Source organism: Rousettus aegyptiacus, unplaced genomic scaffold (assembly GCF_014176215.1).
Source record: "Rousettus aegyptiacus isolate mRouAeg1 unplaced genomic scaffold, mRouAeg1.p scaffold_m13_p_7, whole genome shotgun sequence".
Taxonomy (NCBI): Eukaryota; Metazoa; Chordata; class Mammalia; order Chiroptera; family Pteropodidae; genus Rousettus; species Rousettus aegyptiacus.
Genome location: NW_023416310.1, coordinates 97,654,871 through 97,715,080, shown reverse-complemented (window position 1 = coordinate 97,715,080; position 60,210 = coordinate 97,654,871). Strand labels below are relative to the sequence as shown.

The window sequence follows — 60,210 nt, the reverse complement described above, 5'->3', positions numbered from 1 at the left end:
CTCCAGATGTAGAAGTCATAAACCTGGGCCCCATCTGTGAGAGCGCTCTCATCCTCACACCTATACCCAGGTGGTCATGGAGTCTGGTTGTCTTTTCTGCCTCTGAAAAGACTCCGGAACATTTCTATGACCTCTGCCCTCTCAGACTCATTAGCATGATGATGAAAAGAATAGACAGCAGGATCAACTCCTATCTGTGACCCTGAAGAAACAATCTTCTCATGCTTGTTTCCTTTAAAATTGGATGGAAATAATACTGCCTCATAAAGTTGGGTTTAGGAGGCCTAAATGAAATAACCTTTTTTATTACAAAGCAAGTGGTCAATAAATATCAGCTATTTTAACACTTGTCTGTATTACTAGAATATATTCCCTGGCCCAAACTCTTCAATGGCTTCTGATCGCTCTCAGGATCCAGTCCAAACCTTTAGCTTGGCTTGCAAGGCCCTTTCAGTCTCATTTCCTGTCACTTCCAATCTCTTCCTCCCCCATACTTTTTGTTGGCTTTGTCATAGACTCCTCTGTGCTTTGGCCTGAATAAATACCCTGTTCTCATTTTCACTACCTGCCGAAACTCTCCTCACCATTTGAGACCCATCTCAAAAGCCTCCTGTCAAATACCTCCGGAGTTTTAAGATGCCCAGAACTAACATTATCAGAAACAAAATGAAAACACTAAGGAACAATAAGTCACAATTATAAATATGCTTGAGTACTCTGTGCTTAGTTTTAGGGACAAAAATGGCTGGAGAGGTTATTAGAAGGGAATGAAGGAAGAAAAAAGAAAAAGTCACCCCACCCCACCCCACCCCACCCCACCCCCGCCACTAAAAAAAAGAGCTCTCTATTCCTTCCCCTACCAGGTTCCCAGGCCCTGAGCACGGGTCACCTCCCGAGGAACCAGGTCAGGTCTCCAAACAGAAATGGTTTACAAGTTCTTAGAGGCAGATGCTACACATCTATTTAAGCAGCTTTCCAGCTGTGGGAATGGGTGCCGTTAAGTCACCTGTCCATTGGCATCTGGTACCTCGAAAACCAGAGGCAAGCACATGTGAGGAGGCCAGCCATATCAGCGGCCATACAAGCTGCTGGAGGGTCTGAGCTGGCAGCCTCTGTGGGGAATCTAGACCTCAGCAGACCTCTGTAAATACACCAATATGCCTATGCCTATGCCCAAAGTCCTTCAGCTCCCAAACCAGGTTATCCAAAGCTTTTGATCAAGTGGCCCAAATTCACAGAGGTAAGGGGCACAGAATGTAAAACCCCTTCCCAAACACCTCAATACTCCCCCAGGACCGATGTATGTGCCAGACCTTGGGCTAGGCAATGCTGGGTAGATGAGGCAGATAGAACAATATCATTCTTGCCTCTTGGCATTCACAGTCTAGTGGGGGAGAGGAGTAAACCATGAGGACAAGATGTGACAAGTGCTGTGAGAGGATTAAGTGAACTAACTAGGGGTAGGCATTGCAGTACAGTGGTTAGAAGCCTAGATTAGCATCAGATGATGCTGTAAATGTGCTAATGCCATATAAGACATGCAGGGAGTGATAAAAAATATTTACCTGATACTAGTTATCCAAGAGCCTATTGAAGATGTAAAGCCGTAGAGTCCAGCTCATCCTCTAAGCCTTTAGCAGGCTCCTCCACAAATGTGAACTACCCCCTATAAAATTTCTACAGTTATCCTTCATAGTTCGCTTGAACTGAGATGAGTACCCACCCCCCACACAGTTGGCCTAGGTTCATCCTGAACAAAGGACAATGAGGTGGGGAAGACAATTCGAGAAAGACTGGGGGAGGGGCTGCCACTTCCAGAGAAGGTAGTTCAGGCCTTTAGGGTGCCTAACACCAAGGGGCCCATCTGGTGAAAGCAGGTCCATGGGGGACTTATTTTTGAAGTTCATTTACATGAAAATAAGAAAGCATCAATTATCCAGTAACAAAGAAAGAAAAGGAGTTCCCAGCCCTCCATGGCACTGCCAGGGTCATGTCCCCAACTCTCCAGATCATCAAAGACACAACTGCCGGTGCCAAAGAGTATCAGAAAGGGGACCACAGAAGTCTTTGGGTCTTCTTTCTTGCCACTGCTTTTCTTTTGACTCAAACTTTTAGACCTGCTGGGAAAGTTCATTGGGCCACAGGGAGGTAGGAATTCATCCAGGGGCTAAAAATAAAGCCAGTCAAAGGCCATTGACTTCCATTCCTATCCAAGTTTTGCCAATTGTGACCTTTTCCCCCTTCATTACAGGATAAATACATGCTCATTTGCAAATAAATTAGAAATCACAGATAAGAATAACTATTTTATATACCGTAATGTTTTATCATTTTCCCTAAAAATATTAAAAGTTAAATAAAATACATTCTGAACATTTGTTCCTGTCATTAAACCTTTTTCTACTGTAGAATTTGTAGTGGCTGTAGATGATTGTGTTAGAGAGATGTGCGTGTGTGCTTGTGTGTGAGTGTGGCCAGTCTCCTATCGTTAGCCATGGAGGTTGTTTCTGTTTTAAAATAACATTGAGAGCCTCATACTTATAATAAGATTCTTGATCAGTTCCATAGTTGTTTCAAGATACATGTCTAGATGTGGATTTTCTGGGTTAAAGGGAGCACATTTTGACTATATTGCCAAAATACAATGGACCTATTTCGTGTCAGATTTTAGGAGTCAAGTTAGGAGATAAAGATGCTGGGAAGTTGAGAGGGGTGGGCAGGAGGAAGAGAGGCCAGCCTGGGTTCGCAGCTATTCCTAGTGAGCCTTGAGAGGTAAAACTAGAAAATAACCAGGAAAATAACCAGTTAGCCTCCTCCCTCTACCTTCCTTGCATGCGTCTTCAGTTGCCTACCCCCCAGGGTCTTACGGAGGGAAACTTAGCCCTGGGGAGTGGGGGATTAGGGGATGAGATTGTCTCCTTTGGGGGCCAATGATGCTAAACTGATGACTTGAACCATTCTGTTCTTACTTAGCATTTAATTTTAGGCAGTGTGCTAAATAATTTACAGGCATGATGTAATTTAATTCTTACCAAAGCTGAGGACACAGATATTATCTTTATGCTCAATTTATGGATAAGATCAATGAAGCACAGAGGAGCTAAGGGATTTAGCCAAGCCCATAGAGCTAGCAGGTGGTAGAGTGAAAATTATGAAAATACTAAACTTTTACTCACCCTCAACTCTGCTGGGTGGGCTGCCTGGGATGGATCCAGACTTGGGCACTCTGAGAAGAAGGAACTTGACAGAAGAGAATTGAAGCTTTGCATGGCCACTTCCCAACCTTATCCAGGAGCTATGTTTTGGTTAAGGCCCATGGGATAATGGAGAGTTCTACACAGCCTCTTCCCTCACTGGTGCCTTTGACCTTTAAGGGGCTTGGCTAAACCCAGAAAGGATGGAGGGGCTGGACTCGGAGGGACTGGGGAGCTAATCCCTTGTGACTCCAGAAGGGTCTTGAGTTTGGAAGGATGATGATTGATGAAAGGGTATTGAAAATTCCAGTGGGCAGCTGGGAGGTAAGGAGGGCCCTGGAAAAATCTAATGTGAGGAGATCTTGAAGAAGTTGAAGTACCAGCCAGAGGGCAAGATGGACAGGTTTGGAAGTGCAGTGGCCTGGAGGTAGAGAGCACTAGTTTCAGAGTCCCGGTGCAGGCTTTCAGTGCCAACCCACACCCGCCTCCCCACTTTTTTGTTGCCTTGTCACTTACAGCAGTTAAGGATTCTCAGTCTTTTTCCTGTCTGTAACATTATCTTCCTCAGAACAGTTGTGAGGGGTCTGGTACCTAATAAGCACTCACCAAATGCTAGCTATTATTGTTACCAAGTGTCAAAGTCTTCTGTGTAGTAAATGCTCCAACAAGAAGTCACTGTTATGTATTACTTGGCCACCTCTGGAGGCCCAGCCAAGACATCACCACAGGGTATGTGGGTGGTGGTGTTGAGGGGATCAAAGGAGGCCTAAGGATTCTGAATGTGAAAGCCCCTTAGAAGGCTCCAAGGTTCCATACCCTAGCCAGGAAGGCTTTTTAAATGATTATTAAGCCCTAGGCAGGGACCCAAACTTGGCCCAATCACTTCCACCACCACTCTTCTCTGGAAGGGGTCAACAGTCCCCCTGGAGCCTTAGCAGGAGAAGTGTGAAGATCTGGGTAGAAATAGGTGAGAAAACCACATGCAGAAGCTGGGCCAGGTGTGAATGTTCCCACCCTCCCCCATGCCCGCAGATAACACCTAGGTCTCTAGAGATAGGTGCTGGGCAAAGAAATAGTGGAAGGCGCCCCTGTGAGTATTCACCCCCTCCCCCGCCACTCCGCCCCACCACCCCATGTCATCTTCTCTCCTCATAGAGTTTGACAGACTGCCTGGAACAAGTGAGAAAAAGGAAAAGGTACAGAGGGCCTAAAAATGACTCGCCTTCACTTCAGAGCTCACAGGAAGAGCTGAACTCGAAGGAGGAGGGATTAAGATTAGACTGCAAGAGGAATTTTACTTACCTACTGACAACAGTGTTAAGTGAGCCGCTTATAAGAGGTTAGCAACCTGCTGGCGATCTGTAGGAATAATAATAATACCTGGTTAGGTACCTGGTACTTGAGGGGGACCACACTTTTGCCACCCCCAAATGCGCCTTTTGGGGTATTGATTTTAAACTGGTTCCTAAGAAACAAAGATTCAGAAAGAACCTTTGACCTTCCACCTTCCTGACTAAAGGAATTCAGATGGAAACACTACTTCAGGAAGGAACCTTAGCATATGCACCTTAGCACATATGAATTAGCACATATGCGATACAGGAAGAAATCTAGCAAAGACTGTTCCCCTCTGCTTCCCATTGTTTCTGGATTGCCCAGCAAGAATTTGTTTACCATCTGTTTGCTCTTTCTCCTACCTGTGAATTACCTCTGGACTCCCAGACTTCTGCCCTGCTTCTCCTTCATCCGGAATGGCCTGTAAGCCTCGACTGCCCAATGTGTTTAGAGTCTCATATTTCATAACACGCCAGCATGTTCATCTGTAGTAAACTTTGTACATTTTGTCCTGTTAATCTGTGTCTGTTAATTTGATTAGTAACCCAGCTAGAAGAATTTAGGAGGTGGGAGGAAATTTATTTTTTATGTTCCCACATGCTCTTTATACATTAGTTCACCAATGCCTCTGCAACATCCCATTGCATAAGTGCTGTTATTATTCTTGTTTCACAGCTGAAGAAACCACATTCAGAGTTGGAGAAGCCACTTGCACAGTATTGTTCAGCAAAGTAAATGGCAGTACCAGAATCTCCATCCAGTGGGCAACTCTGCCTCTTGGACAGCAGCCTTCAGGGAGGGGCTGCATGGGCCCAATTTAGAGCTTTCCACATGCCCGTCAAGGATTCTTTTGTTTAATTTGTAGTCTCTAGACATCCCCCAAAAGCAGTGTCACCTAGAATTACAAATGGATGTGGATGCTGTTAACCACTGGCTACCACAGTTCGGAGGCTTCCAGCGAGCCACAAAAAGGGCTTAAAAGCCCCTCAGAGCAGAAGTCCCTGGTGTCCTCCCTTCAGGGCCAGAGGCTTTCTTCAAAAAAGGAACTATATGAAAAGGAGTGCCTGACTTCATTTGTGATGAGAACATCTTTGGATGTGGAGAGACAGGGGTCTCATGCATTCTTGGTGGCGGTTGTGAATCTAATAACCTTCTTAGCAAACAGTCTGGTAATATCTATTGAAAATTTAAATTTGCATATCCTTTCACCCAGCAATAATACATCTAGGAATTCATCCTACGAGTGTGCTAAAAATTAACCTCCATTTAAATATTCTTCAATAGGGGATTAGTTAAATAAATTATGATACAATCCTTATTATAAAATACTCTACAGTCTTTAAAAAGAAAAGTGTAATCCTGCATGTAACACTGTGCCCAGTCTGAATTTCTGACCAATGCTATCCGTGAACATAATAAATGATTGTTTTACACTGCTGAATTTTGGGGCAATTGGTTACATAGCCATAGTTACTAGAACACTGCCCCATTAGCAACTCTACCTAGTTTACACTCTAGAGCTAGCATGAGGGCCAGCACAAAACAGTTGCTTGATGAGTATTTGTTGAATGAGAGAATGTATCTCTCTCTCTTTGGATTCTGTATCAAATAACTGATACAATTGGTCCTAAGGTGTTAAGAGTGGAAGATGCCCCTTCGCAGGGGTCATTTGTATGTTAGAAAGGAAGTTTTGATTTCCAGGAATAAACCTCAAGAAGAAGATTCAGAGAGGTTAGGTGAGGGTATAGATCACCAAAGGAACCCCACACACATACACACATTTTTTGACTTCCTGTCTGGCTTTAGTGTCAGCAGCTGGCCAGGCTGATCTTGCTCTGGCTCTCCTCTGAGTGTGATAGGCCCCAGTTCAGCCACCCATTCCCAGGAGGCCGATAGTATTGCCCAAATGGCAATTTGCAGGCTCTGGTCTACAAGATGACTAAAAGGTCTTTAGGGGAAACCAGGAAGAGCTGGCACAGAACAGATGCTTGACTCGGAATTTTTGAACCACGGACGCTAGTGGAGGGGAAAGGGAGGACATGACTGCTTCTCCCACCTCTAAGGCTTTTGTGTACACTTTCCCTCTGCCTGGAAAGACAGCCCTTCTTCACCAGGCCTGGTTACCTCTTACCTGTAATGCAGGTTTCAGACAAGATGCCTTCCCTTACAAGACTCCTTCCCTGAACCCCACAATCTAGGTAGGACCCCTCCTTTGTGCTCTACAGCCTTCTGTCCCAATCCCTAACAGAGCCTTTGCTTCCTCATCTGGAAACTGTTAACTCGTCTGTAAAATAAAAATAGTAGCCACCTCACAGGGTGGTTAGGAGGATTTAAATGAGGAGTTAATGTTCAGCAGAAATGATGATTGTCGTTTTTACAGTTGCTATAGGATTCATTCCAGAAGATTATAATTTCCTATATACATCATAGTCCTGCTTGACTATGAGCACCTTTAAGTCAGTCTTATTCATTATATCCCTAGACCCAGGCATGATGCTTGGAACAAAGTAGATGCTCATTCATTAATTTGCTCAATCATACATTCGGTCATTGAAAAAATAATTATTGATCCATCACCTAATATGTGCCAGGCAGAGTGCAAGTGTTATTAAGTATTCAGGAACTATTTGTTGAAAGAATGACAGAAAACTGAGACACTCTTGATAAGATCATCCTCATGTCAGTAAGTAGTGGAATTAAGAATTACAGCTCTATTCCTCAATGTTAAATATTTATTGAGTGGATATTTCCCAGCCTTTTGCACTTTGGCCTTTCTTCTCAAGCATACCTGAAGCCAAAAGGAAGCCTTGGCTACTGAACTGGAGGAATATAGCTCAGGGGGCAAGAGCACAGTCTCTGGAGTCAGAGAGACCCAGGTCTGATCCCAGCCACGTGATTCCCTAGCTCTGTGGTCTTGGGCATGTTTCTAAACCTCCCTCAGCCTCATTCCTCATCCATAACTTGAGGACCAAAACAGTGTATAGGCAATGATCTATGAAGTTGCTGAAGCAGAGTGTCTGGCATACTTGTTAAGTGTTCAATAAATTAGATTATTAAGATTCTTATTGGAAGAGAAGGAGGGTGTGAGATAAGAGTGAAAGCTTTACTATTTTTATGTCTTGCTGCACCAGACTATTCAGGAGCAGAATTGAGATACCATAATCAAGGGACTGTTGCTCCATTGAGTTGCTTCAGCATGGCCAGAGGATAGAGGATGATGAAGGTCACAGGGTGATCAGCTGGTCTCTAGGACCAAATTCTGTGTGCTCTTGGGCAGGATCAAGCACTCTGTCTATAATCTTAATGGACCGTAGCTATTTGGCTATTTGTATGAAGATGGCATGTATAGTTAAGGAGGTCAAAATGGAAAGTTTAGAAAAATATTTTTAATGTAGATAGAAAGGATTAATATTTTTTATATAAGAAGACCTCTCACAAATACTGTCAATTCACAAAATAAAAAAATACCATTGGCCAATAAATATGTGAAAAGTTGTCTAGTTCATTGGTAATTAAATAAATGTTAATGAAAACAATTTCCACCTTGCAGATTGGTAAAGAATAAAAGGATTAAAGACAAATAATACAATTTAAAAATGGGTGAAAGACATGAACAGATATTTCTCCAAATATATACAAATAGCCAATAAGCACATGAAAAGATGTCAACATCAGGGAAATGTAAATCAAAACCACAATGAGATACCAGTTCACACTTCCTAGGATGGCTATAATAAACAAACAAATAAATAAAATATGTGTTAGTGAGAATGTGGAGAAATTAGAATCCTCATAAATTGTTGGTATTAGAATGTAAAATGGTACAGCTGCTTTGAAAAAAAGTTTGTTAGTTTCTCAAAATGTTAAACACAGAATTTTCATATGACACAGAAATTCTTCTCCTAGACATCTACCCAGGAGAAATAAAAACATAAGTCCACACAAAGACTTGAATATGATGTTGATAGCAGTGTTATTCACACTAGCCAAAAAGTGGAAGCAACAGTTGAGTTTTTTCAATCAACTGATAAATACATAACAAAATGGAATACTATTTAGCAATAAAAAGAAACAAAATACTACATAGTATATACTACAATGTAAATGAACTTCAAAAACATTCTGCTTAGTAAAATAATTCAGACACCAAAAAAACATGCATTGTATGATTCCCTTTATATAAAATGTTCAGAACAGGCAAATCCATAAAAAACAGGAAGTAGATTAGTGGTTACTTAGGGCTGAGAATAGGACTGAGGAGTAAATGTAAATGGGATGATAAAAATATTGTAAAATTAGTTTGAGGTAATGGTTGCATGACTATAAACATAGAAAAAAATCATTGACTTGTACACTTTAAATTAGTGATTTATATTGCAATAAAGCTTTTTTTTAAAAAGAAAGAGGATTGTTAAAGACTAATATATTACTGGAAGTGTTGAAAAATAGTTAAGAGTTTTCCTAGAGAATAATCTCTCTATCTAATACAAAAATTTAAAACATACACATCCTTTGACTTACCACTTTCACTTTTAGGAATTTATTCTAAGGAAATAGTTAATTGGGCAGAGACATTTGTACTAGGATTTTTCCTGTAGTACTGTTTAGAATATTGAATATTTGGAAACAATCCAATGTCCTCGAACAGAGAATTGGTTAATAAATGTGGAAGGCTGTGCTGCTCTTAAAGAGCACGAAGTAGGTCTTCTTCTATTGACACAGAAATGTGTTTATTGATGCATATTTTTATTATTATGGAAAAGTTTTCACATATACAAAGGTGGACAGAATAGATTATAATGCACCCTTATGCGTTCATTACCCAGCTTCAATAATTACTACATCATGAGAAGTCTTGTTTCATTTGTAATTCCACCAGCTTATTTCTTGTTTTAAAGCAAATCCCAGACATCATTTCACCTGTAAAGATTTCAGTATGTATCTCTGAAAGAGAAAGACTCTATGAAAAATAAAATGTAATATGATCACACTTTAAAAAAATGGTATTAAATCTTTAATATCCTCAACTATCTAATTGATGTTCAAATTTTCAGTTGTATCATTAATTTCATTTTTAATAGTTTGAATCAGAATATAAAGAGGGCCCACATGTTGTGATTGGTTGATATAATTGTTAAATATTTTAAAGTTTTGTTAATATATAATTATGTGCCATAGAATTCACTCATTTGAAGAGTACAATTTAATAGATTTTAGAATATCTGCAGTTTAACATCCATCACCACAATCAATTTTAGAACACTTTCCTTCCCCTGAAAGTAACCCCCTCCCTTAGCCAACACCCTCCCAATTCCCTTACTCCTCATGTTTGCTTTCTGTTTCTATGGATTTGCCTATTCTGGACATTTCATATAAAAAGAATTATATAATATGTGGGTTTTTGTTACTGGCTTCTTGTACTAAGCATGTTTTCAAAGTTCATCCCTATTGCAGCATGTATCAATACTTCATTTTTTATTGCCAAATAATATTCCATTGTATGGATATACCCAATTCATCTGTTGATAAATATTTGAATTGTCTCTTTTTTATTACTATTATGAATAATACTGCTATGAACATTTGTGTACAAGTTTTTGGTGTGGATTCTTAAGTATCTTTTCCTTCATGCTTTCTCTATCAGTGTGTGTGTATATGAGAGAAAGACACAGAGAGAGAGAACTTTCTTGTAACTTATTTGCTGAAGAAACTTTGTTGTTTGTCATATAGTTTCTGAAATGTGGATTTCACTGGTTGCATTTCCAAGGTGTGATTTCGACGTGCTTTCCTTTGTTTTTCCATTTATTTCATAGTTGGAGGTCGATATTTGATGATAAGACTGCTTCCCAGTTGGTATGGTATACTACTAGCAGAAGGCACATAGTGTCTGGTTATTGCTTTCTAAAAAGTTAGCGTGCTTCATGCCTCAATCAATGAATTCATCAGAGGTTGCAAAATGCTAATATTCTATCATTTCTTCTTAAAATATTAACTGAAATATTTCTATAAAGAGAAACATTCCTTTGCCTACCGTTTTGTCAACCAGTGGCATGATATAGTTTGATAAACAAAAGTACATTAGAAAAAATTCAAGTTCATAGCAGCATTATTCACAATAGCTAAAAGGTAGAAGCAACCTGTGTCCATTGACAGATGAATGGATAAACATATGATGGAATATTATTCAGCCTTAAAAAGGAAAGGAATTCTGATACATCTACAACATGGATGAACCTTGAGGACATTAAGTGAAATAAGCCAGTCACAAAAATGCAAACACTTATGATTCCACTTATTTGAGCTATCTAGAGCAGTTAAATTCACAGAGACAGAAAGTAAAATAGCGGCTGTCAGAGGCAAAGAGAATGGGAAGTTATTGTTTAATGGGTACCAAGTCTCAACTTTGCAAGATGAAAAAATTTCTGTGGATAGATGGTGGTAATGGTGGTACAACAATGTGAATGTACAGTTAAAAATGGTTAAAATGGCAAATTTTTATCATGTACATTTTATAACAATTTAAAACCTTTTTAAAAGTATATTATAGAATGGAATACTACACAGCAGGGAACAAATATTGATACACACAGCTTGGATGGATCTCAAGGGCATTACACTGAATGAGAAAAGCCAATCTCAAAAGGTGACATACTATATGATTCCATTTTTATAACATTCTCAAGATGATATAATTGCGGAGACGGAAAATACATTAATAATTGCCAGGGGTTAGAGATATTAGGGTGAAAGAATGGTGAATATGACTATAAAGAGGTCCCATGAAGGCGATCTCTGTGGTAATGGAGTAATTCTGCATCTTGACTGCAGTGGTGGTTACAGGAACCTGCACATGTGATAAAATGACATTAAACTATATCCACACGTTGTACCAATATCAATTTCCTGGTTTCAATATTATGTTAAAATCATGTAAGATGTAACCATGAGAGGAAACTGAATGAAAGGCACACTGGAATTTTCTGTACTATTTTTGCTGCTTCCTGCGAAACTATAAATATTTCAAAAATAAAGCTTACAATACATTTGTAAAACCCTCTATGTATTATGAGTCCATTTATGTAAAAAAAATTAAAATAGCAGTTATTATTTATTATCCTATTTTATATTTGAGAAAAACAATGTACGGGTTAAGGTTGATTGTCAAAATCAATCTGTGTTCTTAATAACTATGTCATACCGTATGTACATTTATAGACACAAAATTTACTTTAAAAAGTTTGGAGGGACATACATCATTTGTTATGGTGGTTATTCCTAGGAAGATAGAATTAGGGAGGGGAGCTTGAATTTTAAGCTCTATAGATGTCTCTATTGTTTCACTCATTTACAACAAACACATTACATTCATAATCAGATAAAATATTAAAGAAATTTTCATTTAGGGGAAAAAAGCTAGTGAGGTACCTCCTCCTCCATGCCCTAATAATGAATCTAGATTATTCTACATTAGTCACCACATTATTCTGAAAGATAAAGCTTAGCAGGTGGGGCCCCCAGCCTCCGTTCCGATGTTCTCCTTTCCCCGCCCTATTTTGTGTTCTTTTTGATGTTTCGGCTTCCTATGGACTCAGCCATCTCTCTAAATTTGTGTAGATCCTAGATTGTACTTGGGGCTGGCTGCAGAGGAAGGATGCTATTTCGGTTAGTCCCTGGCCCCACCCCGCAGGAGGGCTGCAGCTGCCCCTACAGCGACACCGGGGACAGGACGGACCCCAGAGATGTAAGGGGAGGCCGGACTGTAGAGGCGGCTTTCCCACTCCTGACTGACACTTCTCAAAACCAGCCTCTCCTCTCAGGTCTCCGTCCCTGTTTCCCATTGGCTCACTTTTATTGGAACAGGAACCTTTCCCAAGGAACGCTTCTAGGGCATCGGTAAAAATAGACGTTTAAAAAGTGATGGCGTTCACGCGGAGCTCCGCCGCCAAATCCCAGTTCTTTCTCGAGAGCAGTGCGAATGTTAAAAGGTCGTGAGACCATAGGATTAAAGTTCGTCTGCTTTCTTGTTTAAACAAGATCTACTTCAACCAAAAGTTCAATTTCCTTCATGTAAATTAGAGGGGACTCAGCAATACCAGGATCTGGACTGGACACAATTTGCCTAAAGCGTTTGGAATGTTCTCATTTTATCTTCTTTATCCACAGAGAGGACAGGAAGGTAACAGCATGCCCTTGAAATCAATGGAGTGATTTAGGAAACCCCGTAAGAGACAAAATTTTTTCTAGTTCTTTGTTGTTCTTTTTAATAACAAAAGTAAATCATGCTTCTTGTTTTAAAATAAAAATATTGTAGGAGTATGTAAAGCAAAATGTAAAAGAACCTCCCCTCACGTTTCCCATGCAACTCCACAGGAATAAGTAACCTATTAAAAATTTGGTCATCTGTCTAGATCTTTTTCTATGCACATTCTAACACACACACACACCCCAACCAGAATTTCACGAAGATTAAAAAAACTTTTATTAAGATATAATGTCAAATAAATTGTGGAAATCTCAAATATACAGCTTCATGGATTTACATATATGTATACATTATTGAGATTTTTAACTTAAAAAAATGGAATTATATCAACCATATTTCACTGTAGTTGCTTTTTTTTTAAAATCTCAACAATATCGTGCTAGTTCTCCCACAGCAAAACAAATGAGTCTAACTCATTCTTTTCATGATGGCATAATATTCTGTAGTATAAATTACCGAATTCTAATTTACCTTTCCCGATTGATGAATAGTCTGTGTTCAACTTTTTGCTATTACATGTTATTAGATTTCAAAACTTTAAAACTTTCATTTTTTATATAAAAATAATACATACTCAGTATAAAACATTCAACATTTCAGAAATATGTGGTTTAGAAAGCAAAAGTCCTTCATAATCCCTTCTCAGCCACCAAATACAGATGTTACTTTATTCATATAGCATATATCATTTACATTACATAGTCTATACAGTATTGAAAACACAAATAGCATTATTGTACATATAATGTAATATATGTTGTTTGTTGCCGAAGCCATTGGATTTTAAATTCTAGGTCCTTATCTCTTTCCCAGTAGTGAAGAGGCTGGAACCCTTTTAAGCTATAAACTGTGAGTATCACCAAGTCTTCAGAAACAGGGACTTTACTCAGCTGTCTACACTGCTCTGCCACCTAGTCTGCCTCACTGTCCTTATACCGTCTCTCTACTCCTCCAGGGCAACACACCTGTCCTTCCCTCCAAGGGTTCCCTACTTCTCTGGAACTCAGAGTCCTTTTCTGTTTTTACATTTACAAATTCCTCCCCCACTCCACACACACGTGATAAATACATGACTTGTCCCCATCCTTTGCTATGTAAGCCATTTTTACAAATAGATAAAATCCTTTATTTAAGCAGCAGTCTTAATAACTAACAGTCACATTTTAAAATTGTTTACCTTTTCCTTTTGAATAATACCAAATAATAATAACAGATTTGGTGAACAACTTGTGTATGCACAGCTTTCCATTCAAGTGTTTCTTGTCCTTCCACCTCCTCTCCGGGATACAGATGGAGCCTGGGGGACTGTCTTTAGATTGAATGGCCAGGAAGTCTTTTCAGGCTGAAAGCCCCCAAGATTGTGGCCACATGGAATATGGCTGAGACTGTAGGAAGTGACTGACCCTTTGCTGAGGCACTCTCATCCCAACCACAAGGTCCACAGGAAGAGCAGTGGTTGAGGGCTCTGAGAATCCGAAACAGGATACCGATCTTGGCTTCACAGGAACTGAAGTTATAGACTTTTCTCAAGTGCAAACAGTTGGCTGGGACCAATATTTTATTATACTGCTTTTCTCAGAAAAATTATCATCATCATAGTTAGTATTTGATGAGCACTCCCTTCAGGTCAGGAACTTGACACATAACTTTTGTTACTCTCACAATCCTATGAAGATGCTAACATTATCTCTGTTTTACTGATGAGAAAAACTGAGTTTCAAGAGGTCAGGTAACTTACACAAATGTCACGGTATGAATAAATAGAAGAACAGGGCTCAAACCTACAGACTGCAAACCCCTGGTTCTGAACCACAATGTCACTTATCACCCTACCTCTTAGCACTGACCTCAGTAAGGAAAGAAGCACAGGTGAGCACAACTATCTCATTCTCCTTCCCAATTATTTCACCAGGAGGAATTCCACATTTGCATAATGATATCTTCTTCAAGGACAGAGCAGGTGTGATATTTCTCCTTCCTACTAGATTTTGAACTCTTCTGCACTGGGTTTAGACTATAGTTTTGTGACAAAGTCTTGGAATGCCATGGAGTATTTTTGTTTGTTTTTTAAGGGACTTGCTGTCTTGCCCAACAACTTTTGAGTATAAAAGAGGTTTCCTTGAGCTGCTTATTATTCAGCCAGTCATTCATGAATTCATTCAACAAGTGTTTTTGATATGCCAGACATTAGGATTAAAAAGAGGCAAAAGAGACAACATCTTTGCACTCCAGAAACTGACAGTCTATTGAATGAGACAGTTGTCCAACCACAACAATAAAGTGTGATCAATCTCTGATGAGAGGACTCTAATCTGAAGGCACCTAACCTAGTCTGGGTAATTGGTCAGGAAAGTTTCCTGAAAGGTGACTTTTTGGATAAAATTAGGCTGCCGATCAACATAAAAAAGTGTAATAGGAGTCAGGTAGCAAAGTTAGTGTCATTTATTTACTTAGCAATTCCTATGAAGTAGGGCATGAATAAGAGACCAGACCTCAATAATAGAATAAATGCTGGTAGGCAGAACACACCTCCAAATTGTATATAACAAGAGAGTGGCTATACAAAACAAAAAATGCGAAATCGAGTACTACAATTCCCGTTCTGATTTTTGACCATGAAAAAATGGTCAAACTCACAAAGCCTAGCTTTCTAAGGAAATACACTAGCCTCTAATAAAATAACCTCTAATAGCCTCTAATGGTAGTACTATCTTAGAGAGTCTGGAGTGTTTGAGGACTTTTTTTTATGTTTTAAAACTATACCTTAGAAAATATCACAAAAAAGGATCATATTGATAAATGTAAAAATCAATTCCTGGCTTAGCTACTACTCTTTTCAGTCATTTTAATAAGACACTATAAGCTCTCCTACAGGGTTGCTGAGATCCCAAACGTTGTTCTCAAATTGCTTGGGCTCTACTCTTTACTCAGCCCATAGTAATCATCTGACTGTTTATATTGAGGAGGGTGCTCCCCTTATCATTTAATCACAGCTGTCAGCACTGGGAACATCTTTGCAAAGGGAAAGCATTTAAATACTATAATGCTTGCAGTATTGGGTTAGCAACCAAGAGGAAAGATCAAACTCCAAGAATATGTAGTGTGCTCACAATTTCAATAGATAATGAAACGTAAACTGAGGGCGTAAGATCCATGAAGAGTAAAATCTATCATATAAGCAGGAGAAATCTATTAAATAAGAAGATTCTGCATACTCAACATTTTTGATATTGTTTTATTATATATGTAATTTACAAATGAAATGAATAGATCTTTAGTGTTCGGTTTCATGAGTTCTGCCAAATATATATGTATATGTATATATTTGTGTAACCTCTACACAAAACGAAATATATAGAATATCTCCATTATCCCAGAAAATCTCCTTAATCCCTTTCTTGACAAATGACCTCCTCAACAACAGCAACCACTTCAAATACAAAAAATTAGTTTTGTCTGTTTCTGGACTTCATATAAATGGAATTGTGTCTTTCTCCTTTTGCTTAACATTATTGTTTTGAGACTCATTCATGTTGTTGTATAGCAATAGTTCATCCTTTTGTTGTAGAATTCTACTGTATAAATATATCATAATTTATTATTCCATTCTTCTAATGGACATTTGGGCTGTCTCCACACTTGGGCTATATATGAATAACTGTTGTGTACAAGTCATTTTGGGACATATGTTTTAATTTTTCTTGAGTAAATACATAAGAGTAGAGTATGGTAGATGTAAGGTTAATTTTATAGGACGTTACCAAGCAGTTCTTCAAACTGGTTGTACCATTTTACACTCTCACCTACAATATGTGAGAGTTCCAATTGCTGTATTTCCTTGCTATCACTTATTGTTGTCAATGTCTTTTATTTAAGCCATTTCAGTCGGTGTGAAATGGTATCTCGTTATGACTTTAATTTACATTTCCCTGATGCCTAATACATTCCAAAGTATTTGAAATAACCCTTAAAGAATAAGTCACAGAGGAAATTAGACTATTTTAAACTGAATGAAAATGAAAACCAAACATAACAAATTGTGGGATGTAGCAAAAGCAGTGTTTTTACTGCTTTGTTAGAAAGTGCTTATATTAGAAAAAAGGAAAGTGTAAAATTGGTGATCCAAGCTCCTATTTAGAAAAAGAACAAATTATATTCAAAATAAGTAGAAGAAAATAATAAAAATAAGAACGGAAATCAGTAAAATAGAAAACAGATAAATGGGGAAAATACAAGGTCAAAATTTGTTTTTTTGGAGGATTAATAAAATTGATAAATCCCTAGCAAGATTTATCAAGAAAAAAATAGAGAAAACACAAATGACCAATATCAGGAATACAAAAAGGGATATCATTATAGATGCTACAGATGGTAAGAGGAAAAATATTAAGATATTATGAATAACTTTATTCTAATAAATTGGACAACTTAAATGAAATAGACAAATTCCTTTAAAAACTCAAATATCACAATGAACACAGGAAGAAAAAAGAAAAATCTGAACAGCCAAATTTATTAAAGAAATTGAACTTATTATCAAACTCTTTCTGCAAAGAAAACTCCAGGGACAGATGGCTTCACAGGTGAACTCTACCAAATATTTATCTAAGGAAGAAAAAAAATAACAATCATACACAAACCGTTTCAGAGCATAGAGGGGAAAACATTTTCCAATTTATTTTATGAGGCCAGAATAACCTTGATATGAAAACTAGATAAAGATATTACAAGAAAATTGATATCCTTCATGAACATATGCAAGATCTGATTACTCTTTGATGCAGCAATTCCATTTCTAGTTTATGCTAAAGAAATACTCTTAGAGTTATACAAAGATTAACTACATGATATCTACCATAGCAATATTTTTAATAGTAAAAATTGGAAACAACGTAAATGTGACCAGTGAAATAAATGTGGTATACTTATACAATAGAATATATAGCCATTCAAATATATATTGAAACAGAAAAATCCACTTTACATTATATATTTTAAAAGTAGATGCCAAAGATTTTAAGTGCTCTCACCACGCGTGTGCGCGCATGTGCACACACGTGCGCAAAGAGGAAATATATATATTAACGACAGTAGTAACCATTTCACTGTTTATGTATACTAAATCATCTAAATATATCTTTTACTTTTAAATATATACAATTTTTATTTTTAAATAAATGCATATTACCAAATAGTATTATGGCATAATGTTTTTTAAAGAAAAACGTGTTTTTATGTAAGGAAAAAAGGCTGGAAGGATATAAACCAAATGTCAAAAATGGTTAACTGTTAAATGACAGTATGGTTGACTTTTACTTCCTTCTTTTTGCTTATCTGTATTCCTTGCAACAAATATATATTGCTTTTCTAATACAAAAAAATGTTGAAGAAAAAAATTTAAAAATCTGACTAATGGGCATTTTTGTACCTCTTCCCTCACATTTATTAGGAGGAAATGATTTAGGGTTGTGGAATGCTCCTCTTCACCTCCAACCTCAACCATACCCATCCTGGATGACTGGATACAGTTTTTTTCTCCTTTGACTCAGTGAGTCCACAATGGCCCTGCCCTTTGGGCCCAACCTTCTCTACTCAGCAGATGAGGTAATACAAGTTTTGTCATTGCTCTACTGTGAGACTTTTGGCAAGGTCCTTATCTTAAGGGCTTCAGTTTCTCCTCTTTAAATTTAGTAATTAGAAGTAGTAGTTGATAGTTGATAGATGGTCACCAGGATGGGGTACATAGAGCATAGGGAATGCAGTTAGCATTAATGTAAAGGCTAGGTGGAGAGCCAGAGGAGAGAAAGAGCAATGAGGGGGATCATTTTATAAATTATATAAATGTCTAACCAAAGTACTGTATACTTGAAACTAATAAATTTTTTTTTAAATCAGTAATTCGAATTAATGATCTTCAAGGTCCCTCCAAGATAGATGAAGGAACACAGATTTAGAATCCGCAAACCTCCAGGTGCACTTGAAAATGTGGGCTCACCTCTCAGGAAAATATTCCTTACTAATCTCTGGTGTCTCCAGCCAGATGATAAGCACCTCCCAGTCCAGGCCTGGCCTTATAATCTCACTGGTCCTGATGTATGGCTCATCACAGAATAGTTGCTCAATGAATTAGCTTTTTGCCTCCACCTCCTTAAAAAGACTCCAGAACAGGTTTTCTAAGCTTGCTCCTCATGATCTAAACCACAAGGTTGAGTTTAACTATTGGAGCACACAGTGGGCACTTTTTTTTTTTCCCCCTTGAGGTACTTGGTAAAAGTGCTTGTTTGAAAAAATTCACCAAGCAGAGTCAAGTCTGGACACCTCTCCTACGGTCGCCAGTGGCTGAGAAATTTTTGAGTAGTCATCCAGTTGAGACATTGATTGGAAAAGCCATCTCAGGGCTGCTCGAGAAACCACATTCCCCTCACGTGCCCAGGCTGTTACCACGCGGCTTCGGGAAAAAGATTTGGCGAGTCTCAGCTTTGCCTCTGTGAAGCTGTGTGACCTTGGACAAGTCTCTTCCTCTTTCAGGACCTCCGTAGTGGTCCGCAATGCCTCCTCCCGAGTTGGTCTGTACTATGGGGACAGTCGAAACATTCGCCTTTAAACGTTTATTGACCTCTGATAACACGCGTGTGGGGGACCAGAAGCAAGGGACTCAAGGGTCACGGCACACGAGCATCCACAACCTATGCCACGGCTCTCTCGCGAGATAACCTCCCTGCGCTTCACGGAGTCAGCCTCTTGGCGGTCGTGGCAGCCACATCGCGGTAGACATTCACAGGGGCGGCCCGTATCCCTCCGCCGCTGGCGCGGCCCGGCCCTCCTTCCCCTAGCCCGCCAATCCCCGCGCCTCCCGACCTGCCCCTCGGCCTGGGCCCACCCCGCGCTCGGGCGGCCCCACCCCGGCGGCGCCGCTTGCTTGTCCGCCCGCGCGTCCCTCCGTCCACCTGCAGCAGGCAGTCCCTCCTGTGTCCGACCGAGAGGCGCTAGCCGAGCCCAAGGCCTGGGCGCTTGGTCCCCGGCGGAGGGATCCGCGGTGGCTGGGGAGGCGGCGCTGAGCTAAAGAGGAAGAGGCAGCTACCGCGGCAGCGGCGGCGGCGGCGGCGGCGGCGGCGGCGGCGGCTCGGACGGCAGAGCATAAAGGGGCCGCCGCCGGGTGATGCGGTGACCGCTGCGGCAAGCTCAGGAGCCGAGTGGGCCCCGGCCCCCTGTCCCGCTGGACCCGTGCTCCCGAACTCTCCATCTTCTTCGGTCGGCTCGCGATCACCGAGGCGGCCTCGCGCCCCATCGCCCCTTCCCCGTCCCTCCCCTGTCCCCGTCCCCGCCCGGGGGGCCGCCGCCACCCGTCTCCCACGATGGCTCTGAAGAGAATCCACAAGGTAAGCGGCCGGAGTTCGGCTGTGGGTTCGGGCCGCTTTGTGGGCCAGCAGAGCAGGCTGCGGCCTGCACTTCCCGCCGTCGCCTCCACCGGGCTCGCGGCCTCTTCCGACCCGGCTGCGGGAGATGGCCCTGCCGGGCGGCCTTCACACCCCACTCTCAGTGATGGCGCCGGAGGAGGCCCCGGACCACAGCCCGCGCTTAGGCCGGAGGTGCGCTCATCTACTCAGCGTTCCTCCCTAGCCTCTTTTACAGGCCCTGCGTGGATTGGATTTCCAGGGTCTCTCTCCGGCCTGGGACTTCTATGCTAGAGGGCCATTGTCCAGGCATGCCAGGAGGGGGGGCTGGGGCGTTGGGCGGCCCCTTCGACAGAGGTCGAAAGGGTTCCTCGCCCCATCTCTGACCGTTCTCCTCCCCTCCCCCACCTGCCCTGGCTCCCCTCCACATGCCAGAGCTTGGGGCCCATATCTCGGGCAGACGGAGGAACCCTTTTTGTCCGATACATAAGTGTTTCTGGCGTGCACTCACCTCTTGGTGGCCTCACACTTAAGTCCACTCTATTGGTCCAGAAACTGTTAGAGTAGGAAGTTTAGAAGGAAAAAAAAAGCCATGAGTCTTGGGGGGCGGGGAAAGTAGAGGGAGAGACGTTTTATTCCTTGAGATTGCCAAATGTAGTCAGAAACACTCAGTAGTTTAGCTGGAATGGATCTAATAGAAGAGCTGTTAAATTGGCATGGGTAAAGGTAGAAACCTGAATATTGAAAAACACTAGAGAAATTACACAAAGTTTACTTTTACAGCTTAAATTAGGTGGTATGTTCAGGGAGATCCTTTTAATTTAGAAGGGATTTTGATTTTTCCACTAGGAAGGACTTCTTTACTCTTTAAGATGAAGAGTTATTCTTTTAGTTATCTATACTGAGGTTTTCTTAATACCTTTCCTAGAATATAGTCTTGGCTTAAAATTTAGGGTCTCCACCCTAATATTGTAACTGCATAAATGCCTTTCACGAACATGTTTTGTTTTAGAAGTGGGGAAGTGCCACTGGTGATTTTTGTATGGTGTTTTACTTGGCTGTATTAAACCTCCAACTACTTAGAAGTAGAGGCTGGGATTATCTGTCTTGAAAAATGGAACAGAGATGCAAGGGGAAGAGAACCAATTTTCACCTTGCCTTAAACTCAGTGAAAATGTGAATTGGTGGACAGTTTAAACACCTCAGCTCAGCAGTTGGTCTTCATTTCTTTCTTGATCTAAGACCTTTAATGTGAAATTAATCCCAATGGTTACTGTAAATTAGGTTAGAACCTTACCAATTTCTTTTGACACTCTTGATTTCTAACCAATGAAAAAGGGCAGACTTTATTTAGACAGAGTAAATCTTGTAGTGAAATGATGCAGGTTATTTGTTAAACGAAGCTTGAACTTTAAGCAAAGATTTCCTAAAGAACCATTAAAGAGGCAGGAGCACACTGAGGAATGGTCATCAAGGTAAAACTATATATGCATTTTTAAGGCTTTTAGGAGTTTCTGGGTTCTTAAAGAGTGTAATTGGGAAGTTAACAATCTGAGATTATTCCTGTAGAAAATTGTGCTCTTATTTTAAACCTGAAGAAGAATGAGTGTAATGTGTATGATAACTTATACTCAACAAATGTAACCTTTAATTTCTACATTAATTGATATGGGTTACAGGAATTTTTTTCAGAGAGGGAAATAGTGCTCAAAACATGCATTTTAATCTAACATACTTACACCTAGTAATATGGTTTCTTAATACTACATATTCTCTAAATTTCCTCTAAAATGTGCCCTCATAAAAATTTTAATAAGGGAAATCAAGTTTAGATAATGATAATTTGAACTTTAAAAACTCAGTATGAACCTTTTTGCCCCCTCATTTATTACCTAGAGCCCTCCTCAAAATATGGCTTCACTTTGAGACTGCCCAGGATTAGAAAAATAAAATTTATTTTTGGTATACTAGTCAATAAGATTGAGAAACAAAAGTGAGATCATTTTTTCCCCCAAGCTTTCTGATTCCAATTTTAAGTTGAATGCAGACTTACCTAGGTATGGATATCACCAATCCTATCATATCCTCAGCCCTAGTAATATATCTACATTGGAATCCCCAAAATATTTACTTGGCTTATGTAATTGACCTTGGTCTTGAACCTTCCTAGTTATCATTCTCTGAAAAAAAAAAAAGTTCTACTTTAATTCCTTCTCAACCGTAGATATGAACTACTGCATCTAGGTTCTAATAAGATTTTGTTAAGAATAAATACATTTGACATGTGGCATCTTTAGGAACTGATTAATTTGTTTCTTTGACAAGGAAATAGTGTTCTGTCAATGTGACAATGCCATGTCTTTTTTGGAAAAAGCTTTTGATGGACTTTATTTTGATAAACACTTGAAAGTCTCCTGACCTATGCTTTAGCATAGTATACCAAAGAGGGTCATTATGAACATCCAATATAGTTCTTTGTAGGGATTGGGATCTTCTGGGATTGTTTGTATCTATATAGATTACCCGACCTGCCATGTTTTGAGGTTTCCTCTGATTTTATAGGTCTTCAGCTTTAATTTTGGTGCTTTGACTGTTTGCCTCTAGCAGCACCACCCCCGGCCCTTTTCCAGTTGGCTGCATCTCATCTGTTGTGGGCTGGGAAACCAGATCACGGCGCTTATTAAAATTATGTCTAAAATAAGATTCAGTAGGCTCTGAGTGAAGAGGGCTTCATGTGTTTTGTGAACTTTGTGGTCTCTGGCTGATCAGAGACCTTTTTAACTTGCTTCCTGTTTTCCTTTACTTTGGTTTTACAGGTGAAGGAGGCTTTTTGGTGCTCTTACAGTACCATAATATTGAAATACAGGGTTAATTTCTTTATTCTTGAGAACAGTTAAAGGCCGAATATCTTGATTCTTTGAGGAGTTGAAGACAGACCAAAGTTAGGATACTAAAAGCACTTTTCTTAATAGTAGTGCTTTATAACTCTAATGATATTCTGCTAGTTGTAGTTAACATTTGGCGTACATAGCTATAGTGCCAGGATCATCAGTTTATTTAGCCTATTTCTATATAAAGATTTTTGAAATTTTTTTTAAAAATTTATTTTCCAATTATAGTTGACATACAATATTTATGTTAGTTTCACGTGTACAACATAGTAATTAGACATTTATTTACCTTACAGAGTGGTCACCCTAATAAGTTTGGTATTCATCTGACACATAGTTATTGCAATATTATTGACTGTATTCTCTATGCTGTACTTTACATCTCTGTGACGTTATAACTGGCTATTTGTAATTTTTAATCCCTTTTACCTTTACACACATCCTATAACTGCTCTCCTATCTGGCGATGATCAGTTTGTTCTCTGTAACTATGATATTTTTATGGCTATCTTCTTTTAAGTCCCCTCGAGATAATAAATACAGTTCTTAGTGAAATAAATATTTCAAACTGATGATTATAAAGGCCAGTCAGGTAACCAAAGTGAGCAAAGAGAATGCGGGGGGAGGGTCCTAGAAATTGCTGTGCTATCAGAAGAGGGCAGCTGCTACCCAGCTCTCACCAAATGTTGCTGTTGCCAGGATCTGTGGGCTTAATGTTGCCAGGTCTTCTTTTCTTTTTTCTCTTCTCTTCTCTTCTCTTCTCTTCTCTTCTCTTCTCTTCTCTTCTCTCTTTTTTCTTTTCTCCTCTCCTCTTCTTTCTTTTTCAAAAAAAGGAAGCCGCAAATCCAGATTTTTGGCAATGAATTTAGGGTGAAAAACAGTTTTGGTAGGTTGGTAGGCACCAGTTTAATATGTGAATTAGAAATAACAAAAGATTAAGGTTCATTAAGTAAATCAGAGTGTAAGGATTAAATCACTTAAACCATATTTTCTATATTTAAAAGTTTCAAAGTATTGATTTATGTAGATGGGCAAGATTAGGGAGTTTTATGTAAACTTCTAATTAATGTATTTCCTGAAGTTTATATGGTTATGTGTGAGGTTGTAGGGAAGGCCAATTTAGTAGATGCACCTATCCCACAGTAGAAGTTTACATCTTATTCTTAACTTCATTGTGATGTGTTCATGTTATGAATCATTTTCCTCTAGACTGCATACTTTCAACATGTCTAAGATTGGGAAATTACCAAAGGGTGATTCTTAAGGCTATGGGAAAGGAGTTGTAACACTAACAAATTTACTAAATTTAAAAAAGATTACTTTATGATGCTATGCTAGAAGTGTGATACCGTACATTACATTATCAGAGGTAAAGATTGAGTGAATTCCAGTCAAAATGAGTAAACAAATTAACAAATAGTCCTGTGGTGTGCTGGGAACTTTAGTATAATGAATAATAGGCTGAAGATGGCTGTTTGGATTAGTTCTGTCTTGGAAAGCAGATATACCTACCTTCTTAATCCAAAAGATAAGCTTCTTGAAATCTCTGGAAAGTTTTTTTTTTTATTATTAGAAAAGGACGATTTGCTTTACAAAAGATTTGTTGAATTGAGAAACTTTCTTTGCCTCTACCAGGTTGCTTTTTACATGTAATTTAAACAGTCATCATTGAAGAATAACTATTAATAAATCTAGGTTTTCTTTAAAGTCTCCTGTATGTATTACTGTACTGTTGATTGACAAAGAGGAGGTGTTGACAAAGTCCAATTTTAGTTTAGAGAGAGATATTTTAGTTTAGAGAGAGAAAGAGCCGCTAAAATATCCTAGGCAGTTACAGGATTGGAATACCTGACTCATGCCTGATGCTGCCAGGAACCTCTGCAGCCTCATCCCAGAAATGCAGAAGCACTCACCTTTTTTTTCCTGTAGAAATAAAGTCTTGGTGGTGAGGTTTGTAGGCTAACCTTCAGAATCATAGTTAACAACATTGGGGAAAAAAGTGCTGTTTGTTCTTTTGTCTGTAGTTAGTTGAGATTTCAAATAATAGAACCATAAAATGTTAGCACTGCAACATATCTTGGAGCTACTTTCTGAAAAGGCTATGTGAGTTAGTAGGGCTAGATCAAGAACCTGGATTTCTTGCCTAGTTGTGTCCAGAGTCTTTCTGGCAGGCCATATACCCCTACCCTTATATGGCTATTGATATGTAAATCTAGAGGATGCAATTATTTTTTGTTAATACAATTGGATATTTAAAACTCTGTCCTGGAACCAGAAGATCTTTTCCTCAACATCTGTTGTTGGAAAGGTGTGTATAATTCCCTTAAAACTATGCATATTTTGCATGTTCTGTCCTCTATCTTTTATCAGAGTCCAATGGGTTTTTAATCTCTCCAAAACATTAGGAGTAACCCTCCTACCTCTTTAAACACTCTGTTTACTCTCAGTAGGTGATGCAATCACCTATTTTATAGAGAAAATAAAAATCTTATGTATGAATTCTTTAGATTTCCTTTTGAGGCCTTTCAAAACAAAAACAACAAAACCCCACAGCTACCATGTTTAGAGTACTCACTTTGTATCAGAATTACTGAATCTTCTGAACAACCCTATGAGAATTCTGTTCTCCCTGGTTAGATGAGAAAACAGAGACTTGGAGAAGTAAACAAACTTGCCTATGATTATGTGTTTATAGTAGGAAGAGCCAGGATTCAGATGCATGCCATCTTGACTATAGAGCCAGCCATTGCTCCAATTTGCCTTAGTCATCACTCTTCTTCCTCATGTCTCTGGAGAAGCTATACTTTTACCTTTGCCAGGCTCGCTTTTGCTTTCCATCTTATTTTTTCTTTCTGCCAGGCATTTGCTTTCCAGAAATTGTCTCTGCTCTCCTAGTTCCAGTCTGTTCTCTACTAATTTCCCTCAGCATCCAAAGTTATTTAGGATTGCCTTTCTAAACATTTTTTTAATCCCTCTCCCCCACTATAGCCAATACCTTCCCCTTCTCTTCCCCTCCCATTTCTGGCATTGCAGTGCCAAAATTCTTGAAAGAATAGTCTATTCATTCTTCTGGACTGTTTAGTGAGATCACTTATGATTACTTAATTGCCAAAATTCAGTGGATACCTTGGGTTTTAACTTTTGTAGCAATTAACATGGTTCGCAGCTGTTTCCCTTAGCTTGTGATAATCTACTGTCTCCATCCTCATATTAGAATACCTTTCATACTACTAATATTGTTGGATGCAAACAAGTTCATGAAATAATGCACACCTGGATTAGAATTAATAGCACCAATGATACCAGGTAAATGAATTAAAATATATAGCCAAAATATCGCAAGCATAGAATTGAGTAAATTACTTAAAAACAAATTATATTAAAATGGAACATCATTGTCATTTTGTTCTAAAATAATAAACACTAAGAATTGTGTTTTTCTTATGTAATAAAAGGGATCTTCAGGTGCTGCATTAAATGTATTACTGTATATTGTTTTTATTATAGTACAGTATGAAAATTGTTTGCAGACAGGTGCATTGTAGCAAAAGAAAGATAGCATACTGCAGATTTTCAATATTCGTGTAGTTAGGATAGTACCAGCATTGTTGTTTCATAGACAGATCAGCTTTGGCTCATGTTTGTTTCAAAATTATCTGACTTATTGGGCCTTAAGAATCAAAGGACTCTGATTTTTATTTAAAACTTCTGTATTCTAGCTATAAATCCATGGGGAATGGGTTAGTATAGTAGAAATATTTAATTAGCTTATTGTAAGCTTTGATTAAGTTCTCAAATGTATATTGAATTATAACAAGAAACAAGAGATAGTGGAGTTAAATAGACAATAATGCCTATGGTTAAGTGCTGTTTGTGTATCAGAACACAGTGGATATCATTTACTTTGCGATATGCAAGTTTCTTGAGGCAAATTATTGTTTTAAATCTGCAGAAATGTATTAAAAACATTAAAAATGGAGAAAATTTAGGACAAAAATATTGGTACCTTTTCTATAATATATATTAATATATCATTAGAAATATTACTGTAACTGAAACAGTTCTAAAGGATCCTTTTCAGAATCATTTTCTTTCAGCTTTGTGCTTTTCCTTTTACAGAGAATGTCTTCTCATCCTATCCCCTTCTCCTTCTGAATCCTTTATTCATCCTTGGAGACCCAACAGAAATGCCTTCTCTGTCAAGTATGCCTCAGGCATGCAAGCAGTAGGGTTCCATTATAGAACTTTTCTTAGTATGTGAACATGATTGATTATTCCCCTTCTAGACTGAGCTCTCTTGGCCGAAGTCCCTGTCATGTTGGTTATAGTCTCTGTCGTGTTGCTTATAGTCCCTGAGTGCCTGACACTTAGTGGGCATTCATTTTTGGCCAACATTCAGGAAATGCCAACAGCAAGTGGTGTGGTGGGAAAAAATAGTAGGATTTTGGAGCATCATCCTTACTGAGTCATGTTCTAATCCTGTGGCCTTAGACGAGTCACTTCACTGATTTTCTTTAGCCTCAGCTCCCTTGTCTATAAAATGGAGATGGTGTTACATAACCTGCAAATCTGTGGGGGATGAGTAGAAAGAAAATATGGACTACATCAAAGGTAGTTTTTAATATTATCACTGTGGCTTAACCGCCCAGTAATGTTGACCCATGGGATTGGTAGAATCTTAAAATCTTAAGTGTCAGTGTTAAGTGGCTTTAACATTTTACTTCATTGTTGCCCCAACTGAAAAGAAAAAACAAACAAAAAAAAACGATGTCATAAAAGTAATGCTTTATAATATTTCTAAGTAGAAAAAGGGACTGAATTCCAATTTTTTTCTTCAGTCAGCTTCAAAATATTGTCAAATAAATGTGTCCTAATACATGTGATGTTTTTGTTGGTCTAGAAGTAAAAACAATTCTTTTAAACATTATCTTGCAATAGAGGTATCTGCTGCTGTCATTTGAGTGCTTCCCCTACCACATGTAGAGTATTATGCCAGTCTAAGTGATAGCATTCCTTTGCCAACTTCTTAAGGGCTTATATCAGATGACATTTTTTAAATCAGAGTTGTTTTACAGAAGCCACAGTTTAGAACTAGAGTCCTTAAAATAATAGCATACTAATGGGAGTGATTGATTTTCTTTAGATTAAATGTCCTTTTATTTATACCATCTTTATTAGTTTCTTAAGGCTACTGTAATAAGTTACTAAAAACTGAATGGTTTAAAACAACAGAAATTTATTCTCTCACAGTTTGGGAGGCCAGAAGTCCAAAATCAGTGTATCGGTAGGGCCACACTCCCTTTGGAACCTTTGTGGGAGAATCCTTCCTTTCCTCTTCCAGCTTCTGGTGGCTGTTAGCATTCCTTGGATTCTTTGGTTTGTGGCCACATCACTCCCATTTGTGCCTTCATCTTCTACCTTCTCTTCTGTGTGTGTCTTCTCCTCTTTTGTCTCTTATAAGGACAATTGATATTAAATTCACAGCCCACACGGTTAATCCAGGATGGTCTTATCAAGACCTTTAATTTAATTACATCTACAAAGACCCTTTTTCTAAATAAGGTAACATTCACAGGTTCCAGGAATTAAGGTGTACCATATATCTTTTTGGGGACCATTCAGTCCAATATACCATCTAATCACCAAATTCTAGTAAAGTGACTGTTGTAATTGCCTTTGGGCTTTTCTGTTTTTGTCTTTTTTAAACTTTCTAAAATTTTGAAACAGTCTCAACCCTACAGAAAAGTTGCAAATACAATACTTAGAACATTTTTTCTTTAACCATTCAAAGTTTGTCAGCATGATGCCTCATCAACCACAAGTACTTTAATGTGTATTTCTTAAAAACAAGGACATTCTGCTATGTAAGCATAATATAACCACATAATCACAATACAACCATCAAAATTAGTAAATTTCCATTGAGATCATACTACAATCTAATCTTCAGACTCCATTCAAGTTTCGTCAGTTGTTCCAATAATGTCTTTATAGGAAAAGATCCAGTCCAGAGTTAACTTGCATTTAGTTATCTATGTTTAGTCTTTTTCAGTTCCTTAGTCTTTCTTTGGTTTTATGTCCTCGATCGACACTTAAAGATCATAGTCCAGTTATTTTGCAGAACGTCCTTCAGCTTGGGTTTGTCTTATGTTTTTTAACGATCAGATTTAAGCCATATATCTTTGACAGAAATGTCATAGTAGCAGTGCTGTGTTCCCCCCTTTGCATCTATCAAGTGGTATGTGATTTTGGTTAGATTCTTTTCATTACATCCTGTCAGGTGGTAAGCAGTTTCACTTGGACCCATTACCGAGAATTTTCACTTATATCATTTCACTACGGTGATGTCTACCAGGGTTCCCTACTATAGAGTTATTCTTTTTCCTTTTATAATAAGTAATTCATTGGGAGACACTTTGAGAAAATATATTTATCCTGTTTATGTTATTTATCTATTGCCGCATAGAAAAATACCCCAAAATTTAGCTGCTTAAAACACCTTATCACATAACTTCTGAATATCAGGAATCTGAGAATGGCTTATAGCAGAGGTGGTTCTGGCTCATAGTCTCTTTTGAGGTTGCTGCCTGGGGCTGCAGTTCTCTAAAGGCTATAGGATCCTCATCCAAGCTCACTTTCATGGTTGTTGGCAGTTCCTTGGGGGGTTGTTAGACGAAGGGACTCATTCCCCCAACCCCACCCACCCACAGTGGGTCTCCAAAGGACTGCCTACGTATGCTTAAGACACAGCAACTGGCTTCCCTCAGAGTAATCCGAGACAATAGAGCAACCAAATGAAAGCCCATGGTACCTTTTATAACCTCATCTCAGAAGTGACACACCAAGACTTCTGCCATATTCTTTTGGGCTCACAGACCATCCCTAGTACAGTGTGGGAGCGAGGACTACACAAGGGTGTGAATACCAGGAGTCTAAGCTCATTAGGAACTATATTGGAGCCTGGGTACCACACTGGTTCTTAAAAATTTTTTAATTCCTTTTTAAATTTATATTTGTATGGACTCACGATTTCCTGTTACCATTTATTTTAATGCTCTCATTGTCTCAGACTTGCTTTTTTTCTCACCATCATTCTTTGAACGCTTCTTTATGTTCTGGCACAGCAAGATGTTTCTGGCTTTTCTTCTACTTCTGCTTTAGCCCTGTAATCATCTATTTTCCAAGGATCCCAAGTTCTTTTTAGTGGAGAATGGTATATAGAAACCAATATCTGGATGCTAGGTGTATTCACTGCTCTTGGAATCTCATTGTCTCCAAGCTTTCTCAGTGCAATGAGTGGATATAACTATGGCATATATGTATGTATCTATGCACATACCTACACACATTTCCATGTATATTTACTTCTTTCTCTAAATTGCAAAAACCATTAGAGAGACTGGTCTCTCTAATTCCAGTCTAGTACCATAGGGTTCACCCTATATCTCTTCCTTTCAGTATTGGTATTCCATTTCTGACAGTGAAAATCCTTGCTTCTGTTATTATTAATATATTTTCTCTTTTGATCAGTTCTTCTGTATATAATCAACCTCCCATATCTGTGGCTCTCCTGCATAAATACCATTCTTGCTCCCCACCTCTCCTAGGGATCCCCTTCTTAACTGTCTTAACTTGGACATCCTGAACTGGGTCATGCCCTCCCTCTGTGGACGTCCTCACCATTTCTAAAAAACAAAGTAAAATAAAGGACTTACTTGACACAAATAATTAGAAAAAAACTATTTAAAGCAATAGTGCTAGTCATTGTAGAATATTACTTAAAGCAGGTAGAAATTCAACCCAATGATCATGACCACATAGTACTTTTCTAAGTTAGGGAATATGGCATTTGCTATAGCCCATTCTTGGAGAAAACCAAGACCATAATTTTAGTTTAGTGTTACTCTGAGACAATTTTAGTAACTAGTAACTTATGTAAACTAGTCTCCATCCCTAAAAATAGCTGGAGTTTCGAAATTTATCTTTTATTATTACCTATGTTATATATAAAAAAAGTTTTAGGCACTGATATGGCTAACACCTATGTACTTACTGCTTAGCTTAAGATTCAAACCTACCTAATTTAGCTTTTAGTGTTAAAGTTTAGTAGGAACGATGGCCTTTTTTGATTACTAATGAGTTTGGTGTCTTTGCATATTTAGAAATATTCATGTTTTGATAAGGATTATATTGTTGTGGGTGATGTGGAATTGCTTGTATAACCTCCCTTATTTCATGTATTGCATCAAAGCAATAATATATTTTCACCGAGTTTAGTAATAGGCCAGATTCCTGTCTTTCAGAAGGTTACTTGGCTCTTTAATTATTGTGCTTCACGTTTGTTGACTAGAGATAATAAAATTTACTTTGAAATTATTGAGCTTACCAGTATATCATACATGTTTGTGAGTTCTTTTTAAAATTGTGAATTGCCATGATAAGACAGATTAAATTGGTTTAAGACAAAAGTTTGAATAAACCTTTTATTTTCATCACTATAGGACAAACTTCTAATAAATAAAATCTGTTTTAACTTATAGTGACAATCCCAAAGCATGCTTATGCAGTACTTATTTTTTTCAGTAATATATGTCTTATTTTAGTTCTGTTGTTGATTCTAGTTTGATGCGGAAATTAAATTATCTGAGGTCACATGCAACATTGATAAAAGGTTAAGAAAATTTTTCAGGCTAAGGAACAGCTTGAAGCTAACAGCGTTTATTGGCTTTTGGAAAGGAGCTAGCTATCAGTTTCCTAGGCAGGACCATGAAGGTGATTTGGTCTCTAACCTTAGAGCCTGAGATAGGACCACCAGTATAGTGCTCTTTTTACTTCTGTAGTCGGTATTTTCATAGTCTTCTAGCTTCCGGTAGTGCTGTTCAGTCCCAAACCACTCTGATTCCTGATCTTACATATGTGACTAGTTTCATTTCTGGAAATTTGTAGGTATTCTTTATTGTAAAATTTCATGATGTAGTAGTATAGGTCTATTTTCATTTATTTTGCTCAACATTCAGTTTGTCCTTTTGAGCCAGAAATTCATGTTCTGAAGTTGTGAGAAATTTCCTTGAATCACTTTTTTCCCATGGTTTCATAAACTTAATTTTCTCTGTTCTCCTTTTTTTAAAACTATTATTGAATGTTGCACTTCCTAGACTGGTCTTCCCCACCCTACTCCCACCCCAATCTGTATGAAATTGCCTAGTCTGACCATTTCATATAAATGGAATTACGTAACATGTAACCATTTATGTCTGACTTCTTTTGTCTAATAAGGTTCAGCCAAGTTGTTATATGTATCTGCACTTAATTCCTTGTTATGGCTGAATAATATTCCATCGTATGGTTATACAACATTTCCTTTTTCCATTCATCACTTGATGGGCATTTGGGTTGTTTCCCCCTTTTTTAACTATTTAAATAATACGTCTATGGACATTTATTTTAAAAATTTTGTTTTATCGTATGTTTTCATTCCTCTTGGATATATATATCTAAGAGTGCAAATGCTGGGACATGTGGTAACTCTTAATTTTAACCTTTTGAAGACCCACCAGACTTCCAGACCAGCTGTCCTATTTTACATTCCCACCAGCAATGTATGAGGGTTCCAGTTTCTTCCCCTTCTCACTAGTGCTCGTTACTTTATTATTTTGATACAGCTTTCCTAGTAGGTGTTAAGTGTTATATCATCGTGGTTATGATTTGCATTTCTCTGAAGACTAAATGATGTTGAGCATCTCTTCATATGCTCATTGACCATCTTTATATCCTCTGTGGAGAACTGTTACATTTAGATATTTGATTTTATTTAGATCTATCCCCCCCCCATTTTTAAAATTGTTGTAAAACACATCTTAACCATTTTTAAATATACAGTTCAGTGGTATTAAGTACATTCATATTGTTTTGCAACCATTACCACCATCTATCTCTGGAACTCTTTTCCTCTTTCAAAACTGAAACTCTTTACCTGTTAAACAATTAATTTCCCATCCTCTCTTTCCTCAGTCCTCAGGAATGACCATTCTACTTTCTGTCTCTGATTTTGACTAGGTTTCTCATATAAGTGTAATCATACAGTATGTATCTTTTTGTGACTGACTTATTTCACTTAGCTCAGTGTCCTCAAGTTTCATCCATGTCGTGAGAATTTCCTTTTTAAAGCTAATAGTATTCCATTGTATGTATATATCACACTTTGCCTATCCATTCATCTGCTGATGACACTTGGGTTGTTTACACTTTCAGTTATTCTGAATAATGCTGCTATGAACATGAATGTGTAAATTCTCTTTGAGACCCTGCTTTCAGTTATTTTGGATATAGACCTAGAAGTTGAATTACCAGATCATGTGGTAATCGTATTCTTAGTTTTTTGAGAAATTGCCGTACTGTGGCTATACCATTTTACATGCCCACCAGCAGTGGCTGTACCATTTTACATGCCCACCAACAGAGCACACAAGGGTTCCAGGTTCTCCACATCCTCACCAATCCTTGTTATTTTCTGTTCTTGTTTTTTGTTTAGGGTTTTGTTTTGTTTTTATAGTAGTCATCTTGATGGGTGTGAGATGGTGGGCTTTGATCCATTTTAAGTTTATTTTTGTATATGGTGGTGTAGGGGTCTAAGTTCATCTTTTGCATATGAATATCCAGTTATCATAGCAGCATTTATATTGAAAAGACTTCTTTCTCTCCATTGAATTGTTTGGCAGCTGTGTCAAAAAACAATTGGCCGTAGATGTATGGGTTTATTTCCAGACACTCAGTTCTATTCTCTTGACCTATATGTCTGTCCTTATACCAATATCATACTGTCTTGAATACTATAGCTTTGTTTTAAGTTTTAAAATCAGGAAGTGTGAGTCTTCCAGTTTTGTTTGTTCTTTTCCAGAATTGTGGCTGTTAGGGTCCCTTGCATTCTCATATGAATTTCAGGATCAACTTGTCATTTCTGTAAAAAAAAGAAGAAGAATGGGGGGGGCGGTGGAGTTTTGCTGGAGATTGCATGGAATCTGTAGATCAGTTTGGACTGCGTTTCAACTAGTCCTACCTTTATTTTCACATTTGTCTTTTATCTACTTTCTGGAAGACTTTCTCATTCTCAGAATGTTTGTTTTAGGGATTTTGCTCTTCATAAAAGCAATAGCTTCTTTTACTTTAAGGATATTTATGATAGTTTTTCTTTTGTTGATGTTTTCTTTTCCCTGCATGATCTTTGTTTTCTTCTACTTTTTTTTCCTCCACATTATTTTGGTTTTTCATGTTGAAAACGAAATCTTATGACTGATTCCTTCATTGTCAGTTGTCTGTCTTTGTAAATTTAAGAGCAGAGCACTCACTAAAAGCTGGTTAAAAGGTCTGGGTATATGGGGTAAGGTTTGGTAACTGCGGAATTCAATTTATGGCTTGCTAGCCAGACTGTTTCTCCTCATGAACCACTGATGTCAGTGAATCGTATTGCTCTTCATCTTGTGCTGGTCAGATTTTCCTGAGGATCTTCTAATTTCCTGCTTGGAAAATACAGGCCAGGCTTCCAGTGTTCTTAGAACCACTGAGAAGAAAGTGTGTCTGTAAATGTTTCCTTAATCTTCCTGTTTTCCATACATCATTCATTGCCCTTGACTGTGCTTGGTGTCTCTCAGTCCTAAGACCTTCTGTTTTATCATTTTCAGAGAACAAACCTCTGGCTTAGAGCTTGGGTCGGGAAGGCATTCATTGGAGGAGTCCAGATCATGGCAGTGACCTAGATATCACTTTATTACTTTTAATTTTTAAAGTTTTATTTTTATCATTTTAAAGATTTTTATCCATAAATAACATACAGTATTATTTTGGATGTTGTCAAATTTTATATAGATGTTATGGAAATTACAGATGCTCCTCAACTTAAAATGGGGTAACATCCCAAGAAAACCAATGTAAGTCAAACAAAAATGCATGTAATAAATATGTAACCTACTGAACATCAGAGCTTAGCCTAGCCAACCTTAAATGTTCTCATAGCATTATATTCGCCTACAGTTGAGCAGTTATCTGGAGTCTCATCTCAAGTAATTGCCTTCCTCTTCTTACCAGAAACAGGAGACACAGCTGGGCATTTTGTAGAAATGATGGGATGTGAAAAACTCAGACACAGTATCTAGAAAATGCTGGCAACACAGTACACTGTAGAGTATCGGTTGTTTACCCTCATGATCATGTGGCTGACTGGTAACTATGGCTCACTACCTCTGCCCAGCTCATCACGAGAGTATCATACCACGTGGTGCTAGCCCAAGAAAAGCTCAAAATTCAAAGTATAGTTTCAAAAGAATGCATATCACTTTCCCACCATTGTAAAGTCAAAAAACAATGTCTAACCATTGTAAGTTAGGGACCGTCTATATACATTTTAAATATCATGCATTTTCAATAAATACAAATATACCAGTAATATACTTAAAAAATTTATTCCCCTATGATAGGCATTTGTTTCCAAGTTTTTGCTATTACAGACACTGAAGCTTCAATAGTCCCATATGTGTCTCTTGGTGCACATAGGTGAATATTTTTCTCTTTACAGTCAGTAGAATTGTTTGATTCTAGAGTGTAAGCCTTTTCATTTTTGTGAGATATTGCCAATTTGTTTTTCAAAGATTTTAGACAATTACAGGATATGAGAGTTTGTAATTAACTTTTCTCTTTTAAATTTTCCTCATGAATATAATCCACTGTAGAAAAATACACAAAACATATTTCTAATAAACTTCCAATGAAAATTTCAAACATACAAACATTGAGCATGCTATAACAAATTTCCAAATTGCCGCCATCACCCATCATTTCTTGTTAATTTTTGATTACCTCTTTCACCCTCCCTAGATTATTTTGAAACCAGCCCCAAATAACATATCATTTTATCTGTAAATAATTTAGAAGCTATTACTGAGTGATCAGGTAGTGGTTCTTAACTGAGAGCAATTTGGCCACCAGGTGACATTTAGCATCGTTTGTAGACATTTTTAGTTTTCTCAACTGGGAAGCTACTGGGTGCTACTGGCATCTAGTAGCTAGAGGCCAGGGAGTTGCTTAACATCCTACCATCCATAAAAGAGCTCCAAACAACAAAGAATTATCTGGCCCATAATATCAATATTGCCCACATTAAGAACCCATGAGATAAGGACTCTTAAAAAAAAAAATCACACACACAATACAATGATCACATCTAAAAATGTGAACAGCAGTTTCCCGCTATCAAATGTCCAATCAGTTAAAATTTTTTCTCTTTCAGATTAGTTTTTTCAATATTTAATTTGTTTGAATTAATATATAAATAAAATCAACTAATTGCATTTGGTCGATGTCTTTTAAGTCTATTAATATATAGTTCTTTTTTCTTATAGTTTCTTTTTGTTGTTGTTCAATGAAACAAGTCCCTTAACCTGTATATTGTCCCACATTCTGTACATACTACTTGTTCTAATTTCATCTTTTTAAACAGACTTAGAAGCCTCCCTCCTCTGTTTTTAGCCCTGCTTCCAGGAATTGCTTGCCCAATCAACTTCTGAGCCTTTGTAAATTTAGTTCCTTCTTGAATTTTCCCCATGAATTAGGATTCACCTTCTTGTGACTGCTAAGTCACTATCACTCAACAGTCTGTTTTATAGCTTCCAAAGTTTTGTTGCTTCCAGTCTCTCCCATTCTTTGTGCTTGTGGATGTAAGCCTTTCAAACAAACAAACACAAAACCTGTTTACTCTTAGTGATTTTGAAAGAATAAAATTTACGTATTTAATCTGCTGCTTTATTTGGAAGTCCAAGATACTTTCAGTGGTTCTTCCTTTGTATATTTCTAAACGTGTAGTTTTATGCCAAAATTTATACTTACAGGAATTGTAACTCTAAAGAGCAGGTATTTCAAAAGTTGTAAAATACAGAACCCTTGTGGATCTAATTACCTTTATGTAGCTGATAAAAGTATTGGATATTTACATATTTTAAAAGTAGTTCATGATTTTCTCCTAAATCAATATGTAACATTTTAAAATGGCTATCTTCTAAATTTAGCTAAGGTGACTAGCTTATTTACCTCATTTGAGGTTTTAGGTAAATATTTATACCTGCTAGTATTAAACATATTGTTTGGTATTATAAAGGATCCTGGACAATTATTAGGGTGTTCAATCTGAAGGGACATAGATCACTTGAAATAAACTACTTTTTTTATGACTTTCCCCTCTTAACAGTATTTTAAAATGTTAAAAAATATTTCTCTTGAGCTAATAGCTTTCAGTAGCAGGGTAGTTTTTTTTTTGTTTGTCTTAGTATTTAGGAAAATTAGAAATTTGTTGCTGTTTTTTTCTGAGAAACTACTATGGTGATAATTGTTGGAAGGACCTGTTATTCAGAATCTTATTCTCTTTAGAGACCTGTAGGGGTATTTATTAGTTAGCTTTGTTATATAACAAATGACTCCAAAATTTAGTGCCTTAAAACAACAGTGATTTATTATTAGAATTCTGCGGATCGATTAGGCAGTTTTGCTTCATGTGTTATCAGCCAGGGTCATTCCTGGGGCTGTATTCAGCTAGCATCAGGATTAGGAGGTCCAAGACTTCTTCCACATGTCTAGGACCTTGATGCTGATAATTGACTGGAATGTGAACCCCCTCTCTCCAAATGGCCTTTTCTGCTAGATAGCTTGGACCTCCTATGTGGTGGCTCAGAACTCTGAGAGAGCAAAACAAGAAAAGCTGTGCTTCTAACTGACAGTGTCATATTTGCGTCATTCTTTTGGTCACGCAAGATACAAAGCTAGCCTGGATTCAAGGGAAGGGAAATAGACTACTTCTTGATAAGGGGAATAGTACGTTCTTAGAGGAAATGGAGAGATGTTGGCAGCTATCTTTGGAGATGATTTATTGCAAGGGAAAATTGTTGTGAAAATTATCTTAACATAGTATTTATTTCTTAGATAAGGTCACTTGTAAATTTAATTTTATAGTATAATTTTGCTTTGGGTTCTTTAAAAATAATTCCAATAGTTTAGGAATATTAAATTAACATTTTTTTTCCAAAATGTTAATTTCCAAAAAAAAAAAAGTTTTTTGAAAATTTGGCCAGTCAGTAGGAGGAGGGAAGAGAGGAGGAGTAGAGGGGAAGGGAAAGTCTTGTTGGATAGGAAACCCAAAAATGTGATTATTTTGAGAAGCATAGCCGTTTACTTGGGGCTTGGTCTTTTCCAGTCAGAATAACGTATTACTAAGTTGCTTTGTTTATTTTTTCCAGCTTTATTGAGATATAATCGACATAACATTGTGTTAGTTTAAGGTGTACAGTGTTGATTTGATAGACTTACATATTGCAAAATGATTACTACCTGTGGTGTTAGTTAATACCTCCATCACAGCACATATAGTATTAGCTAATACCTCGATTATGGTACGTAATTACCCTTTTTTGTGTGTGGTGAGAACATTTAAGATCTATTCTCTTAATAATTTTCAAGTACATAATACAATATTATTAGTTATAATCATGCTGTGCATTGGATTCCCAGAACTTACTTACGCTATCACTGGTCTTTGACCAGAATCTCCCCCATTTTCCTCATGCCCCCCTTAAGTTGCTTTGTTTATTAGTCTAGTGCTGGGAGACTAAGGAAAAGGAATAAAAAAGATAAAAAATATTAGGATATAAGTGTTCTAAAGAGGCATATATTACTGGTATTAAACTTTTGTAGCATTAATATGTAATCACTAGGTTCTTTTGAATTTTTACTTTTGTATTCTCTACATTTTTCCTGTAAAACTTTAAAAGCCTGAAGACAAGGGAGGTGGCTCTCTTCCTCCTTTTCTGTCTGTTCTGGAAAGTGTTAGATAAAATTGAGTTACAGGAAGAATTTCTTATTTCCAGCTTCATTCCTACTAAGATTCTCACCATTGTCTTGACAGCACACATGTATTAAGAAACGAGGCTGACTGGGCTGTGCTGTGGTTTTTTTTTTTTTTTTTTTTTTTGTATTCAATGCATAATGTTTTCATACCAAAGAAGTACTTCTCTGCTTGCCACTTCCTCTTTGTTCATCTCAAAAGTGCTCTCAGAATTCTCAAGTAGCACCACCATAATGATTATATGAGTTAAGCATTCCCTGTAAGTTAATCGGTGGGGTCTACTATATTAAAAACTGCTTACAAGTGCTATGCTTTGTTCTTAACATCAAGAAGTATAATAAAATGTTTTTGGAAAAGATAATAGTCCGTGGTACCAAACCATTTCCCAGCTTAACTATGGACATGAATTTTCTGTCTAATCCTCTCTTAACCCTTGCTGCAGATAAAATGGAAATGCTAGAAACACAGAAACTTTATTTTTCTTATTGTCCTGGTACTGTAATATTCACCCCCAAGGCAGTGGTAAATGCTTCTATTTACTATGCATAAGATAATTGATTGGAAGGCATCTCAAGTGATTTATTTTTTAATTTTTAAAAAAATTTTTTAGGGCGGACAACCCTTGATTGACCTCAGAGATTGCAAGGACCTTGTCATTTTACAATCCTTTATTTTTTATGCCTACAGCACCTGGTCTTCCTTGGTGGTCTCCCATTCAAGTACTAACAAGGCCCTACCCTGCTTAGCTTCCAAGATCAGACGAGATGGAGCTTGTTCAGAGTGGCATGGCTTTAGACCCAAGTGATTTCAATGTGGACAAAGAGCTCCAATCTCTAATCTTATGTAAAATGTAATTTTGAAGACGTTTTTTCAGATATACCAATCTACACTTCTATTACTGTCTGGTGCCTAGTTTTAGAGGTTAGACTGTTCCTGGAAGACATGGAAATCATTTGTAAAGTCATTCACTTGGTGTTTTGAATAATTTTTCTAAAATATAATCCCAGACTTGAACTTGGTTCATTAAAAAATTTTTTTTGATTTTATCTTTTGGGCATTGATTCATCACATGAGACAGCTTTATGAATATGCAGCCAGTCTTCTAGCATAGTAAAATTTTTAATGGCTTACTTGACTGTTGGTTACCTACCTATCTTACATCGTAGAGATTGTCAGTCTATAGGATGACTGATGTAACTGGGCAGATTCATCATTTTGAACTCCCTAGGTTAGTGTTAGAGAACTTGAAGAGTGAAGAGTAAAGTCCATGAAAAGTATTACTTTTAAGTTTCAAGGATTTACAGTTCTAGGTTAACAGTTTTTCTATATTTCAAAACATCAGAGTACCAAAACTTAACCATATGGTACTTACTAAAAATATTATGTGTGGTTTTTGAAGGGGTGAGGGTATAGTTTTGCAAGGTATAATGGAAAATAGGATGTATATTTTACCTTTTTTGAGATCCCTATTGTCTTCTCACTTTAAATAGCACAGAAGCACAACAAGGTAATGACATTAACATTATTTCCCCATTTTCTCAAGCTTGGGACTTTGGTACATGGTGATTAGTGGTGTTATAGAGGAGTGTGGTATGACTTTTGACAAAATGAGTTCTTTGGGTTTCTAGTTTGCTATATACAGTTGACTCTTGAACAACATGGGTTTGAACTGTGTGGGTTCATTTATATGGATTTTTTTCAATAAACATATAGTACTGTAAATGTATTTTCCTTATGATTTTCTTAATTTTTTTCCTCTAGCTTTATTGTAAGAATAAAATATAGAATACATATAACAAAATATATGGTTTTTTTACTATGGTGACACTGGTTAACAAAATCCAGTAAGTTTCAAGTGCACAATTCAACCATAAGTCATATTTACATTGTGTTGTATGTTCACCGTGCATAGTTAGAGTTCTTTCTGTCACCACATATTTGACCCCCTTAACCTCATCCACCTTTCCCCTCCCCCTCTACCTTCGGGTAACCACTAGTCCATGCAAAATATTTGTTAATCAATTGTTTATGTTATTGGTAAAGCTTCTTTCTCGTCAACAGTAGGCTATTAGTCATTAAGTTTTTGGAGAGTCACAAGTTATACATGGATTTTTGACTGGGTGGGGGTTGGCACCCCTAACTCCTGCATATTTCAAGGGGTAAGATGTAGTTGTTAACTGAGGTAGAATCAGCTGGTGTAGAAGATCCTGGTTACCCATATGCCTGGAGGGGAGCTTTCTGCCTAGCATTTCAGTATTTCTTTGGAACTTAGCGAATAGTGGAATCTTTTGGCATAGATGCTCCACTCTCTGTCTATTAGCACATAGACTGTTTTCGTTTACCTGACTGTGTGCCATCCCCCATTTTGGACATAGAATGTTGAAGAACATTGACCACTGCTTCACTAACTGAAATGAGAGGGAATTTCATATACTCATTCAGGCATTTGAGTACTTATGTTCCATATATATCTTGTGTCTCACTCAAGGAATTTATAATTAAGCATTCAAGGGGCGGAGACGAGAGTATATGGAAGTTTAACTTTTGATAGTTGTGGATAAAAAAATTGAACATCAGTTATTACTATACAGTAACATGATACTAGATTTGTGTAGTACAGTTAAGGAATACTGTAGCTGCTTGGAGAAAAAAGAGTGTCTCTGAGGAATAAACATTTTTTATCCTAAAAAAGTGTTATGTGAACACTAATCTTTTTAATAGGAAGTATTTAATGTTGATGTGTTTTAAAACCATAACTGCTAATTGTGAAGATAGATCAACTGAAATAGAGGCTTTAAAAACAAATTTTAACCTAGGGTTCCTAATTGGGTTAATTATATGCGTTATCAGCATTTCATATTGGTTTCTCCTGTGTGAAACTTTAAATGTGCCAAGCAAATCTGAATGCTTATAATTCAACTGTAATTTATTTTATAGAAATATAAGTCTTAACTCAACAACTTTTACCTAAAACTTCATTTCCTATAGTTGACTTTTTCCTCATCAAATGATGACAGACCTCATTATTCTCTGACTTACTGATTCTCCTTTCCCCTTGCCCCAACCCCGTTATTGAAGTGTAGCCTTGGCTGTGTATTTAAGGTCAATAATGAGTCTAAAGAAAGAATTTTCTTTGAAATTATATAATTCTTTGAATTTTTTGTTTTACCTTGGGACAATCAGGATCTCCTTTGTTACACAGAATTTTAGATCATATTTACTTCATAAATAAGTACAGTAAGATACCGTGCTTAGTTTGACTTTCTGGGTTGTGGTATGGATAGTATAAGCTTTCAGTATTTATCTAAAATTTGTAGTACAGCAAATAGGATTATATAAATGAAAATTTTTTCTATTTTCTTTATACAGCATATCATTTCCCTTTTAAAAGTTATGTGCTTCATAAGAAAAATATTTCCCCTTGCCTTTTACCTAGAAAAACTGTTTTAAAGCAGAGACATATCAACTGTATATTTAATGATCACTACTGGAAGCTATTAATATTGTCACATAAATAACATTTGTAAGGATGTCCTGGAACTTGACAAAAGTAATTTTTGTTTTAAATCCTTGTCCATGAAAATTAATAGAAGCATGTATTCTGCTTTGGAAAGAGAATTTATGTTGTATTAATCATATCTGAAAAGCTATTCATACATGTGTTTCCTCTTACTATAAACATTCTCTTAAAATACTTTGAGCACAACATTTTGAAGGTATTTAATTCCACTATTCTATACACTTAAACATGGATGAGATGGTAAATTTTATGTTTTGTGTATTTTACCACTATTAAAAAAACGAGAAAAAAAAAACCACTTTGAAATAATTTATAGTCTAGATGAGAGAGATAAGATATAGATATGAGAAATAATTTTATAGGACAGTTTTAACCATGTTGTGTAGATCTATGTTATGCTTGAAATACTTTTAATTTTAAAACAATAACATTCTTTGTTTAGGATAAAAAAAAAATGTTTTTCTTGGTTCCTTCAGACTTATTTCTGACTTTCCCATAGACAGGAAGCATTTTATGAGAATAAATAAAATTTTGCATGGGGATGGTGGCATAGGAAGAATGCGTCAAGGAGAAAGGCAAAGCATGCTTCTGAGTCCAAACAATCAAACAATAGTATTTTCTTTATAAAGGACCTCTTTAGAACCTTGAATGTTCTTATAAGGATATAGATTATAACATTTCCCAAACTTATGTAACCTCTAAACCTATAACTAAATCATGCTATATAAATTTCTGTTTTAGTTAACCTCAATGTTTTACAGATAGGAAAACTCTGATTTGGAGAAGTTGAATGATTTGCTTAGTTACCTAAGAGCAGAATAATAAGAAAACATCAAAGAATTTTAAGATTTAGAAATCTCGAATTCTCCCTGTTGCCCCTGAACTCAGCAAGAACATAAACAGGTTATAGAATAATCATTATAATCCTAATAGTAACTTATTTTCATTAATATACTTACACATGAGATAGTTTTCAATGTTTGCAGCATAAACAGCTCCAATGCAGTTTTTCATAAAACCAATTATTAAAGTGAAGGACAGCCAGAGTTTTTTATAAACTTAGAAAGAGCTGTTCACTTAGACATTTAGAAGAAATGTCCTCTTTAATGATAATGGAAGCATCTCAGTTTAATAAATAGCAAATAAGTTCTATGAAACATTAACTATAGAGTCGATGAGAAAAGTATAACTAAAAAGGAGTTCCCCTCAAACAGCAACACATTTTTTGATGATACCCAAGAAATATATATCCCAGATTTCTGTAGTATTAGATGATGGTGAAAGTCTTCTTTGACATTTAATTATAGTTAGCAAAAAATGTGCTGCTGTTCTGAATGGTGGTGACTAAAGGGGGCAGTGTCATGTTCATCTCCATATTCTTGGAAGTCGACATATGAATTGTCCTCCTTGTTAAACATGTTTTAGGGATAATTTTCCCTTTTCTAGACAATGATCAAGTTTGCAAGTTTCAGTGTGTTCAGTAGTGTTTTTATTTTTGCCTATGTCTGTGGACTGAGGAAATAATTTTTAAAACCTGTACTTAAAAAAAAAAAAACTTAATGAAAGGCATTGCATGGTTAAAAAGAGGTGGGGAGTGTGCTTTCTATTAAATTGAAGAAGTGTTTACTTAGAAAAGCTCGTATGTGTGCAAGAATAAATGAGAATGTTTACTAAAACATTGTAATATTGAAGAATAGGAAGTATATTAAATGTCCCATTAACTAAAGAACGGAACCGTTATGGTTTAGACATGAGTTGCAGAATAAACAGCAGTAAAAAGGAATAAACAGGAGCTCCTGTGTATCTTCATGGAAAATATCTCAGTATATTGAGGGAAAAATAAAGAATAGAAGATTACATACCATGTAGCACCTTTTAAATATAAGTTTAAGAAAACATGATATAACAATGATAACTTGTATTTATGGACACAAGTATAAAAGAATGCAAGGAAATGATCACTAAATTCAGGGTAATCATTACTTTGGGAAATATATGGAGGCGACTTCTTAAAGATCCAAAGTCAGTGTTAAGATTTGGCAAAGCTGGGTGGTAATTTCTGTGTTTGGTATATTCTATACTTTTAGTTGCCTTGAGTTTTTTTTGTAGGTAGTACAGACTAATTTTAAATAAGGTAACCAGTTCTGCTTATACTCAGTTCAGGAAAAGATTGATATTGATACGTTTCCATTAATGTATCCTTATAATAGAAAGCAGCATTTTAAAGAGAAGAATAGAAAATATTTGAAAGTGCCAACAGATTGTCAGTGCCAGATAATTTGATAATGCCAAAGATTATACTCTTCTAAATTTAACTGATAACTATGAGTTAGTGATATTTCCCAAATTTAGAAATTTGTAATTTAAAATACTCTAGCAACTGTTTTCAAATATTAGTTTCAAGTATTATACAGGTCACATAAGCTGGTATTGTGATATGGAGAATCCAGTACTATGGTAATGACAGATTGTTTTCCTTCCATTTGTCTTGAAAATGTGGAGCATACCTTATCTTTCTAAGTCTCGTCCCTTTCTTGATTTCTTCCTTTCCAATCTTGCTAGTAGTGAGTGAGTTTTCTAGCGTTGCTTTTTGTCTCTGATGCTTAGTTTTTCAAAGGTAATCAAAGTTTAGTGTGCATCATAATTTCTGGTGGGGCTTGTTAGGCTACACTCCTGAGTTTCTGATTCAGTAGGTCTGGTTGGAGCCTGAGAATTTTCATTTCTAATATTTTCTTGTGGTATTGATGCAGCTGGGTCAGGACCTCATTTTTGAGAACCGCTGCTGGTTTAACTGTTCTTTCTTTTCAGTTCAGTCATCTTAAAGGAGGTCAGCTTAATTTCTTGGGCAACATATAGGTTCTCAGACATTCTAACTTGTACATTTCTAGTATTTTAGATCCAGACTAAAGCATGGTATAGTAGAATACCACATCCTTACTTGCTTAGAACTAATAACATCTTGCTTGGATTAGGTACTTTGTATCTTATTTTGTTGTAGTGTTATAAAATTGGAAATTGGTCTGGATGATTTCTTCTGACTTTGAAATTATAATTCTGTGAGTCATAATCTGTTTAAATCTTCTCATATTTTGATTATCACCACCAAAGATATAAAGATATATATAGCAATATTCAGAATTATTAAAACTTGACTTTAGAGCCATTTTTCTAAAAATTAATAAACTTGTTTTCCCATCTTATTCCTTTCATGTTATGCCATAAGGTGAGGACTAAAATGGTGAAAAAAATCTCTATTCCATGCTGTCTGTATTTTGTTTCATAATTGTTAAGATTGAGGAAAGGGTTATTTAAAAATAGCTAATAGAAGCCGTAATTTTACCAACTAATGACCTAACTTCTGCACTTAAGGATACAGTGAAAGGAAAATCTGCACATCCTTTGCAGGATCCCTTCCCCTCAAAGAGTTAGAAAGGTTTTTTTATTTTTTTTGCAATAGGGCTATGATATAGAAATAATCTGAGGCTTTCAGGAGTTTTAATGTTCTGTTTTATTTAATAGTAGTTAATTTCAAATAAGGGCCTAATCCTTGGAAAATAGGTGTTCCTAAGGAAATAATAGGAGGCACTGTTATTATTCCTGCATATCTCTTCATTGGTAATCATATCCCTGAGCCAAAGAAAGATAGTAGTAGGAAATGTATTATAAAGTTCATGGAAAGTTCAAATTAATTGGTATAAGGTTTGGGACTGTTTGAACTAAGATGAAAAACAAGAAAATTGCAGAGAATCAAAAGTTGTTTATAACCCTTAATCTTTAAAAATATGAGTCCTGCTATATATACCTTGAAACAAAGGGAGTATACAGCATCAAATAAATTTTTAAAATTTAGAACTATTCAGTAAAATTCATAATTCTTATTTTGCTCCCCAAATAAGACTTTTATGTTAGATTTCAAGGATAGAATATAAAATATTTTTAGAAATTGAAGATTGTCTACCTTAACTGTCAGAGTTCTCTCCTCTTTTCTATATTTAATTTTATATACTTTATTTCTCTTCCTCTTTCTACAGAAAAGAAGTTATTTCAATGAACAGAAAAATTTTTTGGTTTTGGGTTTTATCTTATGCCTACTCTCAATCCTAGCAGTGTATAATTTGCTATATGATATAGAAGACAAATATGAATACTGTTTCTTTTAGAATAAAAAGTTGGAGAAATTAATGTATAGGTATAAAACCAGCTGTTAAACAAACAAACAAAAAAATCAGCTTGATATATTGGGGTATTTTTTCCGCCCAAGTGATCTGTCTATATCAATCAATGGCTTAATTAAATTTTAAGATTCAACTTTAATTTTCATCTAGATGCAGAGACATCAGTTTTGTGCTTTTGTGTTTATTTGGTCTGTTTTCACTATTTGGATTAGCCTCCAGATGGTAACGGGTTTTTTTTTGGCAGGGGGAGGGGGCCGATTAGGCAAGACATTTATTCACTTACTGTATGATCTCAGTGTAACATGCCTACAGTATAAGTGGTAAACTTACAACTGATCAAAACTAAAAATGTTTATGATGTGCAATACATATAGAGATGTTAATTTGATACAATGTCACATGTCTCCCAAATATAACTCTGGGCTTCCTATTTAATTTCTTAAAATATACAAATCAGTGTTACCAGGTTACAACTTTTAATAGCTATTTTATTTTAATCCATATTCATAGTCAGAACTGGTCATTTGTTTTTTAAATAGGAAATACACTTGTTATAAAATTTAAAGATATAAAAGTAATATATACAGTTCTTATTCTCACCCCAAGCTTTCCAAATACCATTAACTAGTTTCTTGTGTATTCTTCAGAGATATTTTATGTACATGCAAAGATGGATGGATATAGGCTTTTTTAAAATAAACAACCTTGAAATATACATTACATACAATAAAGTTCAATAATTTGAAATATCGGTTTGCATTTTGATAAATATACACACAGTAGTGCAGTCTTTACCAAAGTCATGATATAGAACATTTCCATCACCCCCACATTTTTATTATGTCTCTTTGTGGTCAGTTTCCTCCAACTCCCTCCATCCCCTGAAACTATTGATCTGCTTTCTGTCGCTATAAGTTTGCTTTTTCTAGATTGTCATATCAGTGGAATCATACAAAGCATCATCTTTTTATGTCTGACTTCTTTCACTTTCGAGATTGATTCAAGAAAATGTTGAATGAGTGTGTTAAATGTCCATTAACTTAAGTTTGGGTTAGATTTTTAAAATTAATTCTGTTGTACTGGCTCATGAAATGGACTGATGGATCTTATATCCAGCTTAAATAAATTTTAGTTTTCAATGTTAAACCTTAATGTTATTCAGCATGGGAAAAAAAGTGACTTCATTTGAAAGGAGCAAAATATTAAGAATAAATCACAAGTAAAATTTCGTTTAATGAACATGGCAGGACTTCTTCATAGCTTGTTCAATTCCAATTATATTTTAGTAGCAATCTATTGCTATATTAGTCAAAAGAAATAGATAATTTGTATTTTAAATCAAGCAATATTCTTGATTATACTGACATGTATTACAAACATTTGGGAATGGGCACTGTATATAAGTTATTTTTTCTTGAGGTGGGCACTGAATCTCTTGTAGAGAGATAGAAAATTCAGAAATTGAGATACTTGGGGAAAATAAATATTGCTAAATCTTTTATCTCAATCCCAGGATTTTAAGAGAAACAAAATTTATTTCTGTACTTTTATGCTTTGTCGTCCAAGCTTACAGGTAGGATAAAACAGAATAATTGATGTACCAAAATGACTGGCTAATAAGTTAACTCAGAGGAAAGGATTTACAGAAATAACTATGGTGCTTGCTACAAATTAAAAGGCATATAATATTTGTAATATTGAAATCATTATCTTTATTCATTAATAAGATTCTAGTTTTTATTGTACTTTAAAAATATTAGATTTTACTGTATTTATTGTTAAGTTTAAAATAAAATCTAAAACTAGTCTTTCCCAGAGCTTATTTTATCTTAACATACCAAACCAAGGGGAAAGGGAATTATATAGTATGTGGTTTTTCAGGCATTTCCCCCACCTAGTAACAAATCTCAAGTTTGTGGGCTCTTAGGTTAAAATAACTAAGACACTTGGCATCAGTTTGTAGTGTATCATTACAGGTAGATTCATCTCTAATTACATAACTTTTGATTGGTTTTATTGCTTCAGCCAGCTTTTTTACTGTGTCCTTTTAAAAGTTTTTTTTCTACTACTATTGGAATCCTGGTGGTGGATATCAGCTAAAAAGGTTGTCAGGTGGTCTCACATCATTTGGAGTATTTATGACTTCAAGAGCTTGTCCCAAGTGTAACCTAATAGTTTTGAGTTACAAAAACTGTCTTTAAATCTTTTTTGAAAACTAATAAATGTGGTTTTTACTTTAAAAACAGTTTTCGTGGCTCTTCAGTACTTACTAATTTACCTTATATTTACCTACTAAACTCTTAACAAAGCAAAAATGTTCTATTTTTTTGAATATTCGCTTGCATTCAAGAACCTAAAATGCTTGAACCTACCTCTTTTTCTGACTTCGAAGAAGTGCTCCTAAAAGGGCTTTACTGGTGCAGCAGAGAATATTGGTAACAGTGAAAATTTTATGAATGGATAAAAGTTACATTTATGTTGAATATATTTCTTTTATTTTCTCCTTTCTTAAGGAGTTGAATGACCTGGCACGGGACCCCCCAGCACAGTGTTCAGCAGGTCCTGTTGGAGATGATAGTAAGTATTTAAAACAAATGGTGGAGTAAAATGGCATAACAGCCTGCCTCTGGGGAACTCTGTGACTGATGAATATACATCTCTCAAGGTTATTTTACGTGAAGGAAAATTTTGCTATAGGGAAGAGTCAGTGTTTACCATATTTGCCCATAAAAGATGTTGTTCTTTGTGTATCCCATCACCTTCCAAGTTGCTCATTACATTTTGAACCTCTTTTGCCAAACATTGTAATCATTCTGGCCCATTCTCACCTGTCCTTCACCCCATCTAGGTATTTTCATTGGCTAGAATATTTTGAGCTTTTACCTAACTAGGTATTGTCCTTTAAGTAAGATAATACTAAGGATAATTCGTGTGTGTGTGTCTTTCTGTCTATTGGCTCATATTTGTGAAGACAAGTACAATTTGTTTATTTTTAATATCCAATTTACCTGCTTGATCCTGCCTAAAATTATTTATTAAATCTTATCACACTTTGGATAATTTTCCTTTTGTTCCACTTTGTATCAACTTAGCCTTTCCTTGTATCATCTTCTAGGCTTTTTTTTTTTTTAAAGAGAAGATACTTGAACAAGATTGCTTTTTGACACAAAAATAATTCACACACAAAATGTAACATTTAGGATATAGAAAAAAGCATACTTGGAAACATTTGTGTAAGAGAAATATATAGATTAAGATAAAAAGTAAACATGAAGTTACATTAACTTACGTTTAAAATTATTTTTTTCTGATATTTCTTAAGAATGTTTTCAGTTTGCTAAATCCTTAAGAATTAAACAGGGCTTCTTTAAGTGCATTTGATGAAAAATCTCATTTACATTATTATATTCAAACCTGTCCAGTAAGAGTTACTGTGGTATTTGATACCAAACAGGACAGGACAGGTATTTAAGCACACATTATTCTCATTTAAGCTGCACAATAACAATTCTTTTGAGTGAAGTAGAAATAGTAAACTATTTTAAAGACGAATCTGGTGAGAGGTTCATGATGGTTCTTAAAGTGGCTCAAGTTTTCTGGTTCTCAAGTTTGCTGTTGAATTCTAGTTCTGTCATTTCATGGTATCATATAGTATACCTATATCAGTATGGACTTTCAGTTGAAAAAGTGGTTTTATTTCAGGCAAATTCCTCAAAGTTGAGAATAACTGAGCTTTAATTAATTAATAGCGTTTGAAGTCTAGGAATTAGATTGCATTTTTGAAGTTCTCTTCAGTGCGCTAAAGTAATTTGCCATTGCATTGTTTCTATTATAGTTAGTACTATCACATTTCTTTCTCCATAGAAAAGTTGTTATCCTGGAAAATTAAATAAAACTCCCCCAAAAGATAGGCAATAAATATAAGGAGGTCAGAAGGATGTGGACTGATATCCCAGTGAATTTTTACATGGCTTCTTAGTCTTCACATTTCCTCTTTCTGATAAGAATTATCTAGTTTGGATTGTTTACCTGTAACCTCAGTGACAAGTTCTTTAATTTGCCCAGATCCTAGCGTGAAGGTTCAGTGAAAAGTAGCTTGCTTCTAAGTGAAAACTCTGGCTTTTTTAGTCTCTGTACTGTATTTAGTGACACTCTTTGAAATGGAAAAGGATCATTTTTTGCAGTTTGAAGAGAAGATTCCTTATAAAACAACTTTATAATTTATTTGGATTATCCTTAGAGCTTGTAATCAAGCTTGGGACTTTCAGCTAATGTTTTCTTTCTTTATTAAGGAATCAGTAATTCTAAAGACATACATGTGAGAGCTCGTAGGAATGAATTTTTTTCATTGTAAAAACTATCCTTTCCTAATTTGAGTATTACTCATTTTGACATATTTCTGCTCTATAGCAGCATTATAAAAGGGGAGTGTATTGTATATACTTGTGTTAGAGAAATGATACAGCAGCACATCAAAGAGTAAAATTTTTTTTTTTAACCCTTTGAAGTGAGAAATCCCTTTTTAAAAGTGGAAATTTGAGCTTTGTCAAGGATTTTGTCTCCCTGGGATGAATTTTCATGTTTTAGCTCAAATACTTTTTCATTGAGTACCTTGTCAGTGTGCTAGACCATGCTAGTCATTTTTCTCTCTTCAGACTCAAACGTGATTTAGATTCCTCATTCTGCCCAGGACTCATTGCTTATAAATGAACCGGGATTAGATAGGGAATGATGTGTTGTTTGATGTAGGTATAGTGTGGATATTGCTTGATGGTGATTTTTTGTTCTTTTTCAGTGTTCCATTGGCAAGCTACAATAATGGGGCCAGTAAGTATTCAGATTAATTTCAGAATAAATAGTTTATGTAATTCACTCATTTTAATCCCACTTTTCTTTTTATCAACAGAATGACAGTCCCTATCAGGGTGGAGTATTTTTCTTGACAATTCATTTCCCAACAGATTACCCCTTTAAACCACCTAAGGTAATTGGGATATGGCCATTGTTTTTATGTGTTACCTGTGATACTAATAAAGCAGTTCACATTTTTTTTTCTTTTTCTGTAGGTTGCATTTACAACAAGAATTTATCATCCAAATATTAACAGTAATGGCAGCATTTGTCTTGATATTCTACGGTCACAGTGGTCTCCAGCACTCACTATTTCAAAAGGTAATGGAATGGGTATTTGATACCAAGATAAAGCAACTATTTTAAAAGTCTTTTTAAAGTTATTGTTGAAAAGATTACTTATACTCCTCTTAAGAAGAGGTAGCAATCCTCCTTATTCTTGAATAGATTTTGAGACCACTAGAGAGAGTTGGATTTTCAAGCATAGGTATTTCTTGGTGTCATGACTGTTCTGTCCATTTTGCTATTCACGTAAAGGTTGAGAAATCTTGAACGAAGTACAGGTGAATTCATATTCACATTCTCTAAGGTTTCACTAGTGCTTGTCTTTAGCTTCTTGTCCAGAACAGATTTCATTCTCTAAGACGATCAATTTAATGTACATTTTTATTTGAGCATATTAACAGTCTTTGGTATGTAGTCATGTGCGTGTATGTGTGTGTGTGTGTGTGTGTGTGTGTTTAAAAATGTGTAAAGAAACTTAGTTGCTAATTTTGTAATGAAAAATCCAATAGTTTGTCTAAATAAGACCTAATTACACGAGTAAGTTGGGCATTTTTTATATCAGTAAACTGAGTAGGTAGTTGAAATTGTACAACCTCTCAATATCACACTGAAATGAAATCACAAATGGATTATAGTTGTCAAAATACAAATACAAGAAATAGGCTTAAAATAATAGGCTAATATGTTTAAAATATGAACATATAAATCAATAAGAGAAAAAAACCTGGATATTAACAGATGAGTGGACAGAAAAGAACAAAATAAACAAATGAAAATAGTGTATGGCCATGCCACTCTGAACATGCCCAATCCCATCTGATCTTGGAAGCTAAGTAAGGTTAGGCCTGGTTAGTACTTGGGTGAGAGACCACCACCTAGGAAGACCAGGTGCTGTAGGCATTAAAAAAAAAAGAAAAGAAAGAAAGAAAGAAATTTGTTCCCATTTTTCACCTTTTTATTTAACAAAGATCTTTTAAAAAGAAAACTAAATGCTGGTGAGATACATTGAAATGAGTGTTTATATACTATAGAAACATAAATTCATATTGCTTAGTATGTATTAAGAGATGAGACTTAATAAGTAATACCCTTTGACCCAGTAATTCAAGTTTCATTCATTTGTATTAAGAAAACAACCCAAATGCTATTAAACAAACAAACAAACAAACAAAAAAGCTTTTTGCGTAAGTACATTTGTGGCAGTGTTGTTTACTTCTGAAAATTAGAAATTACTTACAGGCCCAACCATAAAGGAAGAAATAAATCAGTTCTAGCACATGCATTTAAAAGATCCTTATAAAAAAAAAATATTGTGAAAAATGGGAAAATATTTTGTTCGAAAAAATCAGAAATTTATATACACTAACTGGTGAAATTTGGGTATTTGGGCAGCGAATTTGGTGTATGAAAATATTTTTCTTCCCAATATTTTTCCTTTCCTATTTTATATTTTATCATTTCTTTAATGTACACATTTAGATGGAGGCAACATAGCATAGATTCAGGTTCCAACTGCCTGTGTTCAGATTTCAGTTTCATCTTTTATTGAATGAGACTTTAGAAAAAATAAGCTTTTGTTCTTTTTTTCATCTATAGAATAAGGATGGTAGTAACAACTTCATTGTTGTTATAAAGATTAAAGAGCAAAAATGTATAGTTAACTGGTTTTTTATAGGCAAATAATTGGAATAAAGGCACTGTTGGAAAAAGTGTGTACTTGTCATGTTATAACTTTGATGTTATAACTATGATAAGACTTGTGTATTCTGATAAACTAATTTTTTAAAGGAATCAAAAACTGAGGAATAAACTAAAATTTCTGGGATCCTACGCAAAAATAAAAAATCAGAAGACCACATTTTAAAAAATTGTCACTGAAACTTTTCCAGATAAGCCGCTCCTTTCCCTTTTCGTAGGCCCCTTGCAATTCATGGGCTATTTATGAAGTGTTCATGCACTTGTTCTTTTGATTTCCTGTCCTGCTTTCTATTCCTTCACCAAGTAACATTAAAGAAAGAAATCTAGTAATGAGACCAAGATAGGTGGAAGAGAGAGAGAGAGAGAGAGAGAGAGAGAGAGAGAGTGTGTGTGTGTGTGTGTGTGTGTGTGAGAGAGAGAGAGAGAGAGAGAGAGAGAGAGAGAGAGAGAGAGAGAGAGAGAGAGAGAGAGAGAGGTTGAGGAATGGGGAGGTCTAGATCACTGAAATTGTTAACACAGCTTTTTTATCTTCTTTTTTTTTGTGCCTAGCGTTGATTTTTCAGTTATTCTAAATCATAAGGGCTGCTTGTTTATTTGACTTAGGTTCTCTCTATCTGGGCAGCTATCTTTTAAAATAATTGCAGTGCCATTTTGTTGAGTTTGATTATATCAGTTTACCTAGGTTTAATGTTTTAATGACTCATTTTTATAAATTGAATGAATGGGCAAGGGGTTCTGTGAAAGACTGAATCCTATGTGTGATATTAATTATCTCTTGAAAACAGAAAAGTCTTTTCAAAGGCAATAATTTTGACTCAAAATTCCCTCTACTTTGAGTGTATTTGTTAGGGACTGAAGTATACAGAAAACTTAAAGAAGCAGATAAGTGTGTCATAAAGCCCCTTGATTATATGTTTTCAGAAGTGGAAGTGACTGTAGATTATGATGCTAATGAAAATGAATATATACTGATGAAGAATGTTTATTTTACATAGGTGAAAATTTAGTCACTTCAGTTGAAGAGTCTATGCAAGTTGTAGAAATAGGAATTATCTCTTCACAGTGAAAGAAGGTGTGCATTTTAAGCCAAAATCAATTTTCTACAAATTAAAGGAACTAAGTAGTATACTAAGAATCCTTTCACCAGGTCCAGATAACTACTACCTAGATTCCTTTTTTGGAAAGAAAGACAAGTTATTTCTTTAAGATTTATCTTTCAAAAGTAGCCTTAATAGAATAATTAGAATTATAAGTAAAGGAAACTTGTAACTAATAACTAATTGGTTAATATGTCTAATTTTAGGTGAAGAATCAGTTGTACTTTTGCCAGTTTGATAGGTTGGACAAGTTTCTTCTTTCTATAGTCAGTAATTTTATGGACATTCAAAAATCTATAACTCCCTGTTGTCATTTCCAGGAAATACATGAAATCTTTCCTAATTGCTGTTAGAATGTTCTGTGCTTGAAGAGGGCATCAGGTGATACACCTGACAATGGGAAGAGAAGATGTTTTGGGAATGCCATCTGCCAGGATTGTGGGCAACAGGAATGAAGAGTCAGAAAACATCTTTCCTGATGTTTTTTATTTTCCATATACTCTTAAGGCAAGGAAATAGCTTTTTTGTTAACAATCCCAATGATAAAGGGCATGTAGACTTTTTCTTTACCTCTCAGAAGCCCTTGATCTCTATAGAATAGATTTGATAGGAAAATGAATAAATCCTTTTCCTGCTGAATTTGATGTTTTGGGAGTAAAGTGGGGTCAGAATCATTGTCTCTTATACAAAACATTAGAGCTGAGTTCTGTTAGCATCAGAATAGAGGATTGGAGTTTATTTCAGTGTCTCAGAGGCCACTGGATTTAATGGTAGTGGCCTTGGCTGCTGCTTTACATTCAATAAGGAATACATAAATTAACAACAGACTTAACAGAGGAAATTGTACTATTGAGATTGGTCTGCTATATTCCAGGTGGTCAGTAAAGAAATGGCTTAGATGGGATTCTAAATCATCACTGAAAAGCATTTGAGACCTTAGTAGAAGTATGTTGTATCCTCTGTAATAAGTGTGGCCAGCCCCATTTGGGGGCAAGTGCTAGCCTTTATGTTCTTAGACTAAATTTTTTTCAACTAAAAATGAAACAGATCCATTGCATCTGAATGTAGTACCTACCCTTGAGAAAGCAGTGATTGTTAGATTTCATGGTGGTTATTTCTGGCTAAGAACATGCAGTAGTGCGGTTGTCTTTGGAATTTTGAAAGCCATTTATCCCTGAATATGGGCTTCTAAAAATTGAAATTTATGGGCTATGAAAAGTGATATTGGTCTGGGATTTGGAAGACCTGGATTCTAATTCCACTCTAATTACTAACCAGGGACATTGAGCAAGTCACTTCACCAGGCTTGGACAGCTTCCTTAGGGTTTCAAGTATAGAGAAATCATAGAATCTTTGTTGATTACTGTTACTTTAAAGTTAGGTAGAGCTTACAAGCTACTAGGCACTACAATATAAATAAATTCTTAGAATTTTTCTCATGTGTTGGCACATCATGTTTCTTTAGATCCATTCCTTTCATCTTTTAATTTATACGATTTTTTTCATTCTAGTACTCTTGTCCATCTGTTCCCTGTTGTGTGATCCCAATCCAGATGATCCTTTAGTGCCTGAGATTGCTCGGATCTACAAAACAGATAGAGAAAAGTAAGTATGGCCTCCAGACAGAAGAGCACCTGTGGTGGGACGGAGATGTTTATATCTCAAGTCTTTCTTAACTGAGGGCTGGGTATGGGTCAGATACTTACATATACATCACCTAGGGACAGGAAAGAGGAGTATTTGCATGAATTTCATTATAAATAGATTATCTCGATTTCACATGACTCCTGTCTAGAAAAACTTCTACAGTATACTTTCTGACAGCTTTATGTCGTCTTGGCTTTTGGCATAAAGAGCATTTTGTATCAAAAGCCCATTTGTCTTAGGCATCTGAAAATTAATGGGAAAAGGAAATTGTTTTCCTACCATTTGGCATAATCTTAAAATGAAAGTGAATAAATGCCTCAAGACACAAAAGCCCTAAATTTCCTTCAAAAACAAAACTTGATATAAAATTTACCTATTTTAGAATTGTACTTTGGATTATTAAAAATAGGATATCGAGAGATAGTAATTAAAAGATTCTAATCTTTTTTGTTTGGTATATTCAGTAAGATAGAAAGAAATAGATGGGAAAGAGTAGATAATTTTCTAAAGTTAAAATACGAAAGATTAAAGAATAATTTGAATTCTGTTGGATGAGAGAGGCATATAAATATTTTTTAATGAAGCTACACCAGGAATAGGGGATTGTAACAGCAGTTGATTCTTAGTTAATCTCTGTTTAGATTTGAATAGTATCTGTAGTCATGTATTTCTGGTTGCATTCAGAATAAAATTAGACCATGCTATTTGTGAATTTATTTAAATAAAATTTTTTGATTGGAGAACTATTTTGTCTAGTATTGAGAATTTTGGGCATGAATGGTCTGCCAAAAGCCATTTTCTAAGCCGTTGTGGTGGTAATGTTTAGCAGAACTCCTGCATCCATTTTTTAATCAAAGAATTGTAGAATCTTTTGCCCTGTTTATTTTACTACTAGAATATTCTTCTGGAGCATTGAACTCACTCATTTTAGCAACTAAATTGCTAGAGTGAATTCTTCCAGAACTCGTTATTTTATTGAAGCTTATATTAATTTAACCACTAATTTCAAGAACCATATAATGTAGAAGTGTATAGTATGAAGAACTCCAAATAAGTAAACAAAGGTTAAAGATCTTTCTTAGAAATAGGTCAATCAAGTATAGAATAAAGGTACGCCAGCAAATGCTAAAATTTAATAAAAATCTTCTAGTATCATTTACAGGATATTGTATCACACATTACAGCTTTTTAACACTATCATTGAATAAATGCGTATTAGAATTTGGGGTGAAAAGATGGCTTCACTTGAAGGTACTATACATTTCTCCCCTTCAAGTTACTGGATGGGATAGTGAATGAAATCTGTTGTCTTCTGACTCCTCCTCACCTATGTTAAGCTAAGCTTCTCTTTGTGTGTACAGGTACAACAGAATAGCTCGGGAATGGACTCAGAAGTATGCGATGTAATTAAAGAAATTATTGGATAACCTCTACAAATAAAGATAGGGGAACTCTGAAAGAGAAAATCCTTTTGATTTCCATTTGACTGCTTTCTATGAGCCCACGCCTCATCTTCCCCTGTGCACATGTTTACCTGATACAGCAGTGCTGCGTGTTGTACATACTTGGAACAACAAACTAGAAATACTGTACTTCTGTACCAACATTGCCTCCTAGCAGAGAAGTGTGTGTGTGACAAGCCAGTTCTCCAGGTGTAACCTAGGTGCGAGACTAAAAACTTCCCTTAATGACTTAAATTTGGATAACGGCAAGGTGAGGGGTGGTGGGTATGGTGTGTGCTTGGATGGGGAAGAAAAGCTCCACTGACCTGTAGGAGATTGTTTTTAAGTGGAATCCTTTTAAACTAAAAACACATGAAAAGCAAGGTGAAGAACACGAAGCTGTTTCTATATTCATTTTATTCTGAAGGACCTACGTCTTAGGTGAAAGTTACGGCCAACAAATTAAATTCAACCCACATCCTGTATTTTAAGGTCTAAGTTTAACTGGTCAACTAAGTTTAAATGGATTGGAGCTATTAATGCATAAAGTGTGATGGGCTTTGTTCCCAGCTCTTACATCTCCTTACCTTTTAACCTTCATTCTTTCAGCCCTTCTTTCTCTCTTCCATATTCTTTGGTTTATATGTGGTTTCTCAGTTAATACATAGCTAATAGCTCTTATTTTTCTTATGTTTTTAACTGCTTAGGTCTATCTGGATGTAAGGGTGAAAATTCATTTGATGGAAATACTTGTGTATATTTAAAGACCCAATTGCTCCTCTGGAGCTTGTACGTTCAAGAATGATTAATCTGTGTAATAAACTGATTACTACAGTCATTACATATAATTTTGTGTGAATAGGCTTTTTGATTTTAAGAACTTTAGCTGAGGTTAGTGGTGGTTTATCCCCCACCCCTGATATGTTTTCATTATACTGGGTGCATTTCAAAATCATGAAACAATTCTAGTTTACGTAGTAAAAAGGATATCTTGAAACTAATTTTACTGAATAAGGGCATAAGCTTAAAAGCTTTTCCATGAAACTTGTATGTGCAGTATTCCAGGAACATGACTGTTAAACTAAATAAGAAATTTGTTTTATTAATGAAACTATGCTCCATTTCACCAAAACCTTGTGACATTCCCTTGGTACATAGGACATAAAACAAAGGCATTGCTGTTTGGTAAGTTAAGCTTCTGTGCTTGTAAAAGAGCAACACTGACCAAACCTGGGAAACACGAACCCAATTTTGTATTGGAGAATCTACATAATTACTTTGCACTAATGTTGCAGGATATTCATCCAATTTTAAATTGTACTGTATGTGGGTTTTTGAAGTCTTCCCTTAACTCTAGTAAAATGTAGTTTGAAACTTGTAAACAACTGTGTTTTCCAGAAACATCGTTCATGTGAACTAGGCAAGTTACCTTTTTTCACCTCCTCCTAATCTAATTGTAAACCAGGCCAGCCTGAAGGCCATAGCTGATGTTCACTAGTCATCAGGTTCTTTCAATGCATCTTTACACTCTTGCACAAAAACTGAGGAATAAATGTCCACTGCTTTTGGTTTTAAACTTGTTCAACTTGTCTTATCTGTCAGTGTCACTACTCTTCCATCTGGGAACTAATGTATGATACAACCTGAAACCTCTTAAAGTGCTGCATTTTAGCTGCTGGCTACTTACTAACATTTCTAGCATTCTTGACTTTGCAAAGGTTTGACTGTTAACAGTTGTGGGAAAGGAGTTAGAATTGAGCTCTAACCTAAAATTACCTTGTATTCTCAGTTGCATGGATTGGTGGGAATTCATCAATTTTTGACTTGCTATTAACTACAGTGTTGACTATGGGTCATTTGCACAGACCCTGAAAGTACATTCTTTGTCATCTTAGAAATCAGCTAACTAGCTCATTACTATTTATTAGGTCATAATGTAAATATTTTCACAAAAGTGCTCTTAAGTATTTTTAAGTGCTAAATAAAAGCCGCCATCATCCTGGTGTGCAGGTACCAAATGAAAGTTTATACATGGTCACAAACAACATTAGGCCCTCGAATGTAGTTTGGTCTTGCTCATTTGAGTATAGAGCAAATTTGGTCCAGTCTGTAAACATATGCTTTGGCCAGAATGAAGGCTCAGTGAGGGAGGCTACCTTCCCCACTCACACAAAAAAAGTATCATTCAGGATGGTTCTTCCCCGGAATCACATTGTGTTTTACAGAAGTGTCTCAGCTTTATCATATGTGAAAACTTGTTTGCAGTAACCCTGATTATCTTGTTGAGACAGTGGTTACCAGGGAATGTCAAGTGTATGGGTTCCCTTTGCTTTGCTTAATAACATGGAGTGCTTGGTCAAGTTATAGTTGGAGCAGGTTTTTTTGTTTGTTTGTTAAACTACATGATTTCAGATACTTGCATGCTTTGTTATTGGCCACTTGTCAAGGGTAGCATTGTCCTGCTGGTTTCTACACTTTGGGTATTACAAAGACTTGGAGGGAGAATTGTTGGGGTAGGGACTGGTAGAGAGGTCTGTA

The 60,210-nt window shown here is 36.1% G+C and overlaps 1 protein-coding gene, 1 long non-coding RNA gene and 2 pseudogenes across 2 annotated transcripts; 2 read left to right on the top strand and 2 right to left on the bottom strand.

The window, feature by feature from the left end:
- Positions 1-17,286: 17,286 nt before the first annotated feature.
- On the bottom strand, positions 17,287-19,587 carry LOC118605569. The gene is made up of 2 exons (XR_004952208.1): positions 18,788-19,587; positions 17,287-17,397 (listed from the first exon to the last, which is right to left on the bottom strand). It is a non-coding gene; the product is annotated as an uncharacterized LOC118605569 (long non-coding RNA).
- UBE2D2 (ubiquitin conjugating enzyme E2 D2) lies at positions 19,515-59,248 on the top strand. The gene is made up of 7 exons (XM_016166376.2): positions 19,515-20,171; positions 49,166-49,229; positions 51,448-51,479; positions 51,559-51,636; positions 51,719-51,824; positions 56,095-56,188; positions 57,592-59,248. The coding sequence occupies exons 1-7, from the start codon at positions 20,148-20,150 to the stop codon at positions 57,635-57,637; spliced, it is 444 nt and encodes a 147-aa protein (XP_016021862.1). The 5' UTR covers positions 19,515-20,147; the 3' UTR covers positions 57,638-59,248.
- LOC118606267 lies at positions 39,636-39,754 on the bottom strand (annotated as a pseudogene).
- On the top strand, positions 52,567-52,688 carry LOC118605621 (annotated as a pseudogene).
- Positions 59,249-60,210: the final 962 nt, after the last annotated feature.

Bases quoted from the DNA above. Each gene is read 5' to 3' on its own strand.
- UBE2D2 (XM_016166376.2), top strand. From the start codon at position 20,148: ATGGCTCTGAAGAGAATCCACAAG. The intron at 49,230-51,447 runs GTAAGTATTTAA...GTTCTTTTTCAG, and splicing joins AGGTCCTGTTGGAGATGATA to TGTTCCATTGGCAAGCTACA. The intron at 51,480-51,558 runs GTAAGTATTCAG...TTTTATCAACAG, and splicing joins AAGCTACAATAATGGGGCCA to AATGACAGTCCCTATCAGGG.